The sequence below is a fragment of the Apium graveolens genome, chromosome 6 (assembly GCF_009905375.1).
Source record: "Apium graveolens cultivar Ventura chromosome 6, ASM990537v1, whole genome shotgun sequence".
In the NCBI taxonomy this organism is placed as follows: domain Eukaryota; kingdom Viridiplantae; phylum Streptophyta; class Magnoliopsida; order Apiales; family Apiaceae; genus Apium; species Apium graveolens.
Window position 1 is genome coordinate 209,728,950 of NC_133652.1, and position 72,089 is coordinate 209,801,038.

At 35.0% G+C, this 72,089-nt stretch overlaps 1 protein-coding gene across 2 annotated transcripts; it reads right to left on the minus strand.

Moving 5' to 3' along the window:
- Window positions 1-8,368: 8,368 nt before the first annotated feature.
- LOC141666621 (structural maintenance of chromosomes protein 3) lies at window positions 8,369-25,223 on the minus strand. 2 transcript variants are annotated; one of them, XM_074472723.1, is made up of 31 exons: window positions 25,051-25,223; window positions 24,715-24,764; window positions 24,568-24,606; window positions 24,401-24,476; window positions 23,133-23,171; window positions 22,932-22,999; window positions 22,756-22,827; window positions 22,206-22,285; window positions 22,031-22,109; window positions 21,821-21,938; window positions 21,565-21,740; window positions 19,310-19,555; window positions 19,114-19,235; window positions 18,251-18,395; window positions 16,542-16,714; window positions 16,352-16,451; window positions 15,842-15,978; window positions 15,396-15,597; window positions 14,665-14,752; window positions 14,433-14,583; window positions 13,519-13,669; window positions 13,243-13,434; window positions 12,980-13,163; window positions 12,813-12,883; window positions 12,571-12,722; window positions 11,819-11,987; window positions 11,583-11,729; window positions 10,069-10,164; window positions 9,724-9,898; window positions 8,863-9,054; window positions 8,369-8,698 (listed from the first exon to the last, which is right to left on the minus strand). In XM_074472723.1, the coding sequence occupies exons 3-30, from the start codon at window positions 24,580-24,582 to the stop codon at window positions 8,864-8,866; spliced, it is 3,615 nt and encodes a 1,204-aa protein (XP_074328824.1). In that variant the 5' UTR covers window positions 24,583-24,606; window positions 24,715-24,764; window positions 25,051-25,223; the 3' UTR covers window positions 8,369-8,698; window position 8,863. The 2 variants fall into 2 exon arrangements, with proteins under 2 accessions (XP_074328824.1, XP_074328823.1); XM_074472722.1 differs by having other exon boundaries at window positions 24,711-24,764.
- Window positions 25,224-72,089: the final 46,866 nt, after the last annotated feature.

A 72,089-nucleotide genomic window follows, 5' to 3' on the forward strand; every position in this document is an offset into this window, starting at 1 on the left:
GGAGAAACTTTTCCCCCTTATTTAATTATCTGTTGACAACGGTCAACTCACATCCTTAGTACTTCCTCCGAAAACTTTCGGAAGTACATATATATATATTAAGTAAAGCTATGCTTATCAACAATTAAAATGCTTGGGAGAACTTCGATGTGGTTCGAGTTCTCGAGATATGATAGGATCTCCTAAAGGACAAGGGAAGGGTAGGATCCTAGTACTTCGTGTATTTGATAGACTACTAGTACCGTAGGAGACGGTACAGTATGCACCTACGGACCTGTGAAGTGTGTGTGTACCCGAAAGGAGGACACATAGCCCGTATGCGGCAAGGGTGATAACCGGGATACGAAGGTGTCGTCCTTCTACTAGTAGAAAAGGTTACTTTTATCACAGTATGACTGATCATCGTATGCGGTGGCTCCAACGAATGTCCTAATTCTTCCAATTGGAATTGTGATGTAATACCGTAACCCAAGCCTAGGTGCTGGGTTTACCATTAAGGTATTCGCAGGATAATAAATTCACCAAAGAATTTTTTTCAAGAGAAGGTGTGTATCACCAAGGAAAACTATTTTTTTGAATAAAACATATTTATCATATATGACGTTTTACGTAAGTTATCATACAGTCATTTGCATACTGTACATTATTATGCTAGGCATTATAGCTCACACTTGTTTTCTTAAATCGACACAACACAACAGTGAATCAAGATGCCTGCCATGAGAACCACAGCCAGGAAACGGGTAGGAAATGGTCAGTTGTTCCGTAGATTGTTTGGTGTTGTACCACAAGTAGTCCGAATAATCTGGATTAGTTTTCAGTTCTTTTTAGTTCGGCTTATTTAAGTATGACTTATGTAAGGTAATAAACAAAAAATGTATATTTGTCCGACGGACTAGCCTTACTTAAAGGTTACTCCCCGGTAAGACTTAATCACTTTTGGGTTGTAATAATTATCACTTGATGGTTGAATTACTCTAGTTATGAATGGTTCGTTTCCAAGACAATAACCTGTAAGTGTGTGTGTGTATGATAAGTGTGGGGTCGTGAAGCGTGAGTATTTATATATTATAGTGTGAGTTATGTGGTTGTAGTAGTTTAGATGGCGTGGCCTCCGAGATTCCTGACCCCGGATTTTGGGGCACCACAGGTCAGTTAGCTTTCTGTTCCGAACACTAAGAACAAGAAGTTGAATGAAAATGGGCATTACGACGGCTATGTTTACGCGATTATCAATGTTTATACTACTCCAATCAACCACAAACCAACTCATAACCATCTATACAACCAAACTTCATCTAAATCTTACTACATCAGTCCATAACCTCAAGATTTTCCAACTCATTCCATCACAAACATGAGCCACTAACTATACTTAAGTTTCATTAACCAATAACCAAGATTTATAACTCAAAATCACTACAGATCCAACCAAACTTTAAACAAACAAGAATCATGCTTCTCATAAACTATATCAATCAAAACCACTCCTAAATACTCAAAGTAAAGCTAGGGTATAAGGTTTTACCTTCCTTGGTGAGTGATAAGTGGCTAGGAGGCCTTATGGAGCCTTGACCTAACCTCCTACAAGCTTGATCTTTCAAAGAAATCAAGAACACAAAAATTAGTTTCAAGAAATTACTATTCACTATCTCATTCCTTGATTTATTGGAAGAGATTTATAAGGAATTGGAAGCTTAAACTCCTAGGATATACTTATCTAATCATAGGGAAGCTTACATAATTACCTTGGATTTGATTATGGAGTGAATCTTGGAGTTGTAAAATTCTCTTCCCTGAATAGTAAAGAAGCCGAGAGCTTGTTCTTGTAAAAGCAAAGTCAACTTCTATTTTGTGTTATGATTTTTGTTGGTTGCTTCCCCTTTTTGGCTTGGCTACTTTTTAGAATTTACCATGGTAAATTTTACTTGGCTAATAATCATCCAACAAAACAATTCTACTTCTCATGCTTATGTCATCATGATTGTGTCATCTTTTAACACATGTCTTCTCCTTGTGGTATGATGACATCATCATCCACTAACCTCTTTGATTAGCCCTTAATTACTTGGCTAATGATCGCTTATCTGTTATACGGTTCGCTTAACTTTCATTCTCGTTTGTCATTTGAGGGATCATACATGGGATCTTATTACTTGGGTTCCCCTAAACCTTTCTCAATATTTTATATTCCTTTTATGATCCTCTCTTATAATCCTTGAATTTAAATCATTTTAATCATTTTACCTTATATTCAATTCTTTCGGTATCTGGTGGATTTTCGGGAAAAAATCAAAGTGTTCGAATTTGGATTCTGACGATCTTTACATACACTCATATACTTTATGGAGTACTAATAAGATCTCAGAATATCAATAAAAGAACTCCTACATAGTGTGGCATGAAAATTTTCCTTAATCAGCAAAATCACTATTCATAAGGATTACAAAAAGTCCAACATTTTTGGGGTTATTACACTTTATTCATAAACAATCATACATGGATATGTAATAGGTTTCCTTATTATAATAGAATGGGATTCCTTGTTGATTGTGTAATTGTGCTCTATATAAAGCACAGATTAGGTTTATGCTTTAAAAAGCATTGCGTATATTGTTATATCATTCGCATAACCTAGCAGCTCTCAAGGATAATTGTTCATCCTTTGAGAGAGTACTTTTGTAATCAGTTTTTATCTGTTAATATAAAAATTATTGATTCTGTTAAAGCTTTAATTGAATTGTTTGCATAAACTATATTCACCCCCTACAGTTGATTATGGACCTAACACAAAGTTACAAGGCATCTTCTATTTACAATTAGCCAACCTATTTTTCATATCTTGCTAGTAGTCAACGTGACTTAGAATTTCCAATCAACTTCTAAATCTCTAAGTAATTACAATATACAGAAATCTGCTACAAAGACTTATTAAAATATAAGCTACTCTATCAACGGATGAATAAGTATGTTTATCCGTTGATAGTTACAAAAATACTTAATTAAATCTACTAAGGTGTTTTGGTGAATTATCATCAAATCTACAACATATTCCTAACAAGATTTTAAACTCATCACTACTGTATTCACCTACATTATCTGACAATCAAACTCTTCACCTTTAAACCGGTATAATTTTCAACTTCAGTCTTCCACTTCTTGAAAGTAGAAAACACATCCGATTTATTCTTCAAAAAATAAACCTATACCATTCTAGTGGAATCATCAATGAAAGTGACATAGTAGCGAGATCCGCCCAATGACGCAACTGTTGTTGGACCATATACATCTGTATAAACTATCTCTAACTTCTTAGCCTTGGGGGTCCTCCCTGATTTTGTAAAAGTAACATGTTTCTGCTTTTAAGAACACCTGGCTCACAGAATCCAACTTCCACATTCTTCAACTTTGGAATCTTCCCCTTCGAAGTTAACAGTTTCATACCTTTTCACTCATACAACCAAGCCTTTGGTCCCATAAAGTTGAAGACTCAATCTCATCAGTAATTGCATTTATAACCTTCGATTGTCCGTCTCCGCAAGTAACCCCATACCCTTCCTTATCTAACTGACCCACAGATAGAAATATCTTCTTCAGTGCAGGAATGTACCTTAAATCTTTCAACGTCCAGCTAGTTTCCAAAGAGGTTCTAAGATTAATTTCTCACATGCCCGCAATACCCAAAGTCTCATCATCAACAAGATGGACTTTACCAAGATTTCCAACTCTGAAATTTAACATCAAATCCTTGCAAAGGGTAGCATGGAATGATGCACCAGAATTCATAACCCATGATTTTATTGAACATTTAACTCAACAAATCAAAGCATCGTCATCCACCACTTCTTCAACTACGTTAGCTGAATTATCCTTTTTACTCTTTCCTTTAGGAGCTGCGGGAGCCGTGCACTGATTTCTGAAGTGACCCTTCTTCTGACAATTCCAACAAATAATATCTTTGTGATCTTTGGATTGTCCTCTCTTAAGTGACTTCGATCTGCTACACCCCTTATTTTGCCCATTTTTGAACTTTATGTCTCTACTCTCAGCACTCAACAAGGAACCTGGCGAATCACATGAGTTTCTCCTACGAATATTTTCTCCAAGAATCGAATCTCGAACTCCATCAAAAGTCATCTTACCGCTCCCGGATGAATTACTAATTGCAGTGACAAAACCTGACCAACTGTCTGGTAATGACGATGCCAACAATAAAGCCCTTACTTCATCAAGGAATTTAATATCCACCGATGTCAATCTTGCTAGGATAGAATTAAATTCATTCACATGATCAGCAACACAATCGCCTTCATTTAATCTCGTGGCAACTAGTAAGAGAATCAAATACACCTTATTTGAAGCAGACGGCTTCTCATACATGTTTGACAAAGCCTTGATCAAACCATAAGTTGTCATTTCCTTGAAGATATTATAAGCAACATTCTTCGCCGAAGTCAACCTAACAACCCCCATAGCCTGCCTGTCCAATAACTTCTAGTCTTCATCCCTCATTGAAGCTGGTTTCTTCTCTTCCAATGGTTCATGTAGATTTTTCTGATACAAATAATCCTTATTTTGTATCTTCCAAAACCCATAATCTTTGTCATCAAATTTTTTGATCATTACCTTCCCGTCTTCTGCCATCGCTCCCACTTGCCTGAAAACCTAATCTCTTGATACGGCTTGTTAAGCAGGCCTAACTCCAATTAGTATGAGGCTTTTTGGGATGTTCCCAATAACAAATTCGTACGGGCTCGGCCCAGAGCGGACAATATCATACTTATGTGGATTTAGTGTTAGGAATATGTTGTGAACTTGATGATAAATGATACAAAACACCTTAGTAGATTTAACTTAGTGAATTTTATAGCACTCGATGGATGATCAAATATAGTCCCGACGGGTGATTCAATATAGTCCCGACGGATGATGATTTGACATCCATCGAGTGAGTAGCTTATGTAATAATAAGTATTGTAGCACATTTCTGCAAACAACTTTGTGTAGATTCTGTAGGAGCTTATGAGTCATGTTGACTACTAGTAGATATGCAGAATAGGTTGATTAATTATAAATATGAGATGTCTTGTAATTCTGCATAAGTGAAATGGAGTCAAGTGTCAAATAGCTACCCGACGGATGATCAACAAAGCTACCTGACGGATGATCAACAAAGCTACCCGATGGATAACAAGAATGTACCCGACGGATGATAAATTCAAATATCTGTTGACGGTGACAACACATTCACATGCGTTGGGTGTTTGCAAAAGGAATGTGGCAGCCTGTTTAGCAGGAAATTGAGAACAAGGAAGCATTACCATTTCCATGCAAGTTATGAAGATTTTCAAAGGTGCTGGAATAGAGTAATGAAGCAGCATGGAGTTAGACTTGATAGGTTTTGTTTTATTATCCTGTCTTATTATCATGTAAACTTGGTGATATATAAACCAAGTGTAGCTAGTGGAACAAACTTAACTAAGCAAACACATTTTAGGAGAGAAATAACAAAAGTTGTACTTGTCAAGAATTTCTCTGTAGTTTGTTTGTTCAACTTGTAAAGCAGCTGTGAGCCAATTTGAGCTTCACGGAGTTCTCAAATCGATATATATATATATATATATATATATATATATGGTGGATACATTCAAATCCACCAGAAAGTTTTAAAAACTTGTGTTTTTATTACTTTGTATTTGATTTATTTAATCTTTTCATTCCGCACTTTGCAAATCAAAACACATATATATCTGTCGAGTTAGAACTGTTTTAAAATCTTGAAAAAAAAGCCAGAATTACATTCAACCCCCCTTCTGTAATTCTTGTTATATTGTTAGGAAATAACAGTTAGGCCTCCTTAGTAAGTCTCGCCGTGATCTATTATTGATCATTTGCAAAGATATACCGAGTAACTCAACATCTCTTGTTATCTTCGTCGCTCTCTTTACAGAATATTGAGCATAAGGCTCAAGCCCTTGTTTATCTAGCAAAAGAATAAATTTTGTGTTTGTATTTGTGTGAGAGACTTGTGATCAATATTAAATTTATGATCACGAGCAAGGGCAGATTTATATAGCGGTCAACGGGGACACGTGCTCCACAAAACAAAACAAAAAATTGTAGCTTTTTTTCAAAAATTATAAGATATGAATAGAAAAAATGACAAAATTAACACTTTTTGGTCTAAGTGACAACAAGACCTATTTTCAATATTTTGGCCATTTAAACCAATCAAATACTCATTCTCAGATCGGATATCTCAAAAAAATTTATTTCCTAATTTTCTTATGTAAAAGTGCATTTTCCGAAAAAATTCAAAAAAAAATTGAAGTACTCGGTTTGAGAATGGGTATGGGCATATAACCAGTCTGAGAAAGAGAAAGCGTATCTCGTATACCAAGTCTCAGGAAGCGTATTTTAATTTTAAAAAAAAAATAAAAAATTATGTTAAATACCCGGTCTGAGATGGCGTATTTCTATTATCCAATCTGAGAAAACGTATCTCGTTGATATATTTTTGGTCGCATTTCTTAAATTTGGTATTTAGGTTATCAATTTTAAAAAATGTGTTATTTAAGCCATCACCCATATGAATATGAATAATTTATAAAGTACCCCACAAAAAAAGGTAAAGTACCCATATAATACTACTAAATCTTACATAATTTTAGTAATGTTTAACTTTAAATATAATAATATAATTAAAAATTAAAAATTAAATGGTTGAAATACTAATTTTAAGTATTTACATTTAAAAAAAATGAAAAATATAATAAAAATTATACATAAAAAAATTAAATTTGGATCTCTAATGCGTAATATTGTCATTTAAGTACTTGAACAATTATCATATATCGCAGTAGTATAATTAGCAAATGCTACTACTTCAGGAGAAATGCTCGACATAACCGGTCCAGAAAAAAGGTACAAGAGCAATCAGCATTCAGCGGTTGTGTTGATGTCAGAACGACCCTGAGACTATTTTAAACTCCTTTTCTTTTCATCATTAACATTTCTACTCATTTTCTTTTCATCCTGTAGACTATGGTACATAAAATTTACACTCCTTTCCTTTTCCTGCTAAACTCGTATATTTTAAATCCCCGCTGGTTTTGTTCTCAGGAAATCCCGATTGTAGTTATTTTTAGTACTTATATTTAGTTTCTTCCCCGTCCGTTCTCCAACCCAAACAAGTAAGAGGTAATTTGACAAATCTGAACGATTAGTATTTTAATATTTAATAATTCTGAACAATAAAATTTTGTACCATCTGACAAATAAAATTTTGTACCATCTCTGAGTGCCATTTTTTCTGATAAATTAAGCAAAGTTCAAAGTAGAATTTGACAAACACCATATTCAAATTGTATATGCTTTAACGAATAAAAAAAATAAAAAAGTTAAAATTCATTCATCAGATTATCAAGTAATAAACTGAATTTTGCTGAACTGCAAAGTTTTAAAATTTGGTTATAACGGAAATTTATCTAAGGTTTTTAAAAGGTTTGGAGTCAGTGTTATAGATTTCGGAAATCAAAACTATTCAGCTAAGATACCGATTTACGATTTATCGGGCGATTTTTAAAAAATCGGATGATTAATCGGCGATTTATCGGAAATCGGTCAAATCGGACAAATATTTTTGACCGATTTTTGAGCGATTTATCGGCAATTTTTGAAAAATCTGCCGATTTCTATAACAGAGGTTTGGACCAAAAATATATTACATTTTATTTAATAGAAGATTAAAATATATTATAACAGTGACCTTCACGTAGATGTCACCACACTTTGGGAGTAAACGTGTGATATATCATATATTATAGGTATTCATGAATGGATCAGGCAGAATTTTAGAACCTAATGGTTCAGCAATATATATGAATATATATGATGCGGTCAGCTCCGTGAATAAAGCCCAGACGGTCTGAACGGGAAGAATCAGCCAGATAAATTGCATTGAGGTCTATTCAGTTCCAAACAAATGGCCCCTAAGTTTCAACTCTTCAAGTTAAATGGTATTGAAAATTCCCCATTTATCCATCAGCAAGCTACATTGCTTGTCAAAAGCAGCTCATGCCAACAATATATTTTGTTTAGATGAAATATAGATATGTCTTTACTAACATTCTGTTTGTGTTGCGAACACAACTTTTACAAAATGAAAACATCAACATGCAGAGAATTCACTATATATTGAAACTTTAAATTAATATACACTCGCTACAAGCTAAATTTTTCAAACTTTTCAATGTCCTCGTTAGCCTGCTAACGGAACACGTAACCTAGTAGTACTACCTGGGGCACGAGTACACATACACACCTGTGTTTCTTGTTTAATTCTTTACACCAAGACAAAAACACTGGGTATGCCAAACAAGGAAAATTTTGTGCAATAAGCCAAACACAATTTTAATGGGGCATCTAAAGACAGATTACACACTTCCATCACCATCATCATAACGGAATATCAACAACTGAATTTCAAATCATCACTGATTAAATCTACATGTTTTTAAGCTAAACAGAAATTCTGTAAACCCTTCTGATTTGCATAGCATACCATACAGCTATAAGTTAGGTAAATTGTTATCTATACCAAACACCATCAACAGCACTTGTACAACACAAAGCAACAATCATTAGACTCAGTACAACCGCCATCTCAGAAAACATTCACAGTGATCTTTAAACTCCTCTGCACAAAAAGATGTACATAGATTAGACAGATCATAGAAGCCACGAGGAAAGATATACAAATAACACAAGGCATATCTAGAACAGTTTGGTCTTTTGCTTGGGGTTACATAAAACTAGCCTGTAAAGTGTCAATTGAAGTTTGTAAAAAAAAAAGATTCCTACCTCAATCAACCTTGTGAGACTGATCATGCTCAATAAAGTCCAATGCTTCTTCCCGTGAGACAACATTGACGCGGCTAACCCGATTTTTATGTGTCACCCCATATATCTTGTCAGCGACTTTCACAAGCTCTTGCCGGAAAGTAGTTGTTATAAACTGTGTGGTTTGCATGTCTGCCAAACGACGCACCATATCTATCAAACAAACGTTTAGGATAACAGATAGGTAACAAGAGCAAAAGGGCAATTTGAACAAAATATTAGCAGAGATAATCTTTTGTTATAACAAGTATGTGAAAGTGATCTAATTTAGCAAAATAAATAAAGAATGATCACAGAGCATGGGCCTTCCAAGTTCCAACTCTCATGTATATTACAGATACATTTAAGCTCTATTGAAACAAGCCACTTTCCTTTAGGAACACCAAAACAGTTACAAAGGGTTTCCACCTATAAATTTATGCTTTTAAAAATATGCAAGTCAGTAAACAATTCATTTTATAATATATAAGAAAAAGTCAGTTACTAGTACACAAAGCAAATAGGGCTTTGCACATGTCCAGCTAGGTTATATGTCATATAGAGAAGCTATATAAAGATGTATGACAAGAAATTATATCTAAAAAATCTCAACATCTCATGAGCTTTAAAGGACATGAACAAACAAGTGTTTCACTGTGTAACAATTGTAACAAGCTTCAGGTAATAATGGCATGAACCAAAGGTCGGACATATAGGTTTCTTGTTAAACCTTCAATTATAATTGAGATGGTAAAGGATGAAAATGTCAACCCATTGTAATCTCTGTGAAAAAAATAATACCTCACAAGTGATGCAAATGTATGTTAATAAGAGAAAGGATACTTCCAACAGCAGTTCTGTACTGCGGATCTAACGCAGCATCTATCTCATCAAATAGATAAAATGGAGCAGGATCACATCTCTGTATAGCAAAAATCAGTGTCAGTGCAACCACGGTTTTCTGACCGCCAGAGAGCTGCTTCATAGACTGTGTCTCTCCTTGCCCGGTAAAAGAAACCTATTTTTTGAAGACAATTTTAGGTAACATAACATCAAGGAACTCGCAAAATAAACAATTCTAGTTTTACACTAAAAGATACAATTTGCATTTAGTATCACGAAACATACACAAAGTAAAGCAATTCTAGGCATAATATATCTATCATTGCACTAAGAGATACAACTTGCCTTTACTTTCACACCAATGTATTTCTCAACCCTTCCTTCCATATCACTTGGACGAGGCCCATCTTCATCAGGATCATCATCAAGTTGATCAGCATCCTATACAAGTTTTAAAAAAATACACATCAGCAGGCAGGCCTGAAACACACACACTGGCCCAAAAAAAACTGATGTACATTGACAACGTAAAAGATGCAGATAGATCACACTATGTCAATATCCATACGCTTATAAGCCCATTATCGATCTGCTTATAAAAGCTGATATAAGAAAAGGATCAATTGAGGGTGAAGTAGTGCATACATATGACCGTGTAGCAACACTTCATCATGAGAATGAGATAATCTCCTGTTATAACATGCAAGAACTGAAGATGCACTAGATGGTACAACACCACAAATGAAAGATCACACATATTATGGAAGGATACTGTCCCTGCGACTCTCATGTTTAACATATATTTTAGGTAGAAAACAAGGAACAGTATGACAAAAGGTAAAAGTAAAATAGAATAATATATTATACTGTATAAGTTATGAGAGTTAAGTAGACAAGAGAATGCAAATAAAAAAAATATATAATAGTAAATATTATGAAAGGCCTGTCAAAAAAATATTGTGAAAGGTTTATGTACAAGAAAAGTCAGGGAATTCATTTGGAAAACTGGCAATCAAGAAGCCCAGTAAAGTTCTGAATGGAATGGTCACTAAGCATACCTAGAATGGTTACTATACTGTCTAACCGGCCTAACCTAATGCTAATGCAGTTGTTCAGCATTGATAAATTGGTGGTGAATAGGTAGTTCCCCAGGTAATTCAATCTTTTTCTATTAGGACTGTTTTTTCCACAATACCCGACACTTTTTAGTATTTACACCTTTTAAAAATGTGATTTTAATCTTTTTAATTAATTTGTTACTCCAGCCGAGTAAAATCATATGAACATATATCACTAAACTAAAACTTGATAAATGAATAGTATTGTTCAACTGTTGTGTCGTAGGAAAGGGAAGGAGAACTGAGGCGAATAAGTATCTAGTTCCTCACAAATATCTGTAGAACGTGGAATAAAAGTGTTCCGCTAATATGCTCTTCGCTTGTGTCGTCCCCAAGTGAAGCTATGATATTTTTTGCTGCTTCTAATACTTAAAACAATACGACTTTAGATTTGCTTTAATCAGACCAACCCCACTCTCATGTGATGATGATACATGCACAATGCCCTTAGGTTTCACATTTTAATCTCCTTGCATAAAGCTCAATTCTCAAAATTGTCATACTGTGGGAAGATACTTAAAAGAGTCATTATGCACATAAATGACATAAGAATTCTCTGTGAAACTTGTTTCAGGTGTAGCAAGATTTTCATTTTAAATTTACAGTTAGTGTTGCACAGCAGCACAAGCTTCATAGAGTACAAAATACTGTATAAACATTTATACAGCAACATACACCTACAAAAACACAGGATATATCTGGAGGGCCTAATAAAAAAATAGATAAACATGGGATACCTACCTTTTTCTTCATCATAACCAAATGACCATGGCCATTTTGGACGAGTTCAGAGAATACTTCACGAAAATGCTTAGCAACACCTTTAAATGTACGTTCTATCGATTCATCCTTCCTCTGATCCAGCACAGTTATTAGTTCCTTGATTTTCTGTGAAAAGAGAACTTATTGTTGAAATATATGCTAACATGTAGATCCATCTGTAAAGCAAACTCTGTCTGGAAAAGGGAGAAAGTTACCTCATCACCAGCATTCAATTCTTCTTGTCTTTTCTGTAGCTCTTCCCTTTGATCTGTAAAATTTTGATATTGATCAAGTGCTTTCTTGTTGACATGGCTGAATTGCTGCAGCTGCTCATTACACTTGTGAAGCAATTTATATAACTCTTTTATGCTTTTCCTTTTATACCTGGATATAATAGAATAACATGAAGAAAAATATTATCATAACAGAAGCTTAAACTGTACAGCATAAATGCTGCAAATTACTTAGTAGAACTGTAGAAGACATACTAGCAGCAAACAGCACTTGTCCAAAATATGTCCATTTGTGAAGATATATGAGATGATATAGTCACACTAATGTAATATCAAAGCAACACATGATTATAATATCAATTAAACACAAGATTATAGACGTTTATAGTTCACACCATTGATATCAGTCACTTTCCCATCAACAGACATTAACTTCACATAATAGTAGTCTGGTAGCAATATATCAATTATCTAGTTACAGTATGTTGCTATAAAGAACAAAGGTAGATAAAACAAGAATATGTATCTGTAAAGTGGTAATACCAACATCATAACTTGAAATAACATATCTTAATACCATCCTACTTATTTGCAATGTTCATGTAAACCTGGTTATACAACTAACATGCTATATGGTTAAGCAACTATATGCTCAAGTACAATATATGACTAAGCAACTACATTTAACTTGATTATTAGATTATGTAATCATGAACCAGGAAGAGAAGCAGTACGTTTCAAAAGCATCTGAAGATAGAGGACCCAGTTCCCTGATTTTCTTCGAGTACTCTTCTTGTTTCGCAAAAAAAGTGTTCCTTTTACTTAATAGATGTTCCAGCTCCTTTGCTTCATCCTGAAGGGTCCTCTGATAGTCATCCTCCAAGGTCTGCACTCATCAAGAGACATATAAGCATAAATGGGACAATGACAACACACATAGTTGGCATCTGAATTTTCAACTCGAGAAGAATATAACCTTTAGCTTGTTTTTTTCGTCCTTAATCTTTCTAAGTTTTTTCGTGCGTTCTTCTATGCTTTCAGAAGCTCCTGTGAGATAAATTTCGTTAAATATATAACTTCTGATAACTTATTACACAACACCACAACTATGTACTTAAAGGAGAAGCATCTTAGACTATGTACTTTTTAGCTGTTGTGTCACGTCATCCAGTAACAACTTGGCATCCCTTAGTTCTTGCCTCTTAAGTTCAGCTTCACTGTGTAGCATTTCAGGCTCTGCAGATAACTTTATTGCCTCAAGTTCTTGCTTCCGCCTAACAAGATTTGTAGACAGATTGGTCTCTAGCTCTGATTTTCTTGTTTCAATCTGATTTGTCATACAAAAAGAATAAATAAGATCAAGTAGCCATATAACAAATGATTAATACCACTAGAATTCAGCAGACCTCTATACGATTTGTCCTGCATGAAATGAGCCTCTCTTTCAGATCAGTTATTTCAGGGTTCAATCGTGACAGAGAGTCTTTCTCCTCTGGACTCAGGTGATCAACAAGTTCCGTACCCATCTCATCTTTTTTCGTAGCCATACTTGCTTTAAGCCGATCAATTTCACTCAATACCCTTTCAAAAACCTTACGCTACAACATATCCTTCCAGTCAGAATTATTTAACTTCAGGAAGCAATGATTAAGTTGATTAGTACTATTGAGAATATTGAATACCTTCTTCTCAAGCGCTTTAGAATCGGAATACTTCTGCTTATGAGCATTGCTTATATCTTGCTTAATCTGTTCCAATTCAGATTTATCATGAGCCAGCTTGGCATCATTCTTTTGCTGCTCAGATACATGTTTATTAATTTCCTGATCTATCTGTGAGAAGAATTAAGTGAAACAAGTTTTGTTCAAATTGCATGATAAAAATTTCATTCTTTCAGAAACATAGGGTTCAACCAGATTCACTGCCATGTGTTTCTACATATTTAAAGGTGTTGCTTTATAATGAGGGATTTACTAGTCAACATACAGAGAAGTAGAGACAAGCAACAAAATGAAACCTGATAGTACAACATATCTTCTGGACAAGGAGCATAAAAAACTTTTCTTAAATTTACAAGTGAGAAGAAAACCAAATCATTTCCGAACAAATTCAACTCTATTTACAGTGTCCCAGAACATATGCCTTTATTGTCCATGAATAAATTACACACCACAAAATCATAGAAAACTCTAAAAGGCGACCGACACCAATATTCATAAATTCATATCATTCCACAAGGGCCCTGGAACATTAAGGTCTAGAACCAATAAACAAACAGCTTCAACCTTTTTCTAAAAAGATGATGTCATAAGAAAATGTAGTATACTACTATACTTTGTAAAATAAGCGTTCTACACAGAGAAAAAAGTAACATTGAACCTAGCCTTTGTTGAAAATAACCCTCTTTATATGTAAAACTGAACAAATAGTCAAATACCACAGAAAACAGAAACCAAATCAGTAAATTATTGTTATTTTTCCTAGGAATTCTACATTGCACTTGACAAAAAGAGTGACACATGCATCAAAAGCATATACCAGTAGCATAAGCTTATATTCCTTTAATAAAATAGTGATGGCAAATAGATTAAGGATATCTTGGAGCTTAATTTTAACCCTCTCCAACTCCTGTTCTTTCTCACCAATAGACTGTGTATCCTGTCTAATAATGTTCATAAACTTCAGTTTTGAGCGTCTATGGTCATAAAATCCTCCTGTCATCCCACCTTTCTTGCTCACTTGATCACCTATACACGAAAACAGTATTAACTTGACAAGCATTAAACACCAAACACAAAACATTTGCAATTCCAAGTATAAGAATAAACCTTCCAAAGTTATGCAGTCCAAGCCATCAGCTCTTGCAACCTTGGTTGCCACATCCAAATCTCGACAAATCACTGTTCTAGCAAATACCTATTTGTTTACCAAACCATGAACACAGTGGTAAGTAGTTGGGTAAAATTCCAAAACACAAAGCTAAAAAAGTAACTTTAAAATATAATTATGAAAAAACTATATGGAAAACAAAAAGACTGGACTTAAAGTCAGCATTACAAGAAAGTGCAGCTGCTGTTAACATCAAGAGCGATTAGTAGAATTATATGAAAATCATTTCTTTCGTTTCGTACATGTAAAAATTATAATAATTATACCTCCCGCTGATTATTTGAACCCACTACTGCTATTTCATTGTACACAGCACAGGCCGTTTAACAAGATTCCTGCTACAGCACTTATATAGCTTTTTATACAAGAGACAGATCATATAATACTGCCAACTGCTATCAATAGATCCAGAAAATAGTAAAGATATTAAGATAACAACTAGAATAAATGCTAATGAACATGAATATGTCAAAGAATAGGAATCAGCTGTAAAAATAATTACATGAAACACTTCCATGACCTCATTCAAAAAAGAATGACTATTTGAAAGTTGAAATATCCAAACAAATAAGATCAGCATAATATAATAACTGAAACATATTTGAAACATCCGAACAAATAAGATCAGCATAATATAATAACTGAAATAAATCCACATCACACATCTTACCTGGGCAAATGCAGGATTGTACTTGGGTAAGAATTTCAACTTATTTAAAAGTGCAATCACATCTGAGCTCCGTGGATAAACAACATGAGGAGCCTTTACCCTGTTCAATGGTATAAATGTAACTCGTCCACCTTTTTGTGCATTAAGATGTCTAATTATTTGGGTAGATATCTCATCATTTTCAACCACCACGTGGAACAAGCTGCCAACATGTAAAAACTAGGTTACTAACAATTGTCATCATTTTTTAACCACCATGTGAAATAATCTGTCAACATGAAGAGAAAAGATTACTAACTAATGTACTACAAGCATAGTATAGAAGAGGATGAAATATACATTTAGCATATAAACCAGCTAAAATGTATGTGGGCTTATGTGTGTCTATATACATAGAGAGGGAGAGAGATTAAAAGCATTAACCCTGCAGAATGCTTTTGGCTTACCTATTTCCAGCAGTAACTTCAACGGCAGTGAAAAACTTCTCGTCACAATCCAGCAACTCTATAATCGGACCAAATACTCCAGAAATCCTATATTCTCCACATATCCGCCGAACAGAATTCAGCCCCCTTCTAATATCCTAAGAACAAGACATACGGGTGACAACATTAGGTCATCTTGTAATTTCTTGAATAAAGAAAGGCAAGGAAGAAAAGGAAAGTAAACATGCTTTTACAGCAGTTTTCAGATACCAATAAGAGGCTAGATGGAATACATTTTACTTCAATTTTTCCCTAAGAGAGCTCTTGCAAACTATATTGAGTAGATCTTGCACATTTTCTCAATTTAGCCATTTAATTAAATGTGATATTTACACAAACAACACTTCAAGAACGCTTAAAAACAAATAGAATGATAAACAGAAACAACTGAGAAACAAATTTCCTACAGAAAGGCATGCAAAGAAACCATGGCCAAGTAGACAATTTCTAAACTAAATTAGAGTTACTCACACCAGGAGTAGCATGATCTAGGCTTTTTTCTGCCTTCACAACTTCTGATTTAAGCCTTTCAATTTCAGCAGAAAGTTCATTTTCTTTTTGCCACAAGGACCTGAAATCATTTACAGAACTTAATCATGCAGCAACATTCAGATTGAAACACATCGGTAGCAAGATACATTAGATGTGAAGATAATCCTACTTTCTCTCGTCATGAAGCTTATCCCTCTGTTTTTTATACTGATTAAAGCCTTCACGGTATTGACTAATAAATGATTCTAAGGCTTCTGCATCAGTTTTCCGACCACTAATGTAGGCATCCTTCTCTTCTAGATCAGTTTCAAGCTTCTTGATTTCATCTGTAAGTACTTTCTCCTGAAATATGCGCAAGATTCAAACCAAGTGCTTTAGGAGAAACATCATTATAAACCCAAGAAACTGTTTCAGATCGGAATAATTATTATACTAAATAGGCTTTTCATGATATGAAGGGGAAAAGATATTATATACACTTGAGCTAGAGGAGCATTAGACTGACGGGTTAAAAAACATATATAAACAATTTTCATCATAGGATTCTACGTACAAACACAGGAAAAATACTTGTAAAAGACAAGAAAAACAAAAAAGACGATAGGAAACTAAAAGCAAATATTACTTCTACAATACTCAAGTGGTGATAAACATCCCTACATTACAAGAATATAACTAGCACAGCATTTTGATCTTTCCTAACAGAACTCACAAACTCTCACGAATTGACTTCCTGGTAAAAAAAAAAACATTTGTCACACAAGTATGATTAGAAAATGCTACAGCTGTTAATTCAATAAAAGGGATTAGAAAATTAGCATAAACTCAAGATTATAATAGAAGTGAAGACTTTTTGGATAACTTTCGAATTCGGTTCTATTAGAGATAAAGAGAGAAATTGAATATTGGTCTAGTTGTAGGCATGTCTGTAGTCACCATCACCATGAAACCAATGAGAACAGAGGGAAGCAATATGATTATGAGGGTAAAGAGATGAAGGACATGAGATGAACATTAAAGGATGGACATGGCTGGCTTGAACATCTGTAAATTTAACAGTTCGTGAGCATGCCACATTGAGTAGCAGATCCACGTAGAATCAAACAGTCACCGGTCTTGAAATTGGGAGGAGGGGGGGGATTAAGTTAGGATATAGAGAAAACAGTCTTTAGATTCCCATGCAGATTTTTAAACCAACTCCACTTAAAATCCTGTGGCTTAAAAGCTGACGAATGCCACAAGATAGATCCTGCATTATGGGATTAAGAAGGGGGGCGATATGATAATTATAACTATTCTCTGACAGTTCCAGTTACCAACATTATCATTCAACTCAACAATAAATTTGTAATCACATACCAAACATTATCATTTGTGACGAAGCTCTTCAGATAATTTACCACTGCTTTTAGGCGTTAAATTAAAATGAATGATAGAATAACATGCTTCTAACTGTAGTTCTTTATTTTATTTTATTATATAGAAAATAGGAGAGAGAAAACAAAAAGCTCGAGAATAGCCTTTGAATCAAGGTTCAGCCACTGAACTTTAGGTTTGCAAAGATCCCCCAACAAATTGAGTCATCTCTAGGCATAAGTTTACATATATACATATATATCAAAGCTTTTTTTATTTCTAAATGACAAGGAACCAACAATGAAAGAGCAAGGACAGGAGAGCATTTAAAGTAAATAGCCAAGAAAGTAAGGAGAGCATTCAAAGTAAGCAATAAAAATACACCTTAAATTTTGTAGAGCTCAAGGAAAATATTCTCTTAACTTGTAATTTGTAACAGTGTAACCCCCCCCCCAAAAAAAAAACACACACACACATGCAATTGAAGTCTACTGCATAAAGTCTTCCGAATAGCAACTTTACCTGCGCTACATTTGTAGATAAAGCCCGTTTGTATTCATCAATTTCCTTTTGAAGCCATTTATCACGAGCAGCTTTATTAGCAAACTGGGTAGCACGTCCTTGTTTCTGATATAGAATGCTAAGCCGCTTTTCGCGCTCCATAATTCTACGTAAAAAATGTATTGACATCTTATCAAATTGTACTTGAATAATCTTCAAAACATTTTCTTATGAACATTTGTGCAGATAAAACAAAAATGCATTTTCAATGTACATAATCTCTCTCACCTAAGATATAACTACTCCCTCCATGATATAAAAGGAAATGATGTTATATAAGAAGTATTCATTGGAGCCTCTCACAAAGTTCACCACGAACATCTAATGCTTACTAGCAAATTGTTCGAAATCAGTTGAAGGTCTTTCACAGGCAAAATGAATTTATAAGTGCTATTAATAAACATGAACGGGTTAAATAGCAACTTTTACTCTGTTCTGATGCAAGACTAGTAGAATGCATCATGTCATTTGATAATTTTGGAGACTTTCATAGACAGACATGACTGAAAAGAAGTCTAAGAACAATATGAAGTGGGCTAAGAAGAAAATTGTAAAGAGCACAGATGCCTGATCCCAAAGTTTGAGAATCTATCTGCAAGGCTTAGCCATGCAGATATCCCTCTTCTCTTGGTACTAAGAGGTTGAGAACTCATGCCTCACTGAAGTTGGGTATTAAAATCTTTGAAACTGATATTTATCAAAATTAGTAATAATAATGTTCGACAATCTATAAATTATTTCATGCTCAGAAAATAACATAAATAACATGTGCACATAAAAAAAATAGTTAGAGAATCACTGCAACAACAAACTAGAAAACGTACTCTCTCGTAATACCCTCCTCCTCCATGACTTGATTGTTATACAAAGGCTTGATATTATTAAGCTCTTCTGTAGACTCCTGAATTTCCCTCTGTAGAAGCTCGAGTTGCTTTGTTGCATCGTCCTATATCAAGAAATGGTTAGATCAGCACATGGAATAATGAGGGATATAATACATCAAAACAAATAAAGGAACACCTTTGCTTTAATGTTACTAAAGATCTTTTCTTGAAGATCTTTGCCATCAAGCTCAAGTTGTGCATGCATTTTTATAGCTTCAGTCCGCTGCTTCTCAACAGATTCTTTCTCCTTGTTTAAACTTTGAATTTCTTTGGTAAAATCTTTAAATGCTTTATCCAACTCTTTGGACCTTTCGTGGGCATCTAGCACATTGTTATACATCTTCGTTGAAGCTTCAGAAACTTTATTACGAGCATCATCTATCTGCATAAGTTGAACATGCACTTGTATCCAATCAGTGTGTCTTCAAAGTATGGTCAAAATTAAATTCTAAATCTTAACAGAAACTACTATGCATGGCACGACACATATAAACAATTGGTAGATCATAACACACATTTACAATCTCTCTACAACCTGGTTAAAGCAAGGTACATACCATGAATTGCATGAAGCACTGATAGATAAGCTCTGGAAAATTTTGATGGTAATTGTACAAGAATTAAAAACAAATCATATCAAAAGCAACTGAACGCGAACTGACCTGCAATTTAGTAATATTATATATCTTTAAAAGACTGCCAAATCTATAATCTTTTGTGATTTCCAGCAACTACTTCCCCAAAAGAAGCAATATAGGTAGACTTAGATGCAAGACCATAACAAAGAGCATTTTTATTCATAATGAAACAAATTTCACTACTAAACTTATATGGCAGCATAAGGGAGAAGAACACCAATCCCAATTAATAAGATTTAAAAATAGTTGATTTATAAAAATATGAGTTTTATATCTCTATTTGCAATGAGAAAACTGCAAATACACTGGAAATAAGTAAATCATCAACTACATAAAACTCCACCAACTAACAATATGTACCAAATCCATGGTAAATAAAATCAAACATCTAACATGTCTAAAAAATTTAACTAAGTATCTACTTCTACCTAAAAAATACATGAACAATAAAGTCTTTCCATTAATTTCTCAATCATTTTCCCTTCTATAAAAATCTCAAAGAAAAGTTCCTCAAAAGCATAATGTAAAAAAGAAATCAAGCTAGAGATTCAAGTACATAATCAAATTACACGCCTCCCAAATTTTAAGAAAATAACTGACTACTCGTCTGTTTTGACTTTTGAAGGCTATGCAAAAAAAAAATCTGGAATGTTGAATTTAAAATCAGAAATTGGGTTCGAGTAACTAATTTACATATTTCCCTGATACAATTCCTATATCATTTTTTCAAACTTCAGCATGTTTTGAGGGGTTTACAACCAGCTAATTCTAAGCTTCCTGGTTGTCCCTGATACACAGCAACAAATTGATGCCTCTTTAAAGAGAAAAGGATACGTAACTTGGTTTACTGAAACTTTTAAAGCTGTGGCTAGAAATGTGGATGATTTCAGCATCCAGTATAAAAGGTCAAGGACTACAATGGTTAACTTGCGAAAAGCAGCACCTGATTCTATAGATTAACAGAGATTTGGGCACTTGCCCATCTTAACTTTCACAATACTAATAACTGCAGAGGAGTGGTAGATTTCAGGACTCCAACAGTTTCCGGCGAGGTTGCTCTCTTCCTTTTGTGACTATATCTATTAACTGAGGATTCACTATAATAGAATCTCTGAAAGTAAGATTTTTTTGGCAGATCTTGCTTGTGTCTGATTTAGGTCTTTAGATGCATTAGCTAATCTGAAGTTTAGAGATGAATGGTAGTAGTGGTTTACCATTATGAAGATCAGGCATGTGGGGTAATGATCATTAGATTTAACTTATCTAAACTAGTGATGTAAAAGGGAAGCTAGAAGAAGGGTGATGTAGACGTTATAATCAAGTGTAGCAGCCATGAGATGATTTGTTGTTTTTTCCTATCACTTGTAAGTCACAAATAAGTAGCAAACTTTAAATTACATAAAAATTATGAGTTGGCCATTAAATATCATTGACATGATATCAGTTTGATCCTTTGGTTTTACTAGCAAGCAATAAACAACTATTTCCGCATGGATGATCATAGTATTCACAACTAAAACAATTGGCATACATTAAAAGAGGCTTTAAAAAAAAGTAAAATGAATTTAACAAACAGTTATTTTGCTCCAAACTTCAAACAAGATGATCAAAAAGGAAAACAGGAAAATACCATAACAAAAGAACACAAACTCTTTTCTTGCTTAGGATTGCAATAGCAACAGGAAGCTCAAACAAATTTTTATTATAGGTAAAACTTCTTCTGTCGCTAGAATAAGCTTCGAATATGACTAACCTCCACTACTTTCTGCCTTGCATCATGTAGTTCTTTGTCATATATTGTATACTCTAAGGACTTCCTTTGCTTGTCTAGCTGCTGATATTTTTTCAGCTCTGCCTTCTCTTCATCCAGCTCTCTTAATCTCTCATCCAAGTATTGAACAACTTGAATAATTTGATTCCTCTTATTACCTAATTTTAAATATATAATAAAAAATGTAAGAAAACAAAAAAAAAACTCGTGCAGGAACCAAGACAACAGGGATACTTGCCAGTTTCTTGCATAATTTTAAGACTCTCACGTCGCCTTTCTTCATAAACTCGAGTACCTCCAATTTCTTTCAGTAGATCCAGCCGCTCTGAATCTTTCATCAGCGTCAATGATGCAATCTATTTCACATCATAGATTTATACATCTAACTAAAAACACACAACATGTAAACTAAGTATAAGAACTACAATTGCAGTAACAAGCTTCATACTTTTCCCTGTTGCACAACGTAGTACGGATTTGAGCGAGAGAAACCAGCACTTTCGAGTAAATTCATAACTTCTGTCTTCCTGCAGATTTGTAGTAAACATTCTCCCTGGTAAGCAAGAAACAAAAACATATAAACAACTAAAGTTCTTTACTAGAAATATTGTATCATTACTCACGTGATATGCTTCCCGTCCAAAAAATACTCATCCTTCTTTAGACCAATGGTTCTCCGAAGCCGTACTTCCTCCTTGTCAACCTACCAAAAGAATAATATGACATGAAGGCCAACTAAGGGGAACATTGTCTAGTTTGTTAAAACAGATACGTTATGAGAAGCAAAAATACAAAGGCACGATAAAAAGTCTTTCTCACTTAAATTTTGACATGGTTATTTATTTATTTTACATGTCATCACAATCTACAAAGCCAATTTACTCCAAGTCATAATAAACTGACAAGACGCATGCCGACAAATCGTTCAAAATGTACCATATATTATTGTTTTGTCCAAGTCAGCACGGCGAAACATTTAGATAATTCTATTCCATGCCACTTATTACAAGAGAATGGGGCATTAACCCCTTAAGGATAATAATTATTAAGACGGTATTATTCTATTTCCTATAATATTTATACACAGAGAAACAATTAAATCATAACGTAACTAGGTATAGAAGGGGGGAAACAATTAAATCATAACTTCAACTCAGCATAGAAATGAAGTACCGGAATGCGGTTGTCAGAATTATCAAACACAATCTCCACAAAAGCAGATAACACTTGGTGACCTGCACCTTCCTGGACAATATAAAATGTGCAACAATATTATGTAATTAATACTTTGAAATATGCAACTTCGTACATAAAATGCTATCGACAGAATTATCAGAAGTAGGACATACATGGAGAAATGCGTGCCTATCTTCGCTGCGCAAGTTATGGAAGAGATCGCTAATTACAAAACGGATTGCTAGAGAGGAGCAAAAAACAGATTAAATTAGGAACAAAAACATGTAAACCATGTGAATGTTATTACTCCATATAGACAAAGAAATAGTAGCAAAGGAATGAACAAAAAAAGAGGTGGTCTGTAACTTAATTACCATGAAAAAAGTTAGACTTCCCAGATCCATTAGCACCAACTGCAGTTTACAAACCATCGGAATTGGTTAATAGAAGTACAATAATATAACTAAGTTTACTGCAAGATTATACAAAAACAGATCACCCACTAAAGGACAGACCAATGCAGACAGATTACTGTTTATACACGGTAAACAAATGTAATGCTGTAATATTTCGAATTTGGATCTAACGATTATTAAGATTTTCATCAAAATTAGTTAAAAATAAATAAGGTTACTGTAAATAATATTTAAAAAAATGCACTAATGGTCAGATAGCCTTGTGTTTTAATTTAATAATCAAATTAGCTTCAAAGAATGTGCAATATTAGTAATTGCAGTCCGTATTTTCAACTACATTGTGGATAATCTAAATAATTGCATAACATAAAAAACATGGGTTCTTACTAATTATATACTAGACCAGACGTCGACGCATACAAGACAAGGGCGGGAACTTGATTATTTCCAACTGTTTCATACTGAGCTTATCTTATATAAGCAGCATCCTTTTTTTGTTAGGTTGTAATGAATATAGTAAAAAATTAGAAATGGGAGCTGACAAATGATAAATCGGTGGATACACTTTTAAATTACAGAGTTTATCTTTTGTTATTTATTGTATAACAGCTCAATTGCTTTGCTAGGGGGGGGGAAGTAGTTGAGAAAGAATGGGATTAGAATTGTCTTAGTCAAGAAGGAAAAAAATGAAAGATAATAAAGGTTGTCAATATATATAGTCACTGTTTCTAAGTCAATAGTTCTTGATTAATATACAGGAAAGTGTCACCAGTGCCTTGCTAAGGTAGATCACCTTACAAAAATAAAGACTCCTCTAACTAGACAGAATAACATTTTTAAGAAACCTTGTAATAATAAGGAGCACCCATTTGAATTCATTTTAACTAATCCGACAAAGATTAGTCATATTAAGCAAAGAATTGTCATGATTATTATTGACTGTTTGCACTGTATTTTTAATTTATCTTCCGTTAGTTAAATTGAGAACGTTCTTATCTTCCGTTAGTTAAAATTGAGAGCATTTCCGAATCTTGACAAATTATTAGGGTCAGTTGTTGGGCTGGGTACATGAACACCAGTTTAAGGGCAGTTAACTAGATTTTTTAATACAATAATAAGAATACATCTATCATAGATTCTAAACATACACAAACTGAGAATCCATGCAAAACAAGAAAGCTACTTATACAAATAACTGAACAGATAGAGTAAATAAAATATTTTACCAACACAATTAACTTTAGAACTGAAAGGCTCAGTAGCAACTTGTTCTTTATAACTCTTGAACCCTTCGATAATAATCTACAACCAAAATCACGAAAGCGTCAATCACCAATTACTACCTCCGATACTGAACAATTTAAAAAAAAAACAACACAATAAATGTACTTACCTGCTTAATAAACATATTGCGATTAAATTCCTCCTACTCCTGTAAATAAACATTACATTATAACAGCATAATTAGAACTACATAAAATAAGTGTCCTCTCTCTCTCTCTCACTGTGTAAAATTATAAATGAATCGGAACGTACCTACTTGAATAACGATATAACCAAAATCCGCTCAGTCCTTGATCAACAAATGTCCTGCACGACGAGATTTAAAAAAAAAGAGGCTATCACAACAATTTAAAAAACTGAAACCCTAATTCTCACTCTCCGAGTTAAGACAAGCATAAATACACATACACACACGAATTAGTAACAAGAGTAGTAGTCATAAACATTATTCGGAGTAAATATACAGAAAATACGTGTAGTAACGTGAAATTTAACCGTGATATGATTAATAACAGCATAATCCTGTGCGCTAGTGCGTGAAAAAAGAGATACGGAGATGAAATAGTGCAAAATTAAGCAGAGGAATACTGACCTGAGCGATGTAATTGTGAGGAAACTGTAAGTGATTTTGGGACAAGTGGTGAAATATATGTGTGAATGCGCGTGTATGTATATGTATGTGTATGTCTATATCACTATCAGGCGCGGAAGAATGAAATGTTAAATTCTGCCCCAAATTTTTGGGCGCCGGGAATGTTCTCTTTCGGGTCGGGTTATCGGGCATGCAACGTGTTTTGGGATCGTTTTTTAACTGGGTAGCGTGTATTTGGGGACAGCATGCTCGGTTTCGGGACAAAATCGAAACCATTCAGTTTTGAAATTACAAACTACAACCGACGGTTGGATTTCGATTTCGGTTTCGGTTTAAAAAACGTCATTTCGATTATAGTCGGCTCAGTTTCGGTTCTAAAATCAACAAATATAAAACTAGCATAATAACCCGTACGAGGCACGGATCATTTTCTAAAAAAAATTTATACAGCATGCAATTATAATGTTCTTATTTGTTTTCTTATTTGTAAATATTGTACAATATCTAATGTATATCAAATACAAATTGATTGTTTATGAACGTGTATTATTTTTATACAAGACATTATCAAATTACACAACGTTTCTAATATAACTCACAAAATATATATATATATATATATATATATATATATATATATATATATATTTGTATTGTATAATTTGTATTTTAATGAATCAATATAAACACGATAGTCAATGTACGTTTAAAATGAAACGATTAAACATAATATGTAGAATGTCGTTAGTATGTTTACAAAGAAAAAACTAAATATTAAAATATATGTTGAGTTGACCAAATTTTTTAAATTTTATTTAAATAAGCTATGTACCGGTCTAATTATTACTGAGTTTACTACTAACTTGCAATTAACTTACTCAATTTAAAAAGATAAAAAAATGCATAACTGAAATTAGAATGACTTGTAATTATAATATACAGTAATGTAAAATTTACACTACTGCTAATATAAAAGTTGATTTTAAGAAAAATGTTAATTTTTGAAATTCAACGTATGTATGTATGGAAAAATGTTAATTTTTTATTTACACTACCGCTAACAAAGTAAGATTAAGTTGTATGTGTGTGTCAACATGTAAATTATCATATGTTACATTTCTTAGTAAATTACGATGGTTTCAATTATTTATATGCTAAATATCTTATTTATGTACATGTATAATCATTATTAACATCTAGTGAGACAATTGATTACTTAAATAACATGCATCTATAATTATTCAAAAAAAAAATTATGGAATAAATAAATTGCGATAATTTATATATGGTATTCAAATTATCATTGACAAATAATCCATATCTATTTTTTACGCAACTGAGTATCAATCATTGTTGTAACATAAAAATACATTATATATTGTAAAGACTTATTATTGATATTTATGATTTTTTTTCAAGAATTCAAAAAAAAATTATAAAATATCGGTATTTAAACCGCTTTTATATTTCTTTTATTACGGCTCTAATATTTCTTCATATAATAATTTGATAACATTGTATATTATACTCCTAAAATTAAATAATTTTCAATTCGATAAAATTTTATAAATATCAGTTGAACTGGATAATTCCTTCAAATTATTGAACAATATATATATATTATTTAAATAGTATAAAATGCATTGAATCAAATACTACAATATAGTATAGATATAACTTTTATTTGAATAATTCAAAATATTAAAAATAATTCAAAATATTTGTAAAATATTATCTTGATAAATGAATATTGTTTATCTAAAAGAATTCTTTTGAAAAAACTATTTTTTAAAATGAAAAATGAAATATAAATCGATTTAATATATCATCGTAGTTTTAACAAATCTCGTGAGATCTCATATCAAATTTTGAATATTTTTAAAATCGGGACAAATCCCAAAAACACAGCACCTGTCATAACTGTTACGACCGGCATTTTATGTAATATTATTTGTGAATTTGGTATAATATTAAGTCAAATGAAAATATATTCAATGATTGTACGTTTGTGTGAGTGAAAATTTCTGCATTATAAATTTGCTTTGGGTAGTATATGATTTTTCAAAGCAAGAGTTTATTTAATTTATTTATTTTTGATTTATAAGGAATATTCTAAGCTTTGGAAAAATCTTCTTTTAAAAGGCATTTTGTTCACAAATTTTGAAAATGATTTTATAAAGTCTCTAAAAATACAAGTTAATTTATGGTATAAATTTTATAATTTTTGAACTTGTATTTTATTTTATAAAAATAAATCATTATAAATTTTAGTTGTCATATTTATCAAATTACATGAATAACCTTGCATGCAAACTCTCTTCTATTTAATCAAAGGGCAAAGAAGACATTCTCAACCCCACTAACTCACATTTTGCTAACCAATTTACCCCTTTACCCTTGCATGCAAATCTACCTAACTATATTGGAGGGTTACTCTTGTAAAATCTCAAACCCACTCACATTATAGTCAAATCAATGCATAAAAACAAGTCCAAGAAGTGATCATCACCTCACTTCACCCCACCACTTCACTCTCTTCTCCCTCCCTCCTCCATCACCTCTCGATTTTTCCCCTCCCCTCTCGGCAACCATCAAAACCGAGCCCCATCCCCTTCTTTCTTCAACTCTCACTCAAACAATCATCTTATATCCAAGTAATTTTACTCCCTATATGTTATTCTTATATATATTTCAAAAGTTTAGAGTGAAAAACCTATGTTTTGACCTTGCATGGTGATGTTTTTGTTAAACTCAAAGTGAACCTCCTTGATTCTTGTGAATCTAAGGCTTTCACCATGAGATATAGTATCATAGGGTCAAGAATGGCTAGACATAAGAGTGTTACACTTATGAAATGTTGTTCTTACCCTAATCCATTCGGCCATGACTTGATAGGAGCCGAATGGATGGTGTTTTGTTGCCTTGTTACATTTTTGTATATTTTGTGATGATAACGTGAATTTTATAGTAAAAGCTTGATAAAACCCTTTTGCATGCTAGTTGATCATTTAGTTGTAATCCATGTTAGGCTTGCATGTTGAATTATGATAAAAATTTATTTGGAAATCATGTTGCTTTGGCTTGAGAGATCCGAAAGCATGCATGCATGTAAATCACTTTTGATTTTTTTTGGAAGTTTTGATCATTTAGATTCATGTTGTTAGTGAGCCTTAATTTCAGTAGGAATAATGTATTAATATTGATTTATACTTCTTATTGCATGGTAATAATTCGTGGTTATCTATTATAAAAAAAATATATATATCTTGTTGCTTCAAGAGCATAAAGGTTTGTGATTTGTAAAGAGTAGTCTCTTTTGTTTTGCCATAGTTGCACCTTAGGTAAGGATGATCTCACCAAGGTTATTTTGAGAAAAAGGAGTTAGTTCAGTAGAATACCATGTATAAGTCTTTGTTTAAGTTTTGAGTTGTTGTTAGATAGGTTTGTCAAGTCAAAGCCTTGGAAAAATGAGAGTTATAGTTTCTGCAGAAAAATCAGTTTAGTACCCTGAGGTTTAGAGTGAGTTTTGACCATGTCATTGATGTGCACTTTGAGGCCCAAGCTACCAGAAGTTAGTATGGGGAGTATATAATAGGTTTTAGGAGTTGGTTGGAGGTTTGCATGTCATTTGGTTAGGTGCACAAGTAGAATAACAAAATCTGTCCAGCAGGGGACAGTTTTGTTGCAACTTAGAAATAGGGAGATTTGACCATGTCATGGGTAGGCCCTCATTAGGCCCAATTGGGCCTTAGTTAGAGGGTATGTCAGAGAAGTTTTTCCAACCATAGTTCATAGGATATGAGCTAGAACCATGTGTCACAAGTTAATTCAAGTCAGGGCATTTTCTGCCCAGAAAAACAGGGGAACCTTGGACTTTTAGCTTAGGCCCAAGAAGGCCCAAGCCAGGCCTTTGAGCCACATCAAGCTTGTGAGATGCCCTTAGGTCAGGAGAGTCTTGTGTAAAAATTTTGAAGAAAAACTTGTAGTTTAAGAGTGTCTAATGCACTCAAGAAACCTTAGTTACCATTCTGAAATTTGCACCAGTGAGCACTTTCACTTATCACATAGCTTTAGAACACTTAGAAGTGAGTATTAGGTCGACCACCATAGTTGTAAGATAGTATAAGGTCAGTAGAGCAAAAGGCACAAGTGAGGGTCAATAGGTTTTGGATAATTTAGGAAAGGCACATTGAGTTAGGAAGCCCAAATTTGAAGACTTTGTTTAGTTAGCGACCAAGTGACTTAAGTGGTGAGTCGAGATCATCCAAGCCTAGTGTGGCATTATGGTGTATATGATGTTATTTGGTATTAATATACGATATGTGATTATGTGGCTACGTGTGTACATTTGAAAATATAATGGTGGATATGAATTAAGTGCGTATAGGCCTAAGTGCCATCCATGTTTAATTTCGGGTTGTAAATAGGTTAAGATGGTAAGAATATATTATAATGAGGATTATTATTATTTATGTAGGATCTCGAGACGAGGGAAAACTTGCCATAAAAGTCGAGTGAAGCTCCAGTTGTTGCTCCTACCAGTCAGACCAGACCAGTCTATCTCAAGGCAAGTGATTCAACTTGACCTTCGTATTTACTGTAAACAGTTCATATATATATCGATGCAATTATCCTGAGTCATTTTGATATATTTAAATCAAGCGTATCTTTTGTTTATCTTTGAGTTACATAGAGATGCCATGAACCCTCGAGTACGTATTGCAAGTAGTTCAAAAGTCTTTCATGATAGTTTAATGCCATGATAAAATAGAGATTTGTTATAATACTTTATTGATCCTTTTGATTATCATGCTATTGATCCCTGAGAAATCTTGATATTGCACCCTGATGCTTTGATTCAACTCTTGAAATAACCTCGATAGAAACTTTATCTTGATACCTAAAAGCCAATCATTTCTTAAATTCATTCATGATTGTTTGATAACCCTATCCTTACCCTAAAGCTTGATACCCTGTTATATCTTGAGCTGATGATCACTTTCTTTATATTTTAACACCTCTATCCTATTGGAACCAGTGATGCTTATCTTCTTGATGTTCTAATACCTATACCTTGTCTACAACCATTGCTTTAAGCCTAGTTTGGCATTACTCTTTCATATTATCCAATAGCCTTGCTCAATTTCCTTGTCAAAGTTCTTGTTTATGGAAACCTCTCAATTACCCTAATATAGTAAAGTCTAGTGGATCATGGCCCTGAGATTTAGTGTCATATTTCCAGTGTTTCAAGTTGATCTATAATCCCTTGATAAAAATGATTACAATCGAAAGAGATTTTGTCATAAATCGGCATCAGTTTTTAAAATGATTAAAATGTGGATTTTTCAGTCCCAAAGGGGGATAAATGTTTTCTTTGAATGGTGGATCTGGACTGAGACGCGAGTCCTTTCCACACTTATATTAGGCTTAAAAGTTGCCTAGGGATTCCCAATAATGTTTTAGAACCCAGCGAGGTTCGGGATTACTTCGCGGCTGATCACCGGCTGTAATCCGTAGCGTCATAAAATGATTTTGATTAAGAATGATTTTAAAATTGTTTTGATGCAAGCAAAATGATGCCAACTCACATAAGTTTTATCTCTCGTTATCATTGATTATGTCTTTCCATTATCATTCCTAAAGGTATATCTCGATTTATGTTTTGCGTTGTACTGTTAGCACTTGTTGAGCTTTTGGCTCACTTCTTGCTTTACCCTGATATTACAGCTAGCAGCTATGGTTAGATTCAAGCAGACTGCCCGTAAGACCTGTGATGCTGATGCTTATGTTCGAGCTCAGGTAGAATAAGTAATAATAGTTGTGAGGATTCGGTATTTGTAATCAGAAGTAATAGCTGGTAGTGATGGGCTGTTCCAAACCCTAAACTGTAAGATCTTGGATTGGTTGTGTATCCTTCATTAAAATGATGTAATAGCTATATTTATTTCGCTATTTAAGTTGGGGGTGTGACAGGTTTTGGTATCAGAGCTACGGTTTAGAGTCCCTGGACAGCCCAAATAGGTTATAGGATTTGTGTGTAGGTTATAGATATTATGCGAGAGAGTAGGTTAAGTAAATTATTATTAATACTCCTCTTATTGGTTGTCAGCAAAGGGCGCATTCCTCGTCATCCTCTGGGTCGGACGACACTATTGCTCTCTCCGTGTATGCTGAGTTGAGGCGCGAGTTCGACATGCTTCAGGGCAAGTACGACCGACTGATAGACCGACTGAAGAACGTGTATCCGGACAGCCGAAACTACGAAGGGAAGCCCAAGGAGTAGATGATTGCGAGACTTGAGACCTTGGTTCAGTACGTCAACACTAAGCTTGAGGAGATGCCAGCACACCGGGACCGTACCAGCCAGTATGTCATTCAGATGGTGGCGGATGAGCTCCAGAGCATTGTGAAGACGCTTCGAGAGGAAAAGACTACCAAGCCCCGTTCAGATGGAGTGGAGCCTTAGTTCTTTCCATTTACCTTTCATATTGTTGTACTATCAGACTCTATGGAATCCCCAGTTGTTTCCGCCTTTCCTTTAAATAAGCCTGTTATTCCTAGAATCAGACTATGTCCCAATCCTATGTACTGTGACCTTTAAAAATTTCAATAATTATGTGCTATTGTTCCATTTGCTCTCAACTGTTATTTTATGTTTTTATCATCATATCTGCTTAATTTGGAAACTTGACCCTATATGTAAATGAGAATGCCATGCGATACCCTCGAATCATTTTATCATTCATATCTGTTATGACACAACTCTTATTTCTGGATCATGCCTCCCAAAAAGAAGAACCCAACAACCACCTTCACCACAGACCCAAACATTCTTCGACTACTGGAAACCTTGCAACAACAAACCAATGCTATAGCTCAACAACAACTAACTCTTCAACAACGAATTGAAAACCAAGATAACCGTGAGCCACACCAACCACCTGAACCACCAGTACCACCTAGACAAATTGTCACTTTCAAAGCTTTTCAGAATGTGAATCCACCTGTATTTCATGATACCACTGATCCAGTGATAGCAAACACATGGATCAAGGAGATGGAAAGGGCTTTTGAGTTGGTACAGTTAGGAGACGATCAGAAGACGTCGTATGCCACTTACTTCTTGAAAGGAGAAGTCATCTATTGGTGGGAATCAGTAAAAGCTATGGAAGTCACTCAGCAGGTTTCTTGGGAGAGATTTAAGAAGTTATTTCTGGACAAGTATTACCCTAAGTACATGCAGAATCAGATGGAGCTAAAATTTCTTGAGTTAAAGCAAGGGAACATGACTGTACTGGAATATGAGAAGAAGTTCACTGAGTTGTCAAGGTTTGTGACAAAGTATACTAGCACTGAGGAAGAAAAAGCAAAGAAATTTCAGTAAGGATTGGAGCCTTGGATCAGAGATAGGGTGGCTATGTTTGAGCTTGAAACTTATGCGGGAGTAGTACAGAAAGCTGCTCTGATTGAGAATAATGGGATGCAGTCAAGGAAAGAGAGGGATAACAAGAAGAGGAAGGTTCCATTTTATGGAGAAAAGTCTGAAGCTGGAAGTTCGCAAGATCGGAATGTAAAGAGGATTGGTTTTCAGAAGGGCGGAAATTTTCAAAGGAAGGGAAATTTGGGCAAAAGGCAAGAATCAAAAGGGAACAATCAGGCAAGCCAAGGGCAAGTTGGAGAAAACAGGTTCCAGAGGCCAGAATGCAAGCACTGTGGAAGAAGGCACCCCGGAGTATGCAATAAGCTGAGTATGACCTGTTATAGGTGCAATCAGAAGGGACATTTGGCAAACGAGTGCAAGATGCTGAAGCCAGGAGTTACGTGTTACAAGTGTGGGAAGACTGGACACATGGCTAGGGAGTGTAAGGCAACAGGACCAGTCAGAGCTCTGATGAACGTGGCAAGTACCAGTGCAAGCGTGCCAGCTGAGGTATTGGCATTACCTCCACCACCCGCACCAACCCCGCAAGCAACAGCAAGGACATTTGATCTAAAGATGAAAGATGCTGTTCAGAATTCTGAGGTGATAGCAGGTACACTTTTATTCAATAATGTCAAAGCAAAAGTATTGATTGATTCCGGAGCAACAAGATCTTTCATATCAGAATCTTTCGTTGATAAGCTCCAATGTGATAAAACAGTTATGAGTGAGGTAGTAAATGTGGTAATTGCGAACCAAGAGAAGATTCCTGTGAATCAATTTTGTCCAAAATGTGAGATTGATATTTCGGGATATAAGTTCTCAGCCGACTTGATACTCTTCAAGCTGGGAGAGTTTGATATAATTTTAGGAATGGATTGGTTAGGAGAGAATAGCGCTCAGATAAATTGTAAGACCAAGAGAGTGTATTTAAAGACGAAGAGTGGAGAGAAGGTAGTATTTAAGGGGCAGAGGCAAGAGCAACTATTTCTTACAATTATTCAGGCTAAGAAGTTACTTAGAAAAGGTTGTGAGTCGTTCCTAGCATATGTAGTGGATTCAGAGAGAGGCAGCCCCAGCATGGAAGATATTCCTGTAGTTAATGAGTTCCCCGATGTGTTTCCCGACGAACTACCAGGCTTACCACCAGATCGACAAACTGAGTTCGAGATCAACCTTGCTCCAGGCACGGAACCAGTTTCAAAGGCTCCATATAGGATGGCACCAGCAGAAATGAAAGAGTTGGCGAGCCAGCTACAAGAATTATTGGATAAGGGAGTGATACGACCAAGTACGTCGCCATGGGGAGCACCTATTCTCTTTGTGAAGAAGAAAGATGGGAGTATGCGTCTATGCATAGATTACCGGGAGTTGAATAAAGTAACGATCAAGAACCGCTACCCGCTACCAAGGATAGATGACCTTTTTGATCAGTTAAAGGGAGCAAAATGCTTTTCGAAGATTGATTTGAGATCGGGATACCATCAATTAAAGATCAAGGAAGAAGATATTCCCAAGACCGCATTTAGGACCAGATATGGGCATTATGAATTCCTAGTAATGCCGTTTGGATTGACCAACGCTCCGGCCGCATTTATGGATCTGATGAATCGAGTATTTAAGAAGTATTTGGATAAATTTGTCGTGGTATTTATTGATGACATCCTTATTTATTCTAAGTCGGAAGAAGAACATAAGCAGCACCTCTGGATAGCATTGGAGATACTCCGACAAGAGAAGTTGTATGCCAAGTTTACCAAATGTGAGTTTTGGTTAAAGGAAGTTCAATTTTTGGGGCATGTTATTGGAAATGAGGGAGTTAAAGTGGATCCGGCGAAGATTGAGGCAGTTATGAGTTGGGAGAGGCCAAAGACTCCTACGGAAGTGCGAAGTTTTCTAGGATTGGCCGGATACTATAGAAGATTCGTCAAGGATTTCTCGAAGATCGCCACGCCATTGACCAAGTTAACCAGAAAGAATCAAAAGTTTGAATGGAGTGCAGAATGTGAAAATAGCTTTCAAGAGTTAAAACAGAAGTTGGTAACAGCTCCGGTGTTGGTACTTCCAGATGATCAAGGGAATTTTGTAATATTCAGCGACGCTTCACATAAGGGTTTGGGTTGTGTGTTGATGCAACACAGTAAGGTAATAGCATATGCGTCAAGACAGTTGAAGCCGCACGAGTTAAAGTATCCGACGCATGACTTGGAACTAGCCGCCATAGAGTTTGCACTCAAGATTTGGAGACACTATCTCTATGGAGAGAACTGTGAAATCTACACGGATCACAAGAGTTTAAAATACATTTTTACTCAGAAAGAGCTCAATATGAGGCAGAGGAGATGGCTGGAATTGATCAAGGACTATGACTGTTCGATAAATTACCATCCTGGAAAGGCGAACGTAGTGGCCGATGCGCTGAGTCGGAAGGAGAGATTGAATATGATGATAACATCAAAAGAGTTATCTGAAGAAATCGGAAAATTGGAATTGGAACTTTGTGCTTATGGGAAAGTCAAAGAAGTTTGTCGTGCAATGACCTTTCAGCCAACACTAATGGAAAAGATAAAGAAGTGTCAAGAGGAAGTAATGGAAAAAGAGAAAAATCAGTTATCTGGAGAAGAGATTAATACTAAAAGGGATGAGCAAGGAATACTAAGGTTTTCATCCAGAATATGGATTCCTCATGTACCTGAATTAAAGAATAAGATCCTCCGTGAAGCCCACCATTCGAAATTTTCAATCCACCCGGGAAGCACCAAGATGTATCAAGACTTAAAGAAGAACTTTTGGTGGCCAAATATGAAGCGAGACGTGGCAGAATGGGTTGCGAAGTGCTATACTTGTCAGAAAGTAAAGGCAGAACATCAACGACCAAGCGGATTAATTCAGCCCCTGAAGATTCCAGAATGGAAATGGGAAAATATCGCTATGGACTTTATAGTAGGACTACCGCGAACAAAATCCGGACATGACGCAATATGGGTTATAATTGATCATCTTACGAAGTCGGCGCATTTCCTTCCAATAAATGAGAAGTCGTCACTGGACAAGTTGGTTCATCTGTATGTGCACGAAATCGTATTAAGGCATGGAGTACCCGTATCAATAGTTTCAGACAGAGATCCTCGATTTAACTCGAGGTTCTGGAAGCAATTCCAGGAATGTCTTGGCACGAAGTTGAATATGAGCACGGCGTATCACCCGCAGACTGATGGTCAGAGCGAAAGGACGATTCAAACAATCGAAGACATGTTGCGCAGTTGTGCAATCGATTTTGCAGGAAGTTGGGACGACCACCTGCCATTGATTGAATTCTCATATAACAACAGCTATCATTCCAGTATCGGCATGCCACCATATGAAGCTTTGTACGGGCGAAAATGTAGATCACCAACAAGTTGGGATGAAGTAGGAGAAGGAAGAATTCTCGGCTCAGAATTGGTACAACAGTTGCATGACTCAGTCAAGTTAATTTAGAAAAGGTTGCTTGCTGCTCAAGATAGACAGAGGAAGTATGCGGATCCAGCGCGTAAGGATGTTCAATTCCAAATTGGCGAAGCTGTGTTGCTAAAGGTGTCACCTAGGAAAGGGTTGATGAGATATGGCAAGAAAGGAAAGTTAGCACCTAGATACATAGGTCCTTTTGAGATTTTGAGTCAAGTAGGAAAGGTGGCCTACGAGTTGGCCTTACCACCTCAGTATCGGCATGTGCATAATGTGTTCCATGTGTCGTTACTTAAGAAATATAATCCTGACACTAGCCATGTGATAGAATATGAACCCGTAGAAATTCAGGCAGGCCTGTCATTTGTGGAGCAACCGGTTAAAATACTCGACTGGCAAGTAAAGAGTCTTAGAAATAAGTCAGTAAAGTTAGTAAAAGTACTTTGGAGGAACCCTAAGGTCGAAGAGTCGACTTGGGAGTTAGAGTCTGATATGCGTTCCCGGTATCCTCATCTGTTCTCTTAGATTCTGGGGACAGAATCCCTTAAGGGGGAGAGGATGTTACGACCGGCATTTTATGTAATATTATTTGTGAATTTGGTATAATATTAAGTCAAATGAAAATATATTCAATGATTGTACGTTTGTGTGAGTGAAAATTTCTGCATTATAAATTTGCTTTGGGTAGTATATGATTTTTCAAAGCAAGAGTTTATTTAATTTCTTTATTTTTGATTTATAAGGAATATTCTAAGCTTTGGAAAAATCTTCTTTTAAAAGGCATTTTGTTCACAAATTTTGAAAATGATTTTATAAAGTCTCTAAAAATACAAGTTAATTTATGGTATAAATTTTATAATTTTTGAACTTGTATTTTATTTTATAAAAATAAATCATTATAAATTTTAGTTGTCATATTTATCAAATTACATGAATAACCTTGCATGCAAACTCTCTTCTATTTAATCAAAGGGCAAAGAAGACATTCTCAACCCCACTAACTCACATTTTGCTAACCAATTTACCCCTTTACCCTTGCATGCAAATCTACCTAACTATATTGGAGGGTTACTCTTGTAAAATCTCAAACCCACTCACATTATAGTCAAATCAATGCATAAAAACAAGTCCAAGAAGTGATCATCACCTCACTTCACCCCACCACTTCACTCTCTTCTCCCTCCCTCCTCCCTCACCTCTCGGTTTTTCCCCTCCCCTCTCGGCAACCATCAAAACCGAGCCCCATCCCCTTCTTTCTTCAACTCTCACTCAAACAATCATCTTATATCCAAGTAATTTTACTCCCTATATGTTATTCTTATATATATTTCAAAAGTTCAGAGTGAAAAACCTATGTTTTGACCTTGCATGGTGATGTTTTTGTTAAACTCAAAGTGAACCTCCTTGATTCTTGTGAATCTAAGGCTTTCACCATGAGATATAGTATCATAGGGTCAAGAATGGCTAGACATAAGAGTGTTACACTTATGAAATGTTGTTCTTACCCTAATCCATTCGGCCATGACTTGATAGGAGCCGAATGGATGGTGTTTTGTTGCCTTGTTACATTTTTGTGTATTTTGTGATGATAACGTGAATTTTATAGTAAAAGCTTGATAAAACCCTTTTGCATGCTAGTTGATCATTTAGTTGTAATCCATGTTAGGCTTTCATGTTGAATTATGATAAAAATTTATTTGGAAATCATGTTGCTTTGGCTTGAGAGATCCGAAAGCATGCATGCATGTAAATCACTTTTGATTTTTTTTGGAAGTTTTGATCATTTAGATTCATGTTGTTAGTGAGCCTTAATTTCAGTAGGAATAATGTATTAATATTGATTTATACTTCTTATTGCATGGTAATAATTCGTGGTTATCTATTATAAAAAAATATATATATCTTGTTGCTTCAAGAGCATAAAGGTTTGTGATTTGTAAAGAGTAGTCTCTTTTGTTTTGCCATAGTTGCACCTTAGGTAAGGATGATCTCACCAAGGTTATTTTGAGAAAAAGGGAGTTAGTTCAGTAGAATATCATGTATAAGTCTTTGTTTAAGTTTTGAGTTGTTGTTAGATAGGTTTGTCAAGTCAAAGCCTTGGAAAAATGAGAGTTATAGTTTCTGCAGAAAAATCAGTTTAGTACCCTGAGGTTTAGAGTGAGTTTTGACCATGTCATTGATGTGCACTTTGAGGCCCAAGCTACCAGAAGTTAGTATGGGGAGTATATAATAGGTTTTAGGAGTTGGTTGGAGGTTTGCATGTCATTTGGTTAGGTGCACAAGTAGAATAACAAAATCTGTCCAGCAGGGGACAGTTTTGTTGCAACTTAGAAATAGGGAGATTTGACCATGTCATGGGTAGGCCCTCATTAGGCCCAATTGGGCCTTAGTTAGAGGGTATGTCAGAGAAGTTTTTCCAACCATAGTTCATAGGATATGAGCTAGAACCATGTGTCACAAGTTAATTCAAGTCAGGGCATTTTCTGCCCAGAAAAACAGGGGAACCTTGGACTTTTAGCTTAGGCCCAAGAAGGCCCAAGCCAGGCCTTTGAGCCACATCAAGCTTGTGAGATGCCCTTAGGTCAGGAGAGTCTTGTGTAAAAATTTTGAAGAAAAACTTGTAGTTTAAGAGTGTCTAAATCTATATGCTGATGCAGCTGGTCCTTCAGGACATGCACCTCAACAAGTTCTAGGCAAAGCTGATTTAATCAAGAACTTCGTTAGAGAGGATGCACCAGTACCTTGGAGTGAACCTAATAGAGGAAGGGAATGGATTAAGGAGTGGAACAAAGTTGATTTTGTTCCTACTGTAAATATTCTTGTTGAGCACCTGGCTAAAGCTGATGATATGCTAATGAATGATGACTTCAAAGCACAACTCAGATTTACTGCATTGAGTACCAGGCACCTTCAAGGTCAACACTCAATAACTCAAGCCAAGGTGAACAAAATTCAAGAAACACTGATTCAGCAAGACATGAATGTCAAATTGGAAAAGAACAGGTTTTTTAAGCCAGCCTTTGACCACATTGGGTATATAAAAAAGACTCAAGAAAAGCAGCAAGCTCAAATAACTGATATTTTAAAGAATCAAGGTGCTCAACAAGATCAACTCAATGAAATCCAAAACTCTATGGAATTGCTTGTCTCTCTCCTTCTACCAGATGATGCCAAAAAGGGGGAGAAAGTGATTAAGTCCAAATGCAAAATTGATCAACCACTGAAGGGTAAGGATGATGATAATGAAGACCAGGGAAACTCTGAAAGGGGTAGAGGTCATGGTCAAGGCAAAGGCTCTTCATATAGGAAAGCAGGAACTTCTAGACAGAGATCAAGTTCTGATGCTGATAGAAGAAAAAGTTCTGATAAGCAAGTTCTAATTAAGCCTGATGTTCTGATATAGGGTGAGAGTCAAGAATCACAGAAGTTTATGCAGACACTAAAGCTTAAGGGGAAGGAAACAACAGTCTACTATCAAGACCCCAAGATACAGAAGCTGGATGAAGAAATTTCAAAAAGACTATTTCTCAAAGACAATCCAGGAATGTACTTTGAAAGTCTGAAGGAAGAAGAAGCCAGACTTAAAATAGAAAATGTCAAATCCAAGTCTAAAGCTTCTATTACTGCAAAGAAACCTCCAAATCCTAAGGGCATTGTGATTAAAGAGAAGACAAACTCCGAGGAAACTAAATATGAATCCAAAGCCAAATCACAAATAGAGGTAGATCCAAGGTTCAAGGGCAAAGCTAAAGTTGATGATTCTGTAAAAATCTATCTGCCAACCATGGATGAACAAGTAAATTTTGATGAAGATACTAGTCTGATTTTGAAGAAGAAGAAGAATATTCAAACAACCTCTAACAGAGCTCATGTTGTTCAAGATCAGGACTTTGTAAATTCTGATATTACAATGAAGCAAGCAACCTCTAACAGAGCTCAAGTTGTCTTGATAGCAGAAGATAAAGGAAAGGAAACCTCTGACATTGCTCATGTTAAACCTTCAAAAATTCTACTACCTGGGTTTACTAAAGCTCAACAATCTACTCAACCTTTGAAGACCACATCAAGTGGTTTTGAAGCAAGAGTTATTCTAGGAAAGGAAGCTAGAGATAAATCAGGATTGGGTAGTTCTAAAGAAAAGAGAGTAAATAATACTACCTCTGATCCAACTTCTTTGAGTGAACCAGGAGTAGGAACAACTCCTGAAAGATTGAATCAACTGGAGTCTATACAAATGGTCTACCACTCTGTATTGAAAGAAGATATCATGTTATATTTTATGACAGATGGGAGGGTATTCCAAATAAGAAAGAAAGCTATTCGTTTGAAGTACTTTGAAGAATTGCAACATGTGCTATTTTTACTTCAAGTGAAGAACAGATCAACAAATGGTGCTGCCAGTTACTTAAAATCTAATATTCAAAGACAGAAGAAACTTTACTCTATAAAGTCTGACAGACCATACTATCCTAAATACAGAGCTCACAATGGTGAACTAGTTGAGATGAAGCCTAATACTGCTAAAATCACTACATTTTTGGGTATTAAGGGACTGGAATTTAATCTGGAGTCTGACAAAACTTATCTGATCAGACTGGATCAGGAGATAAGAAAAGCAAAGATTAATGATCTCAGAGCTGCTATCTTTCAGACAGGAGAAGATACAGCTGAACTTAAAGATACAAAAAGGAGGATGCAGAATGAACTTGAATATGCCGAGAGAACTCTTTAGAAGAACTATCTCAACAACTCCTGACATTTGAGAGATCACACACTGAAGCCAAGTCAAGGACTACAACTGTTAAATTCTGAAGGATATACAGGCTAAAACTGATATCAGACTTTAAGGATGGTAAAAGCTACAAGGACTGTGAGTTGTAGTTATCTAGTCAAATTCTTATATGCATTTGTACTTAATGTTTTTGACATCATCAAATATCTATTGAACTTGTATATTATGCTAATTTACAAGTTGGGGGAGATTGTTAGATATATTTATGATGTCATGTCTAACAATGATTTGTGTTTAGTTTTCAGATCTTGACTAACTGGACAAATCAGGACTTAATTGGAAATCAGTACTTATACTGAAGTCAGAGCTTAAGATATCAGAACTTAAGTTATCAGAACTTAAGATATCAGAAGATATTTATCAGGGGATAATATCAGGACTTAAGAAGACTTTCAAATAAGGAAGGCGGCTGATTGAAGGAAAGAAGATTAAGACAAACACAAGAAGAGATATGCATGGAGAAGAATTCTATGAAGAATAGGAGACTTGGAGGAAAAGATAACTAATTGATATATTTTAGGATGCAGACTTATGTTCGATATCAATTAGAAGATTATCTTGTAACTGTGTGTCTATATAAACACAACATAGGGTTTACACTATATGTGTTATCTTAATCGAGAATATTATTCATTGTAACCCTAGAAGCTCTCGTGATATTTGTTCACCACTGAGAGAGAACGGTTTCATTGTAATACTGTTTTATTAATAAGATTATTTTGTGTTTTATACTTGTGTTCTTAATTCGATTTGATTGTAGTATACACTGTATTCAACCCCCTTCTATAGTGTGTGTGACCTAACATATAAGTCTTTTGTGGACCTCACTCATTGCTCGATCAAATAAGCATATGTGTTTTGTTTTGTTTGAATAAAAGCATGAATCCATATAAAACTCCAATATAAGAATTGAAGTGTTATAAGTTATTTTGAGTCCAGCTTTTTATTTTAATTATAACCTTGCATTTGCCTTGTTGAGCAGCGAGTCATGATTATTGATCTAGTTGCAATAGTATATCTATAAGCATTTGCACACACACACGTCTCTAGGTTGTAGGTTGATTTGTATGATTTGATTAATCTTTTTGCGAGTAATTGCATTTATTGAGATATTGCTCGTTGATTGGTTTAGTTATTCTATTGGGATCGTTGCATTCATATTAGTTGCATTCATGTATTTTTGTTTCTTGTTCTTTGAGTATGTTTATGCTTGAGGACAAACATCGATTCAAGTTTGGGGGTATGTTGAGTTACATTTATGACACTTTATAATGCTCTAACAAGCTTTGAATTGATGCGTTTGTACTCAAGTTGTTAACTGTTTTAACGTGTTTTCTAGTGTTTTTGCATTTCAAGCATTATCTAAGTAATCAGGTGAATTAACATTGTTTTGGTGCTAATTTGGTGTCAAGATGGAGTTGGAATAAAAGTCATGGAAATCCGGCTCGAAGCAGCATAGAAAAAGAAGAAAATCTGAAGTTTTTCCAGAGGTACGGTGCGCCCGCGCTGGTTAAGCGTTTGGCCGTGCCGGTGCGAATTCAGAGAATCCTGATTCTATTCTAAAAAAAATTGGAGGACTTCTAGATTGCATGGGGCTGATATATATATATTCAAATAAAGGAAATTTTAAAGAGAGAGACGTACCAGAGCGCAAGGAGGGTCGTAAGAAGACCGTTTTAGCACGGATTCAATGAAGACAAAGAAGATCTTGTTTTTACTTGTGAATCTTTATTTTAAGTTGTAACTTGGATGCTAGTTTTCTTACTTGTGAACCTTACTCTTGTTTCGTACTTAGTTTTGCTTATTCGTTATAAAGACTACATTTGTTATACCATGCTTTCATCGGAACCCACATTGATGATGAGTCTGATTATGGACTAATCGTTATCTTGGGGTTCAAACGGATTTATTAATTGATTTCTTTAGTTAATTTATTTCGATGCCTTAGTGTATGGTGATTGTATGATAGCCTAGTATTGGTTGTGCGTATTCATCTTATGAGCATCGCGAACTTATAAGATAGTGAGTTAATCTTTAATGAAGCGACAGTGAATTTAAGGATTTAGAACTTGCCATGCTAGCATAGGTTCATGTGTTATTATTATGCATGATTCGTAGGTAATTTTAAACATCTTACTTGCCCTATGTAATCAAGATAGATAACTTGTGCTTAAACCGTTATGTTGTCAAATTCTATAGACATATAGGGTCTCAATATAATTGGTGTCTATTCACCTTCATCTCTTTTATCTAAGTCTGGTAGTATGGTATTCGTGCAACGAAAGTTGGCGTTTATCAGTTTTGTGTTATCTAATTAGTGTCATCACCATTACATGCTAAGGTTAAGAACAATAAGGCTATTGAATGAAGTATTTAATGAAGTTAGAATCTCATGTTTGTCATATATATTAATTCAATCATTCTTACTCTCTTAGTTATAATTGTTAATTTAATTCTTAGTTATAAACAACCTCAATTTGTTATCGTCTTAGCATTGAATAATAACCATTCATTGTTGCTTAAGTGCATAAATTAATTAGTTAACCAAGCCAGTCTCTGTAGGAACGAACTAGAAAAGATTCTATATTACTTGCAAACGCTTATACTTGCGTGTATTATTAGCGCGTGTTAGCGACTAACATATAGCAGATGGTATATTGAAAAAAAAAGTATAGCACATGGTAAAGATTTCATACATTGCTTGGACTAAATGTAACAATCTTTCTGCACTAAACAGAAACTTCCAATCATAAAGAGAACTTGAGTCTTAAAACATGAAAAAAATATAATATAATTGAGACAATTGAAAACTAAATATACTTATCAGAATAAACAAAAGCTGGGCCTTTCTAATATATATATGTGTGTATTAATTAATTTATTTATTTAAATATTTAAATAATCGGTTCAGTTCAGTTTTTTCCGGATTTAACTAATAACTGGAACTACACCGATGAAATTGATTCGGTTTTCAAATTTTCGGTTTCGGTTTCGGCTTGGTTTTTATGGGCTCGATTTTTATCGGTTTCGGTTTGATTTTAAAATATTAAAATTATGATTTACTCCGTCATAATATTTAAAGAGTTTATAAATGTAATATAAATATTTGAAGACTCATACGTTATTCCCTCCGTTCAAGTCATTTATATACAGTCTTTCAATTAAATTTCAAATGTCAAACTTTTATTTAGAAGAAAAATGTTTAAAATAATTTATAAAACTATACTTTAAAATAGCGTTAAAATACGTGTCAAACCCTTATCCACTCCATAGGGGGTTGACCCTACATGGATTATATGGAAACTAATGGTCCAAAATGACACATATTGAAAATTTGACCCAAGATAGCCCTCAGAGACGCTATATCGCGTAGCATTTAAGCAAAATGGCAAAATATCAACTTTCTAATACTCCCGTCTTTTTTTGTTGATGTGCAAGACGTGAGGTGATGTTGTGTTTTGGGACCATAACACTCTATAATGTAGTGTTTTAACCCTAAACACTATTTAATCTAGCGTTTTACAAATATTACTTTGGAAAAATTTATTTCTACAATTAAATCAGAAATTATGTAACCCTAAAATAATATATATATATATATATATTAGATCATAAAGGCCATGTACCCTTAATCGGTGTACTTTTATTCATCTTTTTAAAAATAATTCTAAAAACACAAAATGAAATTGATAAACCTTAAAATATTAAAAATTAATAAATTAGAGGACACCTTTAAATTTTAATTTTATTAGTTTATAGTTTATACTTCTGGTACCCTGGATTAAATTAGGGTTTAGTGTAAAATCTCACATCGATAAAAATAAGAGAGTATTTGGGGCCTTTATAGATACAAGTCAACAACAAGTGTGTACCTAATCTCTAACTATTTCGGACTAACGTGTGGTGGGTTGTTGGGTATGACATGTACTCGGTTGTGGGCTTTGATGTTATAAATTGTAACGACCGAGAAATTTTGACGGATTTGTGTTATATTAAATGAGTATTATATGGTTTATATAAATTATGATTGATCATAAAATATTATCTGTTATGTGCTATATGTGTTCAGTGTGGTTCAGGTTATTTTTCGGGTATTTTATTACGTGTTAAATGGATTTATATTAAAAGTTGTATTATTCAGGCTTCGTTTTAATAACTGATATTTCGTACAGAGAAATTGGCCTCATTTTGCATCCTATGGCGTATACCATATTGATTTTCCCCGTTAATTATTGATTTTGGGCTAATTATTTTTATTAAATGATATAATTAGGCCCTTAATAATTTTTGGGAGTATTATTTTTGTAAGTATAAATAGAATTTATCTATTATTTAATTATTATTTAATTATATAAAAATCAGAAAATATAATAAAAATCATATTATTCTCTGAAAATTAGGGTTTATGTTCTTCATGTGTTCTTGAGAATCAAAACATGATTTTAGCCTGATCTGGAAAGCAAATTAGGTCTTATTTGTAGTCAAATTGAAGCTCTTGAAGAGTACAATCCAATTATATCATCAAATTGAACCTCGGGTTAGTGGATTTTAATTTTGAAATTTAGGGTTCATAGTTCGAATTGGGGGTTTTTTATTCTAGGGTTATTGATTGATTTTGATGATGGGGATAGCTTCCTGTTGTGATTTTCAATTGAATCATGTATTTATTTGTGCCAAATGATTCCTGGAAGTAGGTAGTCGAGTTCATGAGTTTTGCTTAAATTTTGATCCGATTTTCTGCTTTTATTGTTGATTGGTTGTTAATCTAAATATAGGGGTTTAATTGTATGGAACACAAGCTTTGTTCTTCTATATTAAATGTTAATTTTGGTAAAGAAACGACTGTAATCCCGATTTGGCCGGAAAAAGCTCGGTGTTGTCGGCTTTAATGGAGATTTTGGCCGGTTATTAGGATTCTGACGTTTTTTCTTTCGGTTATGGCTAGAATCGAGTTGCTTGTGTGATTGTGAACCAAAAACAAGATGAAAATCGAGCATAACCGTGTGTTTTGGTCCCCAATTGGGGTTGTTGTGCTTTGCCGGTGTTTGGCCGGCGGTTCGCCGGAAACTGGGCAACCCCAGCTCCGGGCGGCGACCCGGCTTCGGATCTTCCCGACCCGTTTTCAGAATATTTCGACCCGATTTTGATCTTTAAACCCTGATCCACTTTTTACTAAATCTGTTATTGAATTTTATTTTAAAAATAAATACAAAATCATTTTATTTAATTTAATATAATTAATAAATTTATTTAATGAATAAATATGATAAATATTAAAATATTTTCCAAAATATGAAATTATTTATTTTCTTAATTATTTATTTATTATTTATTTAAATTGATTAATTATCTGATCATTAATCAGTTTATTTAAATAATTTGTTTTAAATTCGTTTAATTTTCAAAAATTATTAAAAATCATTTTTAATTATGATATTTCCTAAATAATTATTTAAAAATATATAATTAATTTGAATAATCAATTATTTTGAATAAAAATTTGATTATTCTTATTAATTGAATATTAATTGAATCGTTTGTCCGTTTAATACGAAATAAACGCGTCTAGACTCAGAAAAATATTCCGCTTCCAATTAAAATACTTTCGAGGCCTAAATATTTTTGTATCGAAAGGTCGCTTATTTTACGAGTCTTTCTGAGTCGATTATTGATCGTTAAATATTATTTTTGACCCGATTTCAATTCTAAAAGTACCGAGTCCTACCTTTTGACGAGTTGACTTATGTGTTACATGAATTATGTGTTCACATGTTATATGAATAACATGATTACGTTCTATGTGACCCGCATGCTATCTGTTACATTTTTCAATGCCATTATTAGATATAAATGACCGGGTAGATGTCGAGACGTATAGTTACGTCGATTGAGTTTTGTTTTGTAAATTGAGATAATATCTTTTATGATCGAGACATCTAATTCAAGGCATTCAAAGCTAGACAGTGATAGTAAAAGTTAAGCATGATTATGTGTGGTAATTGGATGAGTGAATACAAAGTAGATGTGAGCATAGAATGGTGATTGAAGGCTAGAAAGCGGATCAATTGAGGCAAGTATTCTCAAACATCCTTGTGATATATAGCAAGTATTTCTTCCCTATTCTAACTTTAGAATAGTTAAATATTTTTATATTTCACTGCAATGAATCTTAATCATGAAATTACCCTCTATTATTGTTCCTTTATTATTATTGATTGATCTCTTGAGCAAATACCTATTATTACGGGTTATTTGTGAACCCTGAATCGGGATGTTTTGAAATCAAAATGATTTGACGTCAAAATACTCTATGGACTGGATGGTTACGATAAGGGCCAGATATGGCTGGACCCTTTGATATGAGGGTCAGGGATGAACTGGACCCTAAGGGCCGGGGATGGACCGGACCCTTTGTTTACTGGGCCATAGTGCCTGGGTACCCGATTTGATGATGGATCTATACAGGTAGGTATAGATTTGCATTGTATCATGACTGATCAGCAAGGTATATGTGTGGATGTTGATTCTATTGTCCATTCTAATTTATTTTTGATCGCCATTAACGACATTCCTTCTTGAAAAGTTTTATAATTACAAAACCGGACAAAGAACTGATTCAAGAGATGAATCAGTGAATTACTCGTTGCTTTTGATTTGTGATTGAGGGCTAATAAAGGCCGATGTTTTATTCTCTCAACTACTATTCAAATAAATAAAAATGTTTATAAAATCATTTAAAGATTGTTTCGGGGAATTTCTTTTGATATTGATACCTGGAAACCTATTATGATACTTGCCGGGCAATTTTGGTTAACTCTTGCTTTGTGAATTCTTATTTCTTTCATAATCAAATGAGGATAAAAGTGAATAGTTCATTATAGACAGAAAAATTGGAGAGATCCCAGCCTCAGGAAGTCGGTGATGTCAAAGTGAATAAGACGAGGAAGTTGGTCAAGAGGTAATAGAATTTGAGTGAGTTATAAATTTTGGAAGGTTAGATTCTTGTTTTATACCATAACATATAAACGATTCGGAATTGAGAGGTTATCTGTATATTTAATTTTAATATACGGGTTTATATTGTTTAAAGTTGTTTGGTGACACCCAATCCTGACCCCGGATTTGGGGATGTTACATAAATATTATCAGAGTTTTTCCCGCCGGAATGCAAAGGCACTGTCCGAGTTTGGTATGTGTGTTTGTGAGATCAACAAGAACGTCGATTCAATAAGAGGGAGTATTTGTAACATCTCACATCTATAAAAATAAGAGTATTTGAGTTCTTTATATATACAAGTCAACAACTAATATGTACCAAATCGTTAACTTTTTTGGACTGACCTTTCTTGGGTTATTGGGGCTGGTATGCACGTTGTTGTGGGTTAAAATGTTATATTTAGGCTCTAGGATTTAGGGCCCTAAACCCTCAATCGGTATACCTTATATTCAATTTATAATATTTCTAAAATGTAGAAGAAAATGGTTGAACCCTAAAAATTTAAAAATTGTTAAAATATGGTACACTCTTAAATTTTAAAAATATTAAATAAAAATAATTGTTGAAAACGTAATATTAAACAGTGTTTCCATTCCTTAAATTTAAAGAAAAAAAGACATAAATACACGAATAAAAAAAGACTTGAACACTATTCGAAGTAGCATTTTAGTCTTAATTTTCAAACACTGCACGAAGTTATGTGCTGAAATGTTATTTTGGGTCATAATTATGGTTAATCATTTTGTCTTTAAATTGTGTCATATTGAGTCTTCTGCAATCTATACTATATACTTGGACAGAGGGAGTATTCAGGTAAGAAAATGACTACGATAAGAAAAATTCAATTGTAATTTTGGGTAATAAATTGAACTAATTTCTTCTAATTATGTTCGCATATTTAGTTTTTATTATAATAATAAAGGTTGTATTCTAGACTTATAATACTTGTCATAAATTTTTGTACATATTAATATATTGAATTTATTTGTTTTTAACTTTAACCGTTTTTAAATAATGGTTCCTTTACATTGTATTATTTGCTTAATTTTATTTTTCATTAATTAACAAATATTATCAATTTTAGTTTAATTTTATAATTTCTTTCAAATTTTGATGAGACCAAATTATGTTTTCATTTTCATTGATTAACAATAATATTCTTTCAAATAGAATGATACAGATAAAGTTAAATCGTACACTTCATTGAACTTTAAAATTTCACTCCTATTATTTTTAAATTTTAAAAAAATTATTTACTTGTTTTGATTATTACTAACAACTAGCTTAAAACCCGTGCGATGCACGTATCACACATATTTTTTTTTATATTATATAATTTTTTTTAAAAAATTGAATTCAATTTTGAATTTTGTTAATTTAAAACTTTAAATGATATGATTTCATAATAATTATATTAGTAGATGTATATGTTCATAATTTTTTAGAATATTTAAACTTATTTAAAGTGATAGCACTGGTAAGGAGGGAAATATTATTATAACGAAATTATTATTTTATTGAGGATAAAAATATAATGTATTCATTAGGTTGGGACCTTAAAACATATTATTTTAGCATGTTGATTACTTAATCGATTAACAATAATTCTATAAAAGATATTTGAAAATGATAATATTATTGATTGAACGATATAGTTTTATTGATAATTCTATGTGTATTTTTTTTAAAATAATATTTATGTTTTAATTAAAATTTGATTTTTAGTTCACATCAATAGGGTACGAATTATACTTAATCTAATATTAATTTGATTTATCTCGGATCAGTGGTTTATTATTTTATTTTAACCTGATGCCCAATACATCGACCAAATCAAACTAATTATTTTTAGTTTAATTTTCTTTTTTTAATTGTGGATCAATAAGATAATTTTGTTTTAGACTGAATAATTAGTATATATTTTTTTTATCAGTCGAATTGTATTTTTATTTTAGTTTTGTGTTAGTCTGAATCAATTGTATAATGTATTTTTTATCCTGGATAAATAAAATATATTATTTTGTTTATCCAAGTTCATTTCTATAGTTTTTTTAGGAGGACCGGTAGTATTATTATTTTATCTTAGCCCAATTCACATGACATATCAACTAAATCTTAATAATTATATTTAGTTTGCTTATTAATTTAGCCCGAAGTAACAAATTAGAATAATATAGAACTCGATATGAATTAAAATATAAATTGGTAGAAGAAGTTGAATTTAATATAAATTATAATGATATAGAGTTTGATATAGAATAGAATTGAAATTGGTAAAGTAATAGAGGAAGTTGACTTCAATATCAATTAGAATTAGAATTGATCGACCCAATAATTAGAATTGAAATAATTAAGTAAGGGTAATTAAGTAATTTCACCCAGTACCGACCGACCGACTACCAAACTTTTAATATTTCGTCTATTATAATATAGTATAGATAAATATGATATCCATAAAATAAATATTAAATATTTTATTTTTGTTTCCAATTCAATTTTTGTTCTTTCTAATTTTATACGGTAAATATGATATTATCATTTTTCAATATTTTGATTGAAGTTTTTATATGCATATCAAATTCAACAATTTTATCAAATTCTGAGATTTTATTTCTTAATCTCTGAGTAAAAATATAATTTTAGTCAAATAAAATTTGTATTCGATATATATTTTTGATAAATGTAATGTTTGAAATTGTTAAGTTCTAGTAATTTTTTCAACTTGCCTTAAACGATAAAAAAATATTTAACTTATAACAAATATTTCCTTTATCATAAATATGTATGAAATGAAAATTTGGACTTTCAACTCGACTCGTTGATAATACATCATCATTATGACTATCGCTAAATAGTAGTTTTAAACTATGATATTAACCTTAGTAAATCTTTTTTATACCTATAATAACCTAGTCAAATTTTAAATATTTTTTGAAAATTATTTCAAATCTGACTTTAACCCACTATGTTATGTCAGATGTAACATTCAAGTAATATGTTTCGAAACAAGGTACGATAATTTAGAAGAAAGGTTGGATAACTTATCATTTTTCTAAAAGTTGAGTTTGACGTTTCAAAATTTTCTTTCTCTCTTTAAAATTAATTACTTACGAATAAGTAGTATAAAATGCGAAATATAAGTGAGAGCGGGAGAGAGGGGGATAAATATGTACACACACACATTGTACCATTACCATATATAATCTTTCTTCTCTCTTGCTCTGCCACATAAGTATTCATCCTCACATATAGTTTTTTTGAAGTCTAGACGTTCATGAACTCCTTATTTTTTACAATATGAGGCAAGGTCAGCATAAACTTACTGGTAATTTTTGTCAGATGCTATTCCTTTCATTCTATACACATTTCATCATCAGTTTATTCAACCTTTCAAACATTTGAGTTATACTTTCTCCGGGATGAGATTTAATCGCCTCATATTGAAAAGTCAGAATGTCAAGCTAGTTTTTCTTGACATCCCCAGTTCCCTCCATCAACAACTCTATAATTTCCCACAGGTGTTTACCACTTTTAGAAACCATAATCTAGTGACTCATATCTCCATCTATATCATCAATAAGAATCAACTGTAATTTCACATTCAGACTAACCAACTCCTTTTCTCTAGCATTATATGAGATTCGTCTTTGAGAATTCTCTTAATTACATATGGTCATCGCTCCAAAATGTCTATGTACTTAAAATTTGCAGCCCTCGAAAAGAGAAGCATCTTCTTCTTCCAGAGGCCTGTCTATCAAGAATAAACAATGCAAGTAAAGAAGCTACTAAATTTGAGTACAATATTATTATGTAAGGCTTTAATACGCGCAGATTGATTTTGACATTACCTTTCCTTGAAAACCTTAAAGACCTTGAAGGAGCAATAATGGCTTTTCAATAATTTTATACAACTTTGTCGTGTATGCTTGAGAGAGATACTTCAAATTCAATTCAGATCTGATTGATAGATGGTCGGTAGGCTGGTACGTAGACTTGAATGATGTGGATTCATCACATCCAATTATATAGAATCAAGTCGGTGGTCCTTTGTCTTATTTTTAGTCTAGAACTCGGCTCCAACTATTCCTTCCACTATAGGACTCGACCAACATGGTTCCTTGTAAGTTATCTTAGATATATTGGCACTTGAAAGCTTGAACTCGACACTAATAGCTTGTGAAGGCTAGAACTCAGCTTAGTCTTCTTTGTATAGTCTTTATAACTTACTTTCTAATAAACAAAGTTTTGGAATCGGCCATAACTCCCTTTTAGAGCTTGGAATCAGCATGAATGTTTCCTTGGAAAGTTTGCCTTAGATTATTCTTCCACTTGATCCTTGGACTCGGCAAAGCACTCCATACGCTAGCTAGGACTTGGCATTTCCTCCTTAGTAGCTTAGAACTCAACAAAGAACCCTTGTATAAACTAGAACTCGACAACTTACCTTGTAGGGAGTTCAAGACTTAGAATTCTTAGAAGAAATACTTTAAAACTCGGCAAGAACTTCTTATATTAGTACTTAAGATTTTTAACTTACAATCCCATAATTCGACCAAGACTACTAGTACAAGGTACTTAATATAATTTCTAAACTTTAAGGTCGATTCTTGTATGTTCTGAGCTATACCCCTTAAACTTTTAAAATATTCAAGTCTTCAAGTCTTCGTATTAAATCTTGAAAATTATTCTCGAATATGAATCCTTACTTAACATTTTTCTAAATGATAATACTTAGTTCCCTTCACGGATCACTAACGCCTAGTGTAATTGGTCTGGTTCACAAATGACTAATTTCACCATCAGATCTTCGTATTATAAACTATATAAACCAATATTAAGTTTTCTACCTTATCAGATCAGCTTTATTGAGAATTTTTCTAGTCTTCACACTAATCTTGAGAAATGTTTCAATTTTTTTCAATATTATCACTCTGTTTCCTGAACATATTAGTGAACTTCATATGGGTTTCTGTTAGGAATATCTCACCCTAGTAGATTTAATTTAGTATTTTTGTAGCTCTCAACGAATGATCCAATAAAGTTTCAACGGATGATCACTTTAATATCCGTTGAGAGAGTAACTTATGTATTAATAAGTCTTGTAACACATCTCTGCATTCGACAATACCTTAAAGATCTAGAAGTTGTAGGATATTCAAAGTCATGTTGACTACTAGTATGATATGCAAAATAGGTTGGCTAATTGTAAATATTAGATTCCTTGTAATTTTGCATAAGTGCAATAAAGTTAACTATTATGGAATACTTTCAACGGATGATTCTACAAGGTTTGGGCGGATGACCCATGTCACATTCAACGGATAATCTAATGAAGCTTCGACGGATATTTCAACACAGTTTCAATGGATGATCCAATGAAGTTTCAACGGATGTTCTAATTCAAATTGCAGTTGATAGTGACTTAACAGTCACATGGGTTGATTAGATGCAAATGGAATGTGGAAGCCTATTTACATGTTTTATAGAAAAAATAAGCATTTCCATTTCCATGCTAACTTGAAGATATTCAAAGATGCTGGATATAGAAATAAAGAAGCATGTAATTAGACTAAGAAACTTTTGTCTTATTAGTTTGTCTTTTTTATCATGTAACATGATCATATATAAACCAAGGGTAGCAGGTAGAATAGTATCAAGTGAGTAAGCAATCAACTAGAGAAATAGAAAAAGTTACATCTGTGAAGAATTTCTGTGTTCTTTATAAGTTCTACTTGTAAGGAGCTGTGTGCAAATTTTGCATCACAGAGTTCTCGATTTTATATATATCTCTGGTGGTAAAGTTCAATCCACCAGAAAGTTTTTAAATACTTGTGTTTAATTACTTTGTGTTTGATTTATTCAATATTTTCATTCCGCACTTTAGCCAAATCAAACACAATTATATATTTAAGAAAGAACAGTTTTTAAATTCTTGAAGAAACCAGATTACATACAACCCCCACTTCTGTAATTCTTTATTAGATTGTTTGGGAATAACAATTGGTATTAGAGCAAAATCTTGAAGAACAAAGAGTTTAAAGATCACAACAACTAACAAGATTGCATAAGATGAACTGACTGTATCTTTAAAGAAAGAGGAGATTTTAAGAAAGTAACTTGAACGAGAACCAGAAGTAATTAAGGCATGGAAATCATCTAGAGATGTCCATGCTCAAATTATTAAAGTTCAAGGTATATAATCTTTCTGTGATGAAGCATGGAAAAAGAGCAAGGAGAAACTGAATTCTAACTTGGAAGAAGGACTCTCAACGTATGTGGATTTGATGGATAATGAAGGTTATCCGTCGAATGATCAAATGAATTATCCGTCAAAAGACAAGGAACCACATCCGTCGAGTGAAAGAAATCCAGTTAGCAAATCCCATCTAGCTAAGTTAAATGAGAAATATGGATCAGTTTCCAAGAACTTTGTTCCAGGAGAAACAAGTCAAGTGAAAAAGAACAAGAGAGCCAATGTAGGGCATCTGTCAATCAAGCAATTGAATGACAGATAGGAGAAAATTGAGGTTAAAGCAGAGCCTAAAAGGAAAAATAATAGGAATGGGAAAGTAGGAATTAACAAATATAAGAACTACACACCTGATAAATATGTACCTAGAAAACCTGTGTAAAGTGTGGTAGTGTTAATCATTTGTTTGTTAATTGCAAACTTGCTATGCCTGCACCCATGTCTGCACCTTCTTCATTTCCTAACATGCCTACAATGCCTGTGAATGTTATGCCTGCACATAATTTGAATGCACAATTTGCTAATATGCCATTTGCACAAAATCCTTACTATAATGCATGTAGTATGCCACAAATGCCATTTAGCATGCCTTACTGGAATAACATGATTGCACATAATATGCCCTTCCATGTTAACCAACATGTGCATGATAATTTTGTAATGATGAATGGTTTTAAAGGTTTCACTCAAATGATTAAGTATGAATCTCATATACCTAAGTCAAATGAGGACAAGACTAAGAAATCTAAGAAAAAGGCTAACAAAGCAGTACCCAAGGAAACTTGGGTACCAAAATCAACTTGATTTTATTTTGTTGTGTGCAGGGAAACAGAAAGAATCTTTGGTATTTGGATAGTGGGTGCTCAAGGCACATGACTAGAGATTCTACCCTGCTCACTGAGTTCAAGGAAAGAGCTGACCGAAGTATCACTTTTGAAGATGACAACAAGGGTTATACGATGGGATATGGCTTGATTTCTAAAGACAATGTCATCATTGAGGAAGTCAGCCAACTTTGTGATAAGGGCAACTCAGTAACATTCAATTCCGAAGCCTGTGTTGTGACCAAAAAGAAAAACAATAAAGTGGTTCTCACTGGAGTGAAAAAAGAAAATGTGTATCTAGGTGACTTCAACTCATCAAATGTAGAATATGTCATTTGTCTCTTCAGCAAGGCAAGTCAGGATGAAAGTTGGCTATGGCACAAGAAGCTATCCCATCTTAACTTCAAAACTATGAATGAACTAATCAGGAAAGATTTGGTAAGAGGCATTGCTCAAGTGGAATTCTTAAAGGATGGTTTGTGTGATGCCTGTCAGAAAAGAAAGCAGATCAAGGCATCATTCGAGAAGAAGCTTGATTCAACAATTGAAGACCCTTTACAATTACTACACATGGAATTATTTGGACCAGTCAATTTGTTGTCCATCTCAAAGAAAAGATACTGCCTAGTAATTGTGGATGATTTCTCAAAGTTCTCTTGGAAATATTTTCTCAAATCCAAAGATGAAGCTAGTGAAATCATCATCAATCATATAAGGCAAGTCAACAATCATCATAGTCTCAAAGTTATAAGTATCAGGATTGACAATGGAACTGAGTTCAAGAATTCTGTGATGAGATTGTTTTGTGAAGAAAATGGGATCATGCATGAGTTTTCAGCAGTAAGAACCCCACAACAAAATGGAGTGGTGGAAAGGAAGAACATATCTCTTATTGAAGCTGCAAGATCAATGCTAGAAGAATCAAATTTACCAACATACTTTTGGGCAGAAGCTGTAAATACTATATGCTACAATTAGAATATTTCTTTGGTTAATCTGCATCATCCGTTGAGAGACAAAGATCAACATCTGTTGAGCCATCAATAGGAGTTGAAAATTAATACAGATCACAATCAGAAAGAACCCCAACTTCAAGTCAAAGATCCACAAACTCAGAGGGAGTTTCTTCTAATCAAAACTCAGTCACACATCAAGACAACTATGAGGCCTCCTCATCTAGAGCTAATCTACCTCAATAGAGAAAATGGACTAGAGATCACCCATTTGAATTAATTATTGGTGATGCATCTTCAAGAGTGCAAATAAGAAAAACAACTTAAGAAGAATGTCTATACATCAGCTTTATGTCTCATGTGGAGCCTAAAAAGGTAGAAGAAGCTCTGTTAGATCCTAATTGAGTTTTAGCTATATAGGAGGAGCTAAACCAAGTTTAAAGGAATAAAGTGTGGAAGCTGGTACCCAAGCCTAAAGGAAAGAATCGTATTGACATCAAGTGGGTTCAGAAACAAGATGGATGAAAATGGCATAGTAGTCAGGAACAAAGCTAGATTGGTTCCTAAGGGCTACTGTCAACAATAAGGAATATATTTTGATGAGACTTTTGCTCATGTTACAAGACTTGAAGCCATCAGAATCTTTCTAGCCTATGCAACCCATGCCAATTTCAAGATCTATCAAATGGATGTTAAAAGTCCATTTCCCAATGGAGATTTGGAGGAGGTCTATGTCAGTCAGCCTCCTGGTTTTGAAGACCCCAACTTTCCAGAATATGTCTACTATCTTTTGAAAGCACTTTATGGACTGAAGCAAGCACCTAGAGCCTAGTATGACACTTTATCAAAGTTTCTCTTAGAAAATCATTTTACAAGACGTACTGTTGATAAAACTTTATTCTTTAGAAATGTTAATGGCTCTAGTATACTTGTTCAAATTTATGTAGATGATATCATATTTGGTTCTATAGATGAGAAACTTTGCAAAGAGTTTTCGAAATTGATGTAAAGTAAATATGAAATGAACATGATGGGAGAACTAACTTACTTTCTTGGTTTACAAGTTAAGCAAGTTAGTGATGGAATATTCATTAGTCAAACCAAATATATTTATGATCTTTTAAAGAAGTTTGACTTAATGGATTGCACATCTGTAAAAACTCTCATGGCCACTACAACTAAACTTGAAGTAAACACTACTGAAAAGTCTGAGGATATTTCAAGCTATAGAGGCATGGTTAGCTCACTTTTATATTTAACAGCCAGTAGGCCAGATATAATGTTTGCTACTTGTCTTTGTGCTAGATTTCAGGCTAATTCTAGAGAATCTCATTTAGTAGCTATTAAGAGAATTTTCAGATATCTCAAAGGAACACCTAAACTTCGCATTTGGTATCATAGAGATTCTAGTTTTGATCTAACTGGTTATTTAGATGTAGATTATGCAGGTTGTAAAATTGATAGAAAAAGTACTACAGGAACCTGTCAATTTATAGGAAATAAACTAGTATCCTGGTTCAGTAAAAAGCAAAATTCAGTCTCTACTTCTACAGTCGAGGCTGAATATATTGCTGCTAGTAGTTGTTGTGCACATATTTAATGGATGAAAAATCAACTGTAGGACTATGGTCTACAGGTGAATAAGATTCCTATTTTTTGTGATAACACAAGTGCCATTGCAATTACTTAAAATCCAGTACAACATTCAAGGACCAAGCACATTGACATCAAGTACCACTTCATTAGAGAACATGTCATGAATAGTACTGTGGAACTTCATTTTGTTCCAAGTGAGAAGCAACTTGCAGACATCTTTACCAAGCCTCTTGATGAATCCACCTTTACTAGGTTGGTAAGTGAGTTAGGTATGCTTAATTACTCTTAATTATTTTGATCTCTAAAAATTTTGAAATGCAGCCAAAATAAAATTTGATGTTTCTTGACAAAGATGAAATTTTGGCCAAGTTAGAATTTACATCTCGACGGATGTTTATTATCTGTTGAATTTTATCATCCACTAAAATATCAAATATTATTCTGGGTACTTTTATCTCGATGGAAAATTGTTTAATCCTTATCCGTCAAACTGCTCTCAATCTTAACTGTTAATTCTAGGCATTATCCATCGATTTTACTTACAACCTGTAAGTATATTTCGATGGATAATCATTAGAATTTTGACATTTTATTTTATTTTTTAAACGGCTATTTTGGGCTAATTTCATTGGTTACTTTATTTTTACTTTTTACTTTTTAACCGTTTATTTCTTAGAAAGTATAAAAGACTATTTCATTTTCATTTTTATTTTTATCTTTCTCAAGCAATTTCTCTAACTCTCTTCGTCTCCAAAGTAAAAAACCTCCTTCTCTGCAATTACTTTCACTAACAGCAATAGCACCAGTGGTCAAGATAATGTCTCAAACTGGGTTTGTTTATGAAAATAACAACTTCGAAGTATTGGTGAACAAGGAGATTGCTGCTTCTGAAGACTATCACAAAATAATGGATTTCATTTGAAGTTGCAAACTAAATTATGTTATGCTGGAGTCTCCTGTCACCTACTGTGAAGTGGTTGAGGAGATATGGACTACTTCTGTTTACAACTCACGGGACAAAACTATTACCTTCACTCTTAAAGGTAATAATTACTGCATAAATAGTGATGTAATTCAAGCATATTTTCAATTGCCCGAGAATAATGCACTAGTTCCACACACAGACACTGATGTAAGTTCTATTCTTATCTCTATGGGTTATTCTTTTAACCCTGCCAAACTTGGTGAGTTTAGGAGAAAAAGGTCTTAGAAAGGAGTGTAGCTTTCTCTGTGACTCTTTTATTAAAGTGTTTTATGGAAAAAATAGTAATTTTGATGCTGTGACTTACTCACTTGTTAACATGCTGTATATGCTGCTTAGTGATAAGTATCATAATTTTAGTGTGTTTATCTTATATGAGTTAGGTTATAAGCTCAGAGATATTAAGAAAAGGTCTAAAACATATACTATGCTAGATTCTTTATGTTGCTAGCTAATTTTGTTTCTGGAGATCTTATCATTAAGAACCCAACCAACAAGCTTGATTATTGGGTTCAAGAAAGAAGAGTTATTTCTGATTTAAACAGGGAAAACAACCTCAGTGAGGTTCCTCTAATCTACCTGCCAATCATGGAGGGGCCTCAGGTAAGTGAGGTAAATACTTCTGTCTCTGCTACTTCTCTATCACAAGTTTCTTTGCAGATAACTGTGGCTATGGCATCTGTGAGTTTGCCCCAATAGATGCCTACCCAAGCCACTAAAACCAAAGTTTCTAAATCCAAATCTCAAAGACCCCACTCTAGTTCCTCTCAAAAGGGACTAGTTTCAAAAACTACTAAAACCAAAGAGGGGAGTGTGAAGGGAAGTAAGCTTGGTGAGGGATAGGGTGAACATCAAAGAAACCCTAAGGATAAGGAGGGAGAGGTATGTGTAATCCAGCCTGGCCATACTGCAGTTTCTCAACAAACTGTAGTAATTAATAAGGAATCTAGATCATTACTAGTTGTATCCTACCAAAAGGATGTGACCATTGAACAAAGCTCTCAGCCAAGAGCACAGGCCAAAAGGGTTAGGGACACAGACTTACCTCAAACTTACACAAAAAAGAAGAAATCTAAAATACATGGGGATACATAGGGTTCGCACACTGTGCAAACTATAGTCAAAGACTCAGTTATAGCACCTTCACAAAGTCAGATTGATGTGGCTCCAATAAATGTGGAGTCACAACCAAAATCTCTTACAATAGAAGCACCTCACACATAAAACTCACCCACTAACTCTCTAGATGTGGACATGATTCACACATCAATTCCTGATTCTCCATATTTAACTGTCTTGGAAAAGCCAAAATCTCAAGCAAGTGAGCATCATCTTTTGGATGTTTTATTGGCTCATTTGCCATTTCTTTCTAATTCTACTGATAAATATGTGCAAAATCTAAAATCAATCACCACAGATTCTACAGTAGTTTCAACTCCAAAACCTGTCATTTCTACTCTCTCGACATATATTCTTCATCCGTCGACTAGTGATTGTATCTCGACGGATGTGCTTGACAGCTATCATCCGTTGAAACTCTCAACTACTATCTCGATGGATGTCTCTCATCCACTGAATATCACTGCACCACTTGAAATTTCAACTATTGTTATAAGTGCAGATGATCTGGTAGTTGTACAATCACTCTTAGGATTGAGAGAGGGGAGTGAATAGAGTAAGAGGCTGAGTCACTCTCAGGCAAAAGGAGAGGAAAAGAGTGAACTAATGTAAGCTATTTCTTCCAGCTTGGTAAAAGAGAGTGAGAGGAGTCCCACCTTAGATGGTGAAGGTGAGGGTGTGAGGGTGGGAAGCCAAGGGGATCCCTTGATGCAAGAACAGAGAGAACATGAGAGAAAAGCAGGTACAGAAGAATAAGAAGAGCCCATTGTTAGTGAGTTAAGGGATGTCAATGAGGCTGAAAAGAAGCAGCTATTTCAGTAGGATTCTCAAGCTGTCTTAGACTCTGTTTCTTATAAAGCTGGGGCATTTACTCACCCTGTTCCATCTTATCAAACTTTGGCTGAACAGGATAATGAGGCTGCTGAGAGAATACTAAACTTGGTGCACATAACAACTTCAATGCTAAGGGCCAAAGATGCAATCAACTCACTTCCACCTACAACTGGTGATGATTTTGAGTTAGATTCTAGTGGCACATTTGGGGATGCTTCTAATGATGAAGAGGATTTCATGGACATAGGGGTCGATGCAGGTCCTAGCTTAAGCAGAAACACTCCAGCATGGATGTTTAGCAAAGACTACAGTGAACATCACTTCAAATCAACTCTATTCCACATTATCCATTAGACTCAAACAACTCTTCAAGCCACTACAGATGCCAACAACAAGAGTCTTCTCCAAGCGCACCTTGAGTATCTTCACCTGCACAAAATCCAATATCTAAAGCAAAGTCAAGATGTGACTGAGATCAAGACAGAAATTGGACAAGTCAAAAAGGACATCACTGAAAGATTGTAGTCTATTCTTCCTGACACCACAATGAGAGATATTAACAGGCAACTCAGGAAAGATTTTGACTTAAATAACAAGGTTAATTCTTTGGACACTAGCTAGGCTGAAGGCCCTAGAAACTTCTACCATTAAAATCCAAATCAACTAAGTTCACCAAATACTCCTTCTTCAAAAATAGTGGCTGCACAAACTTCCAACCCTGCTCAACTTGATGCTAACAAAAATGGGGAGAAATATTTACTTGTCTCAGTTAGTGAAGGGGAGACAACTGCAATCATTCCATTTAGTAAGGGGGGAACAAGTGCACAACATTCAAGTTAGTAAAGTGATAGTTCCAACAATTACTTTCACTAAGCCACCAGTTCTTGATAACATTGACTTGATCAAGATATCAGCAGCTGAACTAGAGCTGAAAGAGAAATGGAAGAAGCTTGATGAGAATATTGAGAAGAAGTTTGGTCCAACTGAGAAACAAGACAAAGCTGTGAAATATTTCTCTCAATTGAGACCAATTTCAATCAATAAAATGAGCTTAGGGAACATGGAAAGGGGTCAACCCTCAGCAAGAAGACCTCTACAGGCCAATGTGATTTTTCAGCCACTCATTTCTCTCAATTGAGACAAATTTCAATCAATAAAATGAGCTTAGGGAACATGGAAAGGGGTCAACCCTCAGCAAGAAGACCTCTACAGGCCAATGTGATTTTTCAGCCAAAGAGAAACTATCCAAAGAATTAAAGCAAAAATCCATTGGACCTAGTCTATGAAACTTCCAAGCCTGATGAAAATAAGCTGTTTGGTAGATCTATTGCTTATTTAAAAGATCCCATAGACTCAATCTTAAAGAAGAGAATTGTTAAAATTTACAAAAATAAAAAATTAATCTGTGTGATGGCTGGACATCCACAGTTTGCAGAAGCTAAGAAAAAAGAAAAAGTGAGGCTCAAACAACAGCAAAGGCAAGCTGCCTTAGATGCCAAGAACCAAGCTAAGAAGCCTGTAACCATAGATTCTGAAATGCCTGCTATGATAGTTGAGTCTTTAAATGAAGAAAAGCAAGAAGAACCAAAGCAGAAAGAGAAACCAAGACTGAAATTCAGACCAAAGAGGAAGCCGAATTTTGATGAAGACAAGCAAGAGTTCATTCCAACCCAATCTACCACTTCAAGTCAACCAGCCATGCCCACAATAGAGCATGCTGAATTTAAGGTTTATTCTGATATAAATTTCCATGGTGAACCTATAATTCCCAAGGATGAACTTATAGATTGGGAAAGCCTACCGATCCCTGATCTAAACATCCCAATTCTAACCAAACCAAAGAGAACAAAGTTAAGAGCATTCAAAAAGGCCAAACCTGTCAGACTTCAATCCAAAGCCTTAGCCAAACCCAAACTAACTGTCAACAAGGGAGATCAAATCTATATCTGTGATATTAAGGAATTCTCTGACATCAATCTTTACTTGGATGAGCTGGATGAAGTTAGAGCTATTGATGCTTACAAAAGACTTCCAGAAAGATTGGTGTTCAAATACAAGGGTGGAAAAGAGCTAACTTGGCCTCTTCACAGAATTCTCAATGAAGGTTATTCTGTTCTAATAAAGATTTTCTCCTTAATAAAGAAGAACTTTGGGTTCAACATTGTTGCCAAAAAGATGGTACTGAATAAAATTGAGGAGATAATGATGAGCAGGAGAAACCCAAATACACTCCCAAGAGTCTTAACTATTCCCTACAGTGGAGATAGAGTACATTTGAGGCCATATTGGATAATGGAGTTCAAGGATGAGAAGAACACCAGAAGATTCTTCAAATTAGAAGATCAGCTAAAGATTTCAAGCAATGAAACTCTCATGGAGATGCAAGAGTTGCTGGATCAGACTTATGAAGATGAATCAGAATTCTACAGGAAACTTCAAAACCAAATTGAAGAGAACAATGAGAAACTGGGATGAAAGTCTAGACACTCAAGGAAATAAGATGAATTTGCTCAGTGTAGAGGAGCACCTTGAAAATGGCTTGTGAGATTCTCTATAAACCTTCCTCTGTATAATTTTCAATAATCTGTAGAACCTGTTAATTTTATCTACCATTAATCTGTCTGTATTCATAAGGTGTTTTGTTATTATCAAGTTTCTCTTAATTTATGCCTACAATTCCTGTAGATATAAATTGGGAGAGATGGTTAGGAATATGTTGTGTACTTGATGATAAATTAAACAAAACACCCTAGTAGATTTAATTTAGTATTTTTGTAGCTCTCAATGGATGATCCAATGAAGTTTCAACGGATGATCACTTTAATATCCGTTGAGAGAGTAGCTTATGTATTAATAAGTCTTGTAACACATCTCTGCATTCTACAATAAATTAAAGATCTAGAAGTTGTAGGATATTCAAATTCATGTTGACTACTAGTTTGATATGCAAAATAGGTTGGCTAATTATAAATATTAGATGCCTTGTAATTTTGTATAAGTAAAATAGAGTTAACTGTTATGGAAGACTTTAAACGGATGATTCTACAAGGTTTCGATGGATGACCCAAGTCACATTCAACGGATAATCTAATGAAGCTTCGACGGATGTTTCAACACAGTTTCAACAGATGATCCAATGAAGTTTCAAGGGATGTTCTAATTCAAATTGCAGTTGATAGTGACTTGACAGTCACATGGGTTGATTAGATGCAAATGGAATATGGTAGCCTACTTATAGATTTTAGAGAATAAAGAAGCATTTCCATTTTCATGCTAACTTGAAGATATTCAAAAATGCTGGATAGAGAAATGAAGAAGCATGTAATTAGACTAAGAAACTTTTGTCTTATTAGTTTGTCTTTTTTATCATGTAACTTGGTGATATATAAACCAAGGGTAATAAATAGAATAGTATCAAGTGAGTAAGCAATCAACTAGAGAAATAGAAAAAGCTTTATTTATGAAGAATTTCTCAGTTCTTTGTAAGTTCTATTTGTAAGAAGCTGTGTATAAATCTTGCATCACAGAGTTCTCGATTTAATATATATCTCTGGTGGAAAAGTTCAATCCACCAGAAAATTTATAAATACTTGTGTTTGATTTCTTCAATATTTTAATTGCGCACTTTAGCCAAATCAAACACAGTTATATATTTAATAAAGAACAGTCCTTAAAATCTTGAAGAAACCAGAATTATATTCAACTCCCCTTCTGTAATTCTTTGTTAGATTGTTTGGGAATAATAGTTTCTGTTGATGATTTATTCACTACAACTACCAAGATCATTGTGTATGTACCATTACTTCTATATATACTGTTGAACATGATTGAAGCTGAATATATAACTCAACAATACTGGTCTGGATAACTCAACATAGAACAAAGTACTTGAAAATAATCTATATTCCATTAGAATTAATACAAAATATTTATTGGGCATATACATGATGATTTTGGTAGCTACAGTGAAGAAGACATCAACAACCGTATGAAGTTCATTAACATGTTCAGGAAATGGAGGAATAAGGTTGAAGTCATTCAAAACAGTTATCAGGATCAGGATTTTCCCTTAATTCTGGGATTTTTCCTTAATTTTCTGAATTTTTCCTTAATTTTGGGATTTTTCCTTAAATTTTTGGATTTTTTCAGGATTTTTCTTCCCTCATTTTTTCTTCTTTTCTCTTTTCTCTTTTTTTTACCTGGTTCGACCAGGATCCTGGTCGAATTAGCCATCAAAATGCCCTGGTCGACAGGGTTTCGAGTAGGATCCATTCGAGCTCATTCCTGGTCGAATTTCAACCAGGATTTTATACTATATATATATATTTTCTTTTGTTCAGGAATATTTCAGTCAGGATCACTTTTTTTGACCGAATTAACCTCGCTATTGTCTCTTGGTCGAGAGTATTTTCGAGGAGGGGTGTTCGACTAGGAATCCTGGTCGAATTTCGGCCAGGATTTCCTCCCTTTTTTTTGAGAATCTTAACCATTCGGGTCAGGATTTTATGTTTCTTTACCGAATTAGCTTCCTTAGTTTGCCCTGATCGAAACCATTTCGACCTCAAGAACTTCGACCAGCATTTCTATATAACTTCTGGTCGAATAGGGTCAAGTTCTGGTCGAATTATCCCACTTTTTCAGCCCTGGTCGCAGTCATTTCGACCTAAATTATTCGACCAAGAACATAGTACTAGTTCTGGTCGAATTAGGTCAGAAAACTTTTTGTCCCTATTTCCCTGGGCTTTTTATCTTGGGCCATCTTTTTTGGGCCTATTTCAACAGGCCTTTTTTCTGGGCTTTGTTTTTGGGCCAACCTTAACTTCAATTACCTGGGCACTTTTCTGGGCTTGTAATTTAAATCTGAACCGGGCTTATCCTTTGGGCTTTAACTTGGGCCCGTTGTTTCAATTGGGCTTTTCTTCCTTTTTCATTTTCTTTAAAAAGTTTAAGTTTGGGCCCTGAGCTGGGCTTGTTTTATCCCTAGGCCCAATAAGATTTGGGCTGGGCCTCCATTTTCATCCTAAATTCCAGATTTTTCTGGATTTTTCCAGAATGTTCTCAAATATATATTTTTCATCAAAATTCTTCCAACATTTTCTAGAACCTTCCTGATTTTTCCATTATTTGGGCCCAAATGGGCTTTTTCAGGCCCAACTTTGCCCTACCAGGGGCTATATAATAGTGAGGTGTGGGGGTGTGATTTCACACTTCTCATTTCCACTCTCCACAACTTCTTACTCTCCTCTCAACACTCTCCAGCCTTCAAAACTCTTCCCTCTCTAGGGACTTTCCGGCCTTCTTCCAAGCTTCCAAGCCTTCCTCATTTTTCATTAATGGCAGACAAAGGTGCTGAGAGAGCAGCCAAGATTGCCTCGGCTTCAAAACGAGGTAAGGGTGTCGAGATCCGCTCTTCTTACATATCTTTGATTGATATGATTAATACTAGGGGGGGCGAATATCCCTCCACTGCTCATCTCGACTCTTTTAATCATTGTAACACTTGGCACAATATAGATTATGATAAGTTAAATGCACGTTATAACATTCGTCCTCCCTTTAGGCTAGTTCCAGTTTCTGGTGGTGACCGTACTTGTCACTGGAAACCCGATACTCTTTTTATTTACGTAGATGCCCTTAATGCCGGGCTTATGTTTCCTTTTCATCCCTTCATTCCTCACCTCTTAGCTGATTTGCAAATTAACCCATGTCAACTTCCTCCAAACGCTTGGAGGAACATTTTATGTTTCATGGTTTGTTGTCTTAGGGGAGATTTTCCCTTATATGTAGCTGTCTTTAGGAAGGTTTTTCAATGTTACAACAGTTCTTCTGGTAATTGTGGTTGGTTCTATGTTAAACAAAGGCCCAAGTGTAAGCACATTTTTAATAGCGCCTCCATTCCCGACAATAACCAAAATTGGAGGAATAGTTTCATCGGGTTAAGGTGGGAGAATGGTGACTGGGGCACCCTCTTCAGATCTTCCTTCGGGAAGGTTAGTGATGGTAGCCTCAAATCCATTCACCTAACCCCCGAGGAAACTATCATTTATGATGAGTTTACTCGGGATGACAGTGCCACTACCAGCTGGACTCTTTTAGAGGAGTTTTCCCTCATCCACGTGGGGCTATCCTCTATTTCTCAACAGGGTATTTTTCTTCCCTTCTCATTTTTATTTCGTTTCATGCATTATTAACACCACTTATTTTGTTTTTTCTCTTATTCTGCAGCTGCTAAGGAGATCAACGAGGATAATGTGCCTCTCGTTGAGGAGACTGCCAGGATGAAGAAGGCTCGTCTTGCGGGCCTGGATACTCGAGGAAAGGCTACGGAGCCTAGCTTCCTACGGAAGCATTAGGAGCCCATGGTGGAGGTTCCGCCTGAGGGAGCTTAGGGCCACAATGCCCCTATCACTACTGCTGCTCCTGTCACTACCGCTACAGGCGCCTTTCAACCTCTCTGGGGATTCCGCCGAGGGGATACCGTGGTTGGATCCACGAAGCACGCCTGGGATTGGTCTTACCATGGCGTAACTCCCAAGGACTTCACCGATGTGGTGGCTACTCCTGACTTGGAGAGGATAAAGCTCATGGGAGCTCAGTCCTTAGCCTCAGTATGATTATTTCTTGAAATTTTTCTTTCTTACTTGTAGCATTCACTTGCCTTACACTTTTGTTTATTGTCTCGTTTCAGTCTAACGCCTACTTCCAAGGCGCTGTGAGGCAAGCTGAATCATGGAAGAGGGCCTCTGACAAAGCTGATAATGCTCTCAGGAGGCAGCAAAAGAAGTATGCCGCTTTGGAGCGGAAGCTGAAGCATAAGGAGGAGGAGCTCGGGGAGTCTAACGCCGAGCTGGTGGTGCTAAGGGCCGAGAAAGATAAGGCCATTGATAACTATCTGGACTCGGAGGAGTTTACCCAGTCCATGAGGGTGAGGGATGACTCAGTCTTCCCTGGGTTTTTTAGGACTGGTTGGGACACGACCCTTGGGACTGTGAACGAGGCCTGTCCTGATATTAACCCGGCGGACTATGTCTGCCCTGATGACGAGGCCTTACTGCAGAGGTTTCGTACCCGAGTGGTTATCTCGGATCGTATCCCTCAGGACCCGCTTCTTCCTCCTTCCGAGTCGTCTTCCTGGCCTGCTGAGGATGATAGCTCTCCCTCCTCCGAGTCGACAGAGACTTCCAGCGAGAGTGGAGGAGATGATGATATGGATGCCGAGGGCACCTCTGCTTCTTAGAGCTTTTCCAGCCCTACGTGGCTTATCTATTTTATCTTGTCTTTGAGACTTTGTTTATCAGACTTTGTATTATTTATTCGAACCAATTTTATTTATCGAACTTTATGCTTTCATCTCATGCACTTAGTTTACTTGTCTTGTAACTGGAACATATTTTGAAAACTTTCTGAATTTCATAAATTGTTGGGATTCATCCCTTACACAAGTCTTAATAAACAAAACTAAAATATGTAAATCCTAAGCAAGCAAAGCTTCAAGGTGCTTTTCAACCTACTTATCATCTTAACAAGTGAGAATCATTCTCAATCGGTTCACACATAGTAAATCTTCAGGTTTTGTGCATGCCAAGTTCTCGGGACTTCAAAACCATCCATAGTTTCAAGCTTGTAGGTTCCTCTACCTTGAACACTCTTAACCTTGTATGGCCCTTCCCAATTTGGGGCAAGCTTCCCTTTCTTCCCTATACCAGAAGCTTCCACCTTCCTCAAAATTAAGTCACCCTGTTTGAATAACCTTTCTTTAACCCTTAGGTTGTAGTAGAATGAAGCTTTTTTCTGATATTCCACTATCTTTGCATGTGCCTCATCTCGCACTTCATCAATTAGATCCAGGGCTAATCTTTACCCTTCCTCATTTTCCTCAGCATTGAAAGCTTGAATCCTGGGGGAGAAATGTGATATTTCTACAGGAACAACTGCTTCTGCCTCATATGCTAACATGAAGGGAGTTGCTCCAGTCGTGACTCTACAGGTAGTCCTATAGGCCCATAGTATTGGGAGTATTTCATCTACCCAGTTATTCCTTGACTTTTCGATCCTCTTATTTAGTCCATCCAGGATTATTCGATTCACCACTTCCTCTTGCCCATTGGCTTGCGGGTGAGCCACAGAGGTGAATCTTAATTCAATTTCATTCTCCTCAAAATACTTCTTGAATTCCTCATTATTGAACTGTGTTCCATTGTCAGTGACTAGGATGTGGGGAATTCCATATCAGCACATGATATTTTCGCATATGAATTGTGCAACCTACCTAGTTGTGATTTTGGCCAAGGGCTTGGCTTCAATCCACTTAGTAAAATAATCAATGGCTACAATCAGAAACTTCCTTTATGCCGTGGCCATGGGGAAAGGCCCAAGTATATCCATTCCCCACATAGAAAAGGGGATGGGTGAGTTGATGGAGGTCAGCATCTCGGGGGGTTGTCTAACGACAGGTGCATGCTTCTGACAGCGGTCACACTTCTTCACATACTCTTTGGCATCAACCATCATTTCTGGCCAATAGAAGCCCAAACAGGTTATCTTATGAGCTAGTGCTCTGCCCCCTAAGTGTTTCCCACAGATACCTTCATGCACTTCTTCAAGAGCCAAGTGTGCCTCATCGGCCTGAGATATTTTAGGTAAGGAACTACATAAGATCTTTTATACAAAATCCCATCTATCAAGGAATATCTTAATGCTCGAAAAACCAACTTCCGCGCTTCAGTAGCATCATTAAGCAGCCAACCGGTTTGAATATGAGTCTTAATGGGATCTATCCATGATGTCCCCAGACCTATAGGAGCTACAAGCTTAACATTAATGCTCCGTGTCTTCAGAACGTGGAAGTATACACTTCCTGAACTTTCCTCTATCTCGGATGAAGCAAACTTTGATAAGGCATCTTCCTTAGCATTTTCCTCCCTTGGAATGTGCTCAACATGGCATTCATTAAATTGGGTCCTCACAGCCCTTACTAGGCGGACATATTTAGCCATCGTATCATCCCTTGCCTCAAACTCTCCCTTCACCTAGGATATAACCAAGTTCGAGTCTCCATAGACCTTCAAGTTCTTGACTCTCAGTGTCCCTGCTAGGCCGAGGCCAGCTATCAGAGCTTCATATTCTGCCTCATTGTTTACGGTCGGGAAGTCTAACTTCATCGCATACTCAATCAAGAACCCATCAGGGCTTTGTAAAACCAAACCTGCTCCACTTGAATTTGTTTTTGATGCTCCATCAAAATAGAGAACCCAATATTCTTTCTCCTTATCATCCTGTTCCTTGTCCCCCTTATCAACTTACTTATCTTGAGGTATGGTATCCTCCTGCCCCCCCGACTTCTTGGTTGGGTATGGTACATTCCACCACGAAGTCAGCCAATGCTTGGGCTTTTATTGCCGTTCATGGCTGATACTTGATATCGAATTCTCCCAGCTCAATTGCCCACTTGATCAACCTCCCACTAGCCTTGGGACTATGAATGATATTTCTCAGGGGTTGATTTGTAGGCACCTCAATCTTATGAGCCTGGAAGTAAGGACGCAACTTTTTCGAAGCCATTCCCAAGGCTAAAGCAAACTTCTCAATAGTTGAATAATTCAACTCAGCTCCATGTAGAATTTTACTGACATATTACACGGGTTTCTGGATTTTTAGTTCCTCCTTAACCAATACAGTGCTCAAGGCACTCTCTGAAACGGCCAAGTATAAGTATAAAACTTCATTCGAAGCTGGCTTGGCCAGCAACGGGGCCTGAGCCATATATTTCTTTAATTCTTCGAATGCCTTCTGGCTTTCTTCACTCCATACAAAATCCTTAACTTTCTTTAAAGATCGGAAGAACAACAAACACTTATCCCCAGACTTTGAGATGAACCGTCCCAATGCAGCAAGCCTTTCAGTGAGCTTTTGAACTTCTTTGATAGTTTTTGGGGGCTCCATGTCCAGGATTGCCCTTATTTTATCGGGATTGGCCTTGATTCCTCTCTTGGAGACCATCAATCCCAAAAACTTTCCAGATCCTACTCCGAAAGCACACTTTGTAGGATTTAACATCATCTTGTGGTATCTCAGGACCTCAAAAGCTTCCCTCAAATGGGTTATATGGTCAGTCTTCACTAGACTTTTGACTAACATGTCATCAACATAAACTTCCATGGTCTTGCCAATAAGATCCTTAAAAATTTTATTTAACAACCTTTGATAGGTGGCTCCTGCATTCTTGAGACCAAATGCCATAACAAGATAACAATAAACACCAAAGTCAGTGATGAATGATACCTTTGGGATGTCGTCCTTGTGCATCTTGATCTGATTGTATCCACTAAATGCATCCATGAAGCTCAGCATCTCATGTTCAGCAGTGGCATCTATCAAAGTATCTATCCTTGGCAACGGGAAACAGTCCTTAGGGCATGCGTCATTCAGATCAGTGAAGTCCGCACACATCCTCCATTTTCCATTGGCCTTCTTCACCATTCCAGGGTTTGCTAGCCATTCCAGAAATTGTATCTCCTCAATGAAACCAACCTCTAAGAGCTTTTCTACTTCTTGTTCTATAGCTTCTTGCCTCTCTGGGGCAAAACTTCTTTTCTTTTGCTTCACCGTCTTCTGACTCTGATCCACATTCAGCTTGTGAGTAACTAGTTCCGGGTCTATGCCTGGCATATCAGCTGCCGACCATGCAAATACATCACTATTTTCTTGTAAAAATTTCTCCAACCTCCCTCTAAGGGGCTCCTCTAGTGTGGCTCCAACGAAAGTCACTTTCTCAGGATCCTCAGGAGCTAAAGGAATCGAAACCAAGTCTTCAGCTGGCTTCCCTCTTTTCTCATCATTCTCTCGAATATCCAGATCTTCAATAGGCAGAACTTGCCCCCCAACTCCATCTGCCCTCAGTGAGGCCACATAGCAAATTCTAGCCATTTTTTGATCTCCTCTTTCTTCTCCAATCCCATTCCGGGTGGGAAACTTCATAACTGAATGGTAGGAAGAAGGGACTGCCTTGAAGGCATGTATCCCTGTTCTCCCCATGATAGCATTGTAAGTTAAACTAGCTTTTACTACTACAAAGTCCAACATCTGTGTTGCTTGCCTTGGTTCCTGTCCTATGGTTGTTGGCAACTTGATTATCCCTTCCACGGGGCACTCCACTCCCGCAAATCCATATATCGACATGTCGGTAAGGGTCAATTGGGAGTCATTATATCCCATCCTTAAAAAGGTGTCATGGAGCAAAATATCCACTGAAGCACCATTATCCATAAGGACCCTCTTAACCGGGCTGTTTCCTATTATAGGTGTTATGACCAACGGGTCGTCATGAGAAAATTTCATACCCTCTAGGTCAGAATCATCAAAAGCCATTGTTACTCCTGTCCTGGCCCTCTTCGGGGCTTCTCCAACAATATGCATAACCTCCCTGGCATAAGCTTTCCTGGAGTTCTTGGATAATCCAGCAGCAGTCGGTCCTCCAAAAATCATATTTATCACAGGTCCTCAGGGTCGTGGTCCTCCAAAGATTGTATTTATCACCGGTCCCCTAGGTTGGGGATTCCGCCCCTGATCGTCTTGGTCTCTCCTACGATCTTCGAAGTTCTTTCTCCCATTGTTATTCCTATCTTTTCCTTCCCCAGTGTACTTGTTCAATCTTCCTTTCCAAATGAGGAACTCTATTTCATCTTTCAGTTGCCTACACTCATCGGTGTCATGACCAACATCTTTGTGAAATCTACAGCCGTATGAAGTTCATTAACATGTTCAGGAAATGGAGGAAAAAGGTTGAAGTCATTCGAAGCAGTTATTAGGATTAGTGTGAAGACCTC

Bases quoted from the DNA above. Each gene is read 5' to 3' on its own strand.
- LOC141666621 (XM_074472723.1), bottom strand. The intron at 12,723-12,812 runs GTTATATTCTTC...TGATGAGTGCAG, and splicing joins ACGAAAAAAACAAGCTAAAG to ACCTTGGAGGATGACTATCA. The intron at 9,055-9,723 runs GTATCCTTTCTC...TTTGTTTGATAG, and splicing joins GTACAGAACTGCTGTTGGAA to ATATGGTGCGTCGTTTGGCA.